Below are 51904 nucleotides of genomic sequence, written 5' to 3' on the forward strand. Positions count from 1 at the left end.
TTATTGGTATTATGGGCGATTTTTCGTTGAATCATGGACATTTTGACTTTATGCTAGAAGACTCTAGGTCCTATTTAAATATTTTATTTTATTAGTTAGTCACTGACTAGGTTTAGCATGCAGATCCTGGCTTACTTTTGTGGGATTAGATTCCAATGACAATTTAATTTTCAGAGGTTTTGTGGTGGTATTTTGGTCTGCTTCATTTATCTGGTGTCACTGGGGCTTCTAGGTCCCCGAAAGTGCTGCCTGAGGGATAGAAGGAGGGTCCCCAAGCTGGAGCCACCTGGAGTCCAGAGGGGTCTCTAGCACATGGGAACAGAGTGCTTCCTGGGCTAGGTCACTGAATGTGGTCAGATCCCCTGCAGGGTCTGAGGAGGGGAATCTCAGGACTAGCAAGGAAGATGAGCACTTCCCTTGCAGGCTTATTGCCAGTGGGGTTCACAATCCACCCAACTTGCCACTGCTGCTGGGAAAGCCTGGGGTTGTCAGCAGGACTCACATTAAATCCGGGAATGGAATAAGCTAGATTGAGCATTGGAAAACACCAGGCCTGTCTACTTCCCCTGTTCTGCTGCTGTGGAGCTTACCCAGGCGTGGGGTCCCTAGTAGTTTGCTTTCTTCTTTCCAATTTCAGAGTTCTCCTTTGTTTGATTCGTGTTATTTCCAGGAATAATAGTTGTGCTTAGCAGGGAGAAACATGTCTACACAAGCTTCCTTGAACCTGGTGTCTCTTCATTTAATTTTAATACACTGGCTGGATATAAGTACCTTAAAATCATACAAACCTGACTAGAACAGATATCCTGTTCAACTTTCATTTTTGTACTTTTTTTAACTATAAAGCTTTAAAATCTTCCCATGTCAATGGAAGTGTGCTTGAATCCTAGTAAATGGCTCCATATTATTTCACTGTGCAACTAAAATCTAAGGTCTAACCAGTCTTCTATCATTGAACTTTTAAATGTAAGACTATTTTACCCTTCCCACATTTCTTTTTCTTTTATTTGTTAAATTGAAATCTCAAACTTGATTTTGATTAGCAGTCAAACTCCAAAAATTAAGGGAAGGGAAATAAGACCTGAAAAGGTAAAAGACTTAGAATTAAGTGATTCAAAATAGTATTTATATTTCACAAGAGCAAAAAATATACCTATGGAATAGAATTCAGAACTCCATGAAAGAGAGCTGGTGTCCAGAGAGCTGATGTCACACAGCCTGTGGCATGAATGTCAGAATAGGCCCATTCTACCAGCTCTGGCTGAGCCTGGGCTTCCAAAAGTGAGCTGAGCTGTTCAACCTTGGATCTTAATTACTCCTAGCATGGATAATTAGGTCCCTCTTTCTCAGATTACAGGTTTGAGAAGTTCCAAATATCCCATGCCCTAAAGGTTTTTTTCCCTTAATTTTATTGTTACAATTGGCCTTCATCTAGCTCTGGATGGTTGAACTGTAGTAAGTATGCTTAGCTATCAGATTGGTTATTCTTCTCTCCTGGCTCACTGTTCACCAATCTCAGAGTGTTAGATTAAGCAAATTACTTATTCCAAACAAATTGGGTTTCCTGGGAGAATTTAGTATTTACTGGGAAAAATGGCAGAGGTAGGCCTATGGTCTACTAGGAAGACAGAATGAGGGACAGGGGCTCCTGGATAAGCTGGCTCCTGGTCTCTGCAGACCACGTCCCATTTCTGAGCCCTGGCAAGGGTTTGGCTGGAAGTCTCAGGAATCTCCTTAAACCCTGAGATAACCCAGTTGTCAGTGGGAAAATTGAAAACTGTTTTCCCAAAATACTTATCACTTACAAAATAGATTTTCATATTCTCAGTATTGTTAGACAATACTTTTTAAACCAATGCTCTTAGTTTCATAAAATAATTTTAAACCTAATGTACAGTGAGGGGTGACTTCTGACCCTCTGAGTGAACATATTTCAGGGCCCAGGTGGTGGGGAGTGAAGCCATCAGCTCCAAGGCAGGCCTGTGGTCATTTCCAACTGCACATCATGCCTGTGAGAGGGAAAGATTCTTTCCACTGTCTGTCATTATGATTTCCTTCCCTCTGGAGTTTGCATTTAAGTCCATTTTTATCCATAAATAAATCCTTTTGTCTATCCCGGACCAGCTTAAGATCCTATGCCTCTCTGGAAAGATTTGCTTGCAGTTTACATGCATAAAGATCTGTGTTTGGGGTTCACTCTTCCTCTACTAAAGGAAGGTTGCTTAGTGGCTGTGTGGGGAGGAAGGCCATGTTCTGCTTTCCTGCACTTTCTCCCTAGGCATGGCAAAGATGTTTGATCTCAGGACGAAGATCATGATCGGCATCGGAAGCAGCTTACTGGTTGTCGCGATGGTGCTCCTAAGTGTTGTGTTCTGTCTTTACTTCAAAGTAGCTAAGGCACTAAAGTGAGTCATGTGGGGGAAAATGAATCACACCTCCTCAAATGGGATACCTGGACTCCCTATTTGAGCAAGGTCATTCCTTGCTGCTGTGGCCCCACCCCTGAGTGAGTGAGGTCAAGAAGAACAAGCAGTTTTGAAAAGGCAGAAATGGCAGCTGAGTGTAAAATCTTTTTTCCTTCTGCCTGGGGTTTGTAGAATGTTCTCAGTTTAAGGCTGTGAGTGTCAGTGGTGCTTGGCTGTCACTGGACCTCAATGAGTTTACCATCAGGTGTTTAATTCAGCACCTTGGCCAAGCCTCCCTTTGTTCAGCACCTTGGCCAGTACCTCCCTCTGTTCAGAACCTTGGCCAGTACCTCCCCTGGGCACTGTAGGCTGAAGACTGTGTAGGGGAGACTGCATTAATGAGCCTTTGCCTTGTGCTCATGCGGAGGATGGGCTGGATTGATCTCCTCTTGCCTGAGTTGGGAGCTCTCAGAGTTTTCCTTCATTTATTTCTGGTGGCCTTGAGGACAAAGAGGTGGATTTTTAGGACTCTGGGACAGCTGACATGTGTGAATATCCTGGGAGACAGCAGAAAAGGGAATGTAGGTTGAACAAAAGACAATTACAGTTTGGGGAGAAGACTCTTCAAGTACCAGAGAGGTTGGTTGTCAGACACAGTCCATTCTAAGGGGTTCACAGAGACACATCCCGGAGCCTGGGGCACAGCTGAATGCAGCACCTTCCCATCATTCCTGCATCTTGGGGGCCTGCAGTGACCAGCTGGGTGATTGCTTGCAATTCACTTACCCTTACTTTTGTAACCTGAGTTTATATTTATAGAAATCGTAGGAGAGGAAAGGATTCAAGAGGAATTTGAGACAGGGGAGAGAGCCTTAATGTAGGGCTGGTGTTCATGTTTGATTGGCTTCAGCACTAAACTTCCCAGATACCCCCAACAGTTCTAACAAATGGATTGAGAAGAAAAATTCTAAGCCTGAGCTTTGTGTGTGTCTTTTCTTAAGAGCTGCAAAGGACCCTGATGCTGTGGCTGTAAAAAATCACAACCCAGACAAGGTGTGTTGGGCCAAGAACAGCCAGGCCAAAGCCACCATCATGGAGTCTTGTCCATCTCTCCAGTGCTGTGAAAGATGTAGAATGCACGCCAGTTTTGATTCCCTGCCACCTTGCTGTTGTGACATAAATGAGGGCCTCTGACTTGGGAAAGCTGGGCACAAAAATCTTCATGAGCAATATTTCTTTCTTAATAGAACGTTTTATTATTCAAGTCAAGTTCTAGAGTGTTTACATGCTATTATATAATGTACAGTGTTATTTTCTGTACTTTTGAATAAATGTGCAATATTGGAAATAATCCTCTGCCTCCAGTATTTTTGTTAGTTATAAACATAGCTTATTTAAATATGTGTATTACCTACTTTGGGATTTGGGGTCACTAGCTGGTAATATTACATTGTGGTAAAAGAAAGTTAGAAAATGAAAGTGTCCAGCACATCTCCCACCCTACAAGGAAAATGCACATTGATATTAGGACATTTCCAATGTCAGTCCCAGCCGATCTCACCCAGCTGGAGTAGCTCATTCAGCTCTCCTGAGAGCTGTGGTCTCTGGCACCTAGTTCCTCCACCACGGATAATGGTCCATTCATCTAAGACAGTGAGAGGAGCCAGGCAGGACCTCCCTTGCATTAAAGTCGTCTGACTGTGTAAAAGAAGTCCTGAGCTCAGTGGCCTTAAGGGGCACATTTGGAAAATCAGATTTCTCCTCCTGCCACCCCCAGATCGTCAGAGCAGGTGCCTCCTTTGTGGATCACAGTAACACTGATGTGCATTGATCCAGCCATCAGCATCTTCAACTACAATAGGGACTTCCACCAAAGCCCAGACTTTCTGGACCACAGTGAGAAAGCAATGAAATTTTATCTGAGGATAGCAGGTAAACATGAGGAATGTGAGCCCCCTTTAATTATCATTCCCAGAGAGGAACTGAAATGAAACAGCAGTCATGTCTCACTGCCCCCTTGAGCTAAATAAGTACCTCCTGAAGCTACTTGCTATATGGGCTCTGGACTAACTGATGCCAAGAAGCCATAAAAATCCATACGCTGGACACAAAAACTCATACCCCATAATCCAACCCTGTAGAACCAATCACTAACCAATGTCATCTCTGCAAACAAGTGAGAATTCTTGTATTAGCCACTCCTGATCACCTTTGCCTTTTTTTTTTTTTTTTTTTTTTTTGAGACGCAGTCTTGCTCTGTCTCGCAGGCTGGAGTGCAGTGGTGCAACCTTGGCTCACTGCAACCTCCACCTCCTGGGTTCAAGCTATTCTCCTGCCTCAGCCTCCTGAGTAGCTGGGGTTATAGGCATGCGCCACCATGCCTGGCTAAATTCTGTATTTTTAGTAGAGACAGGGTTTCACCATGGTGGCCAGGCTGGTCTCAGACTCCTGACCTCAAATGATCCACCCACCTCGGCCTCCCAAAGTGCTGGGATTACAGGCATGAACCACCGTGCCTGTCCCCTTTGCCTTTAAGAACCTACTAGTAACAGGCCAAGCAGAGCACTTCTCAAAGCAACCTGGAAGTGCGTCCCAGCCGCGGTCCTCAACCTTGGGCCAAATAACCTCTCTATGTTAATTTTGCTTCAGTTTCTTTCCTTAGGTCAAGGACAGCAACAGGTAGCAGGAAGCCCCCCCTTGCTTCCGCTCCCAGTTGCCTTCTGTTTCAGCTCCTTCCCCTGAGCCTCCTGGAACTGCTTTCAAGCACGAGAAAGGCATAACCGCCATGTACACTCCTCTCATGAACTAAACCCTTGCTTGTGAACATCACATGTAGACAATATAAAGAATTATTCTAGCCTGGGTAACATAGTGAGGCCCCGTCTCTACCAAAAATAAAAATAAAAAAGTTAGCTGGATGTGGTGTCCCACACCTGTAGTCCCAGCTCCGCGGGCATTGAGGTGGATAATCTGAGCCCTGGGGTGGAGGCTTCAGTGAGCCGTGGTCGCACCAGTGCACTCCAGTCTGAGTAACAGAGTAAGACTGTGTCTCCAAAAATAAAAATAAAAAATAAAAAATAGTAATTATTAACTAGTAACAGTTGGTTACCTACTAAAGGGGTAAACAGGAAAACAGGAATAGCAAATGAAAGAAACAGCTGTGGCTTCCAGGTGATGGGTGAACAAGGATGGAAATAAGCATCTGGCGGGGCTGCCTGCTGGCTGAACTCCAGGGATCTGGGCAGAGTGTGTGGGAGTCTTGGGAATATTCAGGATTCCCCCAACCTTAGTGCTGGGGAAACAGGCCAGAGGCGGGCAGGCCCAGCAGCTCTGGAGGGGCCGACCTTGGAGCCGAGCAACTCCCTGGAGGCTGCCCTGAGACCCTCGTCCTGGAAGTGATCTCTTACCCTTGAGTTTCTGGGCACTGTTTCCATCCTTTGACACCGATTTACTCTTGTCACCAGCAAGCTCTGAGCTGACAGAGCACCCACGAGTCCCCTCTTACCCCACCCAGTGGGCAGCCCAGTGCCTGGACCCAGAAGGCCTGTGCCAGGGCCTCCCTATATGGGCAACTATGCCTGATGCAGGCATCGCAGGGGCTGTGAGGGAGGCGGGTGGGACAAGGGTCTTCAGGATGCCCCCATTAGCAGGAGGGCAGAACACCACACATGGGCTTTGGAGCCCTATGGACTCGGTTCCCATCCCAAGTCAGCCTTCACTAGGGGAAGTCCCTTGACCCATCTGAGCCTCTGTGTCCTTGATGTGAAGTGGAGACTAGCACAGGTGACAGGGAAGAGGCAGCGATATGAGGCCGGGTGACCTCACAGCACCCCATGATCCACAGAAAGTTGCCAAGGGCCTGAAGGTGGCTTCCCTTCTGACTGAACCGGAAGCCTGGATCATTTATCAGGCACCCCACCCCCCAACAGAGTGTGGTCACGAAATTCTCACACTCAGTGGGGAGGGATCAGGGATGTTTGAGATCCTGGCCATGGGAGAGAGAGAGAGGGGTTCAGAGGGAGAGCCCAGGGTGGGGGTGGGCATTCATGGACACAGCTGTGAGTGAGCAGCACTTAGTAATCAGAAGGGTCCCCTCTCAAATGCCTGCACCCTGCTCACTCACCCCAGGACACCCAGTCCCACCTCATCCACAGCCAGCCCGAGCAGACAGGAATGGAGGAGAGCTGGGCAGGAGCCTTGGAGAGTGTCTAAGCTCCTCCTGAGCACCACATTCCAGCATCTCAGGTGCTGTCTTTGCCCTGCAGCAATAGGTGTGGGCCCAACAAGGAATGGGTCCCCTGGGTCACAGCATGCCTCCCCAGGAAGGCATCCTGGGCTGCAGCACAGTCAGAACAATAAAGAGGAGTTGGCGGTAGCCAGAGGGTTTCACCCCAGGAGACGCAGCCTACACCAGCGTCAGACCTCCACAGAGCTGCACAGAGTTTCTTCAAAAAGTAGCCAGTCCTGGCATTGTCCACTCAAAATATTCCACCTGAACTTAGAGTGAAACTCAGACTCCTCATTTGCCCTACAGGTCCTTTCCACATCTGACCTTTACCTGCTCCTCTCTATCCTCCCCTCCCAGCTCGCTCCTCCCACTCATGTCCAGCCAAGCTGTTCTTTCATCTCTACTATTGTAGGTGTGCCCATCCAGTCCCTGCCTCAGGGCCTTTGCACTTGCCCTCTCTTTTGCCTAAAATGCAACCCCCAAGGTCAGATCACACATGAGTGCCTCCCTCTTAATCTTTGTCTTTGCTCAGATTTCATCTCTCAAGACACCTTCCCTCCCACCCTCATATGTCCTCCCCACCCCAAGGCAGCCACTGTCTATTAATAAAACAGGTCACCCTGTTTTATTGCAGTCAGAGCTCCTCTCACTATTTGAATTCTTCATTTATTTTTGTTTAATTCTCCGCCTAGAATACAAGTTCCATGAGGGCAGGACTGTGTCCCTCATGTTCAATTCTGTATTGCTCAGGACCTAGAACGTTACATAATATTTGCTAAATAAATGAATAAATGAATGAAAATGAAAAGAGGGCAGCCCCCACCCTCCCTAGTACACACATATTTGCCCTTCCTAGTCTCATCATGGACACCAGGATTTCCTTCTCTTGGCCGCAAAACACAGTGCCCAAAGGACTAAGTTAACTGCTCCAGCCTCTCCAGACATAACCTGTTAGAAATCCTTGCAGGGGAACCTGGATCTGCTCTCCCTTTTCCTCACAATGCTCTGCCCCCTCTTTCCACCCCTCAGTTGTCTGGCAGGGCATCTGAGTGACTGTAAGGTAAACACACCTGACATCAATAATTGAAGCATACCCTGAGAATGACCCTGTGTGGCAGATGCAACTGAATGTATGTTCAGAGGTGGTGAATCTAGGAGTGGTCAGCCCTGAGATTCATTTCTTGTCTGTCGGGAACATCTGAGCCCCCATCCCATCCCATGGAATTGCAGGCCAACCAGGAGACCAAGGCCCTGAGTTTTGGGTTAAGTGAAGGTTGCCAGGTGGACTGTTTGGGGGAGGGTACTAAGTGAAAATGCCATATAAACTGCATGCTCTTTGCCAGCAGCTGCGATTTTCCTTCCCAGCCCATCTCCACTGGGCCATGCAATTATTCTGTCCAGCCCATGCTGAACTCTGTCCCCTGTATGTAGCCCCTAATAAAACCCCATTCTCATTTTCTGGCTCTGAGTCTCTTTGGCCTGTTGAACCTAGTGTCATCTCCACTGGAGTTGATAGGCGTTCGGCAGGACAGTGACCCAGCTGGACCCAGAGTTTGCCCAGGTGCCACACCCCCACCTTGCCCTACTGATCCTCTAGCCTCCCACAGGCTTCCTTTCCCAGGCCAGAGCCCCTAAGGCCTCAGATGTCACTGAGGCCTCAAATGTCAAAGGCCTCAAATGCCAGTTCATGATTTGCAGGAACAGTGCAAAGGTCCAGCTTCCTGTCATCTCCACAGCAAATTTCTCACTGCCTCCTGGGTGCCAGCTGCTAGAGATCCCCACAAAGATCTTCCACTGGGGGGCAACCCTTCCAGAAAGGAGTTGGGGAGAGAGAACCCTCACTGTGGGGACTGCTGATAAAAAACCAGTCACTGAGCAGTGGTTTGTAGTTCTCCTTGAAGAGGTCCTTCACATCCCTTGTAAGTTGGATTCCTAGGTATTTTATTCTCTTTGAAGCAATTGTGAATGGGAGTTCACTCGTGATTTGGCTCTCTGTTTGTCTGTTATTGGTGTATAAGAATGCTTGTGATTTTTGCACATTGATTTTGTATCCTGAGACTTTGCTGAAGTTGCTTATTAGCTTAAGGAGATTTTGGGCTGAGACAACGGGGTTTTCTAGATATACAATCATGTCCTCTGCAAATAGGGACAATCTGACTTCCTCTTTTCCTAAATGAATACCCTTTATTTCCTTATCCTGCCTGATTGCCCGGGCCAGAACTTCCAACATTATGTTGAATAGGAGTGGTGAGAGAGGGCATCCCTGTCTTGTGCCAGTTTTCAAAGGGAATGCTTCCAGTTTTTGCTCATTCAGTATGATATTGGCTGTGGGTTTGTCATAGATAGCTCTTATTATTTTGAGATACGTCCCATCAGTGCCTAATTTATTGAGTTTTTAGCATGAAGTGTTGTTGAATTTTGTCAAAGGCCTTTTCTGCATCTATCGAGATAATCATGTGGTTTTTGTCTTTGGTTCTGTTTATATGCTGGATTACATTTATTGATTTGCGCATGTTGAACCAGCCTTGCATCCCAGGGATGAAGCCCACTTGATCATGGTGGATAAGCTATTTGATGTGCTGCTGGATTCGGTTTGCCAGTATTTTATTGAGGATTTTTGCATCAATGTTCATCAAGGATATTGGTCTAAAATTCTCTTTTTTTGTTGTGTCTCTGCCAGGCTTTGGTATCAGAATGATGCTGGCCTCATAAAATGAGTTTGGGAGGATTCCCTCTTTTTCTATTGATTGGAATAGTTTCAGAAGGAATGGTACCAGCTCCTCCTTGTACCTCTGGTAGACTTCAGCTGTGAATCCGTCTGGTCCTGGACTTTTTTTGGTTGGTAAGCTATTGATTATTGCCTCAATTTCAGAGCCTGTTATTGGTCTATTCAGAGATTCAACTTCTTCCTGGTTTAGTCTTCGGAGGATGTATGTGTCGAGGAATTTATCCATTTCTTCTAGATTTTTTAGTTTATTTGCATAGAGGTGTTTGTAGTATTCTCTGATGGTAGTTTGTATTTCTGTGGGATCGGTGGTGATATCCCCTTTATCATTTTTTATTGCGTCTATTTGATTCTTCTCTCTTTTCTTCTTTATTAGTCTTGCTAGTGGTCTATCAATTTTGTTGATCTTTTCAAAAAAAACAGCTCCTGGATTCATTAATTTTTTGAAGGGTTTTTTGTGTCTCTATTTCTTCCAGTTCTGCTCTGATCTTAGTTATTTCTTGCCTTCTGCTAGCTTTTGAATGTGTTTGCTCTTGCTTCTCTAGTTCTTTTAATTGTGATGTTAGGATGTCAATTTTAGATCTTTCCTGCTTTCTCTTGTGGGCATTTAGTGCTATAAATTTCCCTCTACACACTGCTTTGAATGTGTCCCAGAGATTCTGGTATGTTGTGTCTTTGTTCTTGTTGGTTTCAGAGAACATCTTTATTTCTGCCTTCATTTCGTTATGTACCCAGTAGTCATTCAGGAGCAGGTTGTTCAGTTTCCATGTAGTTGAGCGGTTTTGAGTGAGTTTCTTAATCCTGAGTTCTAGTTTGATTGCACTGTGGTCTGAGAGACAGTTTGTTATAATTTCTGTTCTTTTACTTTTGCTGAGGAGTGCTTTAAATAAAAGAGGATACAAACAAATGGAAGAACATTCCATGCTCATGGGTAGGAAGAATCATTATCGTGAAAATGGCCATACTGCCCAAGGTAATTTACAGATTCAATGCCATCCCCATCAACCTACCAATGACTTTCTTCACAGAATTGGAAAAAACTACTTTAAAGTTCATATGGAACCAAAAAAGAGTCCACATCGCCAAGTCAATCCTAAACCAAAAGAACAAAGCTGGAGGCATCACGCTACCTGACTTCAAAGTATACTACAAGGCTATAGTAACCAAAACAGCATGGTACTGGTACCAAAACAGAGATATAGACGAATGGAACAGAACAGAGCCCTCAGAAATAATGCCGCATATCTACAACTATCTGATCTTTGACAAACTTGACAAAAACAAGAAATGGGGAAAGGATTCCCTATTTAATAAATGGTGCTGGGAAAACTGGCTAGCCATATGGAGAAAGCTGAAACTGGATCCCTTCCTTACACCTTATACAAAAATTAATTCAAGATGGATTAAAGACTTAAATGTTAAGACCTAAAACCATAAAAACCCTAGAAGAACACCTAGGCAATACAATTCAGGACATAGGCATGGGCAAGTACTTCATGTTTAAAACACCAAAAGCAATGGCAACAAAAGCCAAAATTGACAAATGGGGTCTAATTAAACTAAAGAGCTTCTGCACAGCAAAAGAAACTACCATCAGAGTGAACAGGCAACCTACAGAATGGGAGAAAATTTTTGCAATCTACTCATCTGACAAAGGGCTAATATCCAGAATGTATAATGAACTCAAACAAATTTACAAGAAAAAAGCAAACAACCCCATCAAAAAGTGGGCAAAGGATATGAACAGAGACTTCTCAAAAGAAGACATTTATGCAGCCAAAAAACACATGAAAAAATGCTCATCATTACTGGCCATCAGAGAAATGCAAATCAAAACCACAATGAGATACCATCTCACACCAGTTAGAATGGCAATCATTAAAAAGTCAGGAAACAACAGCTGCTGGAGAGGATGTGGAGAAATAGGAACAGTTTTACACTGTTGGTGGGACTGTAAACCAGTTCAATCATTGTGGAAGTCGGTGTGGCGATTCCTCAGGGATCTAGAACTAGAAATACCATTTGACCCAGCCATCCCATTACTGGGTATATACCCAAAGGATTATAAATCATGCTGCTATAAAGACACAGGCACACGTATGTTTATAGCAGCACTATTCACAATAGCAAAGACTTGGAACCAACCTAAATGTCCAACAACGATAGACTGGATTAAGAAAATGTGGCGGGGGGAGGAGCCAAGATGGCCGAATAGGAACAGCTCCGGTCTACAGCTCCCAGCGCGAGCGACGCAGAAGACGGGTGATTTCTGCATTTCCATCTGAGGTACCGTGTTCATCTCACTAGGGAGTGCCAGACAGTGGGCGCAGGTCAGTGGGTGAGTGCACCGTGTGCCAGCCGAAGCAGGGGCGAGGCATTGCCTCACTTGGGAAGCGCAAGGGGTCCGGGAGTTCCCTTTCCAGGGGTGACAGACGGCACCTGGAAAATCGGGCCACTCCCACCCGAATACTGTGCTTTTCCGACGGGCTTAGGAAACGGTGCCCCAGGAGAATATAGCCCACACCTGGCTCAGAGGGTCCTACGCCCATGGAGTCTCGCTGATTGCTAGCACAGCAGTCTGAGATCAAACAGCAAGTCGGCAGCCAGGCTGGGGGAGGGGCGCCCGCCATTGCCCAGGCTCGCTTAGGTAAACAAAGCAGCCTGGAAGCTTGAACTGGGTGGAGCCCACCACAGCTCAAGGAGGCCTGCCTGCCTCTGTAGACTCCACCTCTGGGGGCAGGGCACAGACAAACAAAAAGACAGCAGTAACCTCTGCAGACTTAAATGTCCCTGTCTGACAGCTTTGAGGAGAGCAGTGTTTCTTCCAGCACGCAGCTGGAGATCTGAGAACGGGCTGACTGCCTCCACAAGTGGGTCCCTGACCCCTGACCCCCGAGCAGCCTAACTGGGAGGCACCCCCCAGCAGGGGCAGACTGACACCTCACACGGCCGGCCAGGTACTCCAACAGACCTGCAGCTGAGGGTCCTGTCTGTTAGAAGGAAAACTAACAGGAAGGACACCCACACCAAAAACCCATCTGTACATCACCATCATCAAAGACCAAAAGTAGATAAAACCACAAAGATGGGGAAAAAACAGAGCAGAAAAACTGGAAACTCTAAAAAGCAGAGTACCTCTCCTCCTCCAAAGGAACGCAGTTCCTCACCAGCAACGGAACAAAGCTGGACGGAGAATGACTTCGAAGAGCTGAGAGAAGAAGGCTTCAGACGATCAAATTACTCTGAGCTACGGGAGGATATTCAAACCAAAGGCAAAGAAGTTGAAAACTTTGAAAAAAATTTAGAAGAATGTACAACTAGAATAACCAATACAGAGAAGTGCTTAAAGGAGCTGATGGAGCTGAAAACCAAGGCTCGAGAACTACGTGAAGAATGCAGAAGCCTCAGGAGCCGATGCGATCAAATGGAAGAAAGGGTATCAGCCCTGGAAGACGAAATGAATGAAATGAAGCGAGAAGGGAAGTTTAGAGAAAAACGAATAAAAAGAAACGAGCAAAGCCTCCAAGAAATGTGGGACTATGTGAAAAGACCAAATCTACGTCTGATTGGTGTACCTGAAAGTGACGGGGAGAATGGAACCAAGTTGGAAAACACTCTGCAGGATATTATCCAGGAGAACTTCCCCAATCTAGCAAGGCAGGCCAACATTCAGATTCAGGAAATACAGAGAACGCCACAAAGATACTCCTCGAGAAGAGCAACTCCAAGACACATAATTGTCAGATTCACCAAAGTTGAAATGAAGGAAAAAATGTTAAGGGCAGCCAGAGAGAAAGGTCGGGTTACCATCAAAGGGAAGCCCATCAGACTAACAGCGGATCTCTCGGCAGAAACCCTACAAGCCAGAAGAGAGTGGGGGCCAATATTCAACATTCTTAAAGAAAAGAATTTTCAACCCAGAATTTCATATCCTGCCAAACTAAGCTTCATAAGTGAAGGAGAAATAAAATACTTTACAGACAAGCAAATGCTGAGAGATTTTGTCACCACCAGGCCTGCCCTAAAAGAGCTCCTGAAGGAAGCGCTAAACATGGAAAGGCACAACCGGTACCAGCCACTGCAAAATCATACCAAAATGTAAAGACCATCGAGACTAGGAAGAGACTGCATCAACTAATGAGCAAAATAACCAGCTAACATCATAATGACAGGATCAGATTCACACATAACAATATTAACTTTAAATGTAAATGGACTAAATGCTCCAATTAAAAGACACAGACTGGCAAATTGGATAAAGACTCAAGACCCATCAGTGTGGTGTATTCAGGAAACACATCTCACGTGCAGAGACACACATAGGCTCAAAATAAAAGGATGGAGGAAGATCTACCAAGCAAATGGAAAACAAAAAAAGGCAGGGGTTGCAATCCTAGTCTCTGATAAAACAGACTTTAAACCAACAAAGATCAAAAGAGACAAAGAAGGCCATTACATAATACTAAAGGGATTAATTCAACAAGAAGAGCTAACTATCCTAAATATATATGCACCCAATACAGGAGCACCCAGATTCATAAAGCAAGTCCTGAGTGACCTACAAAGAGACTTAGACTCCCACACATTAATAATGGGAGACTTTAACACCCCACTGTCAACATTAGACAGATCAACGAGACAGAAAGTCAACAAGGATACCCAGGAATTGAACTCAGCTCTGCACCAAGCGGACCTAATAGACATCTACAGAACTCTCCACCCCAAATCAACAGAATATACATTTTTTTCAGCACCACACCACACCTATTCCAAAATTGACCATATACTTGGAAGTAAAGCTCTCCTCAATAAATGTAAAAGAACAGAAATTATAACAAACTATCTCTCAGATCACAGTGCAATCAAGCTAGAACTCAGGATTAAGAATCTCACTCAAAACCGCTCATCTACATGGAAACTGAACAACCTGCTCCTGAATGACTACTGGGTACATAACGAAATGAAGGCAGAAATAAAGATGTTCTCTGAAACCAACGAGAACCAAGACACAACATACCAGAATCTCTGGGATGCATTCAAAGCAGTGTGTAGAGGGAAATTTATAGCACTAAATGCCCACAATAGAAAGCAGGAAAGATCCAAAATTGACACCCTAACATCACAATTAAAAGAACTAGAAAAGCAAGAGCAAACACATTCAAAAGCTAGCAGAAGGCAAGAAATAACTAAAATCAGAGCAGAACTGAAGGAAATAGAGACACAAAAAACCCTTCAAAAAATAAATGAATCCAGGAGCTGGTTTTTTGAAAGGATCAACAAAATTGATAGACCGCTAGCAAGATTAATAAAGAAAAAAAGAGAGAAGAATCAAATAGATGCAATAAAAAATGATAAAGGGGATATCACCACTGATCCCACAGAAATACGAACTACCATCAGAGAATACTACAAACACCTCTACGCAAATAAACTAGAAAATCTAGAAGAAATGGATAAATTCCTCAACACATACACCCTCCCAAGACTAAACCAGGAAGAAGTTGAATCTCTGAATAGACCAATAACAGGAGCTGAAATTGTGGCAATAATCAATAGCTTACCAACCAAAAAAAGTCCAGGACCAGATGGGTTCACAGCCGAATTCTACCAGAGGTACAAGGAGGAGCTGGTACCATTCCTTCTGAAACTATTCCAATCAATAGAAAAAGAGGGAATCCTCCCTAACTCATTTTATGAGGCCAGCATCATCCTGATACCAAAGCCTGGCAGAGACACAACAAAAAAAGAGAATTTTAGACCGATATCCTTGATGAACATTGATGCAAAAATCCTCAATAAAATACTGGCAAACAGAATCCAGCAGCACATCAAAAAGCTTATCCACCATGATCAAGTGGGCTTCATCCCTGGGATACAAGGCTGGTTCAATATATGCAAATCAATAGATGTAATCCAGCATATAAACAGAACCAAAGACAAAAACCACATGATTATCTCAATAGATGCAGAAAAGGCCTTTGACAAAATTCAACAACCCTTCATGCTAAAAACTCTCAATAAATTAGGTATTGATGAGACGTATCTCAAAATAATAAGAGCTATTTATGACAAACCCACAGCCAATATCATACTGAATGGGCAAAAACTGGAAGCATTCCCTTTAAAAACTGGCACAAGACAGGGATGCCCTCTCTCACCACTTCTATTCAACATAGTGTTGGAAGTTCTGGCCAGGGCAATTAGGCAGGAGAAGGAAATCAAGGGTATTCAAGTAGGAAAAAAGGAAGTCAAATTGTCCGTGTTTGCAGATGACATGATAGTATATCTAGAAAACCCCATTGTCTCAGCCCAAAATCTCCTTAAGCTGATAAGCAACTTCAGCAAAGTCTCAGGATACAAAATCAATGTACAAAAATCACAAGCATTCTTATACATCAATAACAGACAAACAGAGAGCCAAATCATGAGTGAACTCCCATTCACAATTGCTTCAAAGAGAATAAAATACCTAGGAATCCAACTTACAAGGGATGTGAAGGACCTGTTCAAGGAGAACTACAAACCACTGCTCAAGGAAATAAAAGAGGATACAAACAAATGGAAGAACATTCCATGCTCATGGGTAGGAAGAATCAATATCATGAAAATGGCCATCCTTCCCATGGTAATTTACAGATTCAATGCCATCCCCATCAAGTTACCAATGACTTTCTTCACAGAATTGGAAAAAACTACTTTAAAGTTCATATGGAACCAAAAAAGAGCCCGCAACGCCAAGTCAATCCTAAGCCAAAAGAACAAAGCTGGAGGCATCACACTACCTGACTTCAAACTATACTACAAGGCTACAGTAACCAAAACAGCAGGCACTGGTACCAAAACAGAGATATAGATCAATGGAACAGAACAGAGCCCTCAGAAATAATGCCACATATCTACAACTATCTGATCTTTGACAAACCTGACAAAAACAAGAAATGGGGAAAGGATTCCCTATTTAATAAATGGTGCTGGGAAAACTGGCTAGCCATATGGAGAAAGCTGAAACTGGATCCCTTCCTTACACCTTATACAAAAATCAATTCAAGATGGATTAAAGACTTAAATGTTAGACCTAAAACCATAAAAACCCTAGAAGAAAACCTAGGCATTACCATTCAGGACATAGGCATGGGCAAGGACTTCATGTCTAAAACACCAAAAGCAATGGCAACAAAAGCCAAAATTGACAAATGGGATCTAATTAAACTAAAGAGCTTCTGCACAGCAAAGGAAACTACCATCAGAGTGAACAGGCAACCTACAAAATGGGAGAAAATTTTTGCAACCTACTCATCTGACAAAGGGCTAATATCCAGAATCTACAATGAACTCCAACAAATTTACAAGAAAAAAACAAACAACCCCATCAAAAAGTGGGCGAAGGACATGAACAGACACTTCTCAAAAGAAGACATTTATGCAGCCAAAAAACACATGAAAAAATGCTCACCATCACTGGCCATCAGAGAAATGCAAATCAAAACCACAATGAGATACCATCTCACACCAGTTAGAACGGCAATCATTAAAGTCAGGAAACAACAGGTGCTGGAGAGGATGTGGAGAAATAGGAACAGTTTTACACTGTTGGTGGGACTGTAAACTAGTTCAACCCTTGTGGAAGTCAGTGTGGCGATTCCTCAGGGATCTAGAACTAGAAATTCCATTTGACCCAGCCATCCCATTACTGGGTATATACCCAAAGGACTATAAATCATGCTGCTATAAAGACACATGCACACGTATGTTTATTGCAGCATTATTCACAATAGCAAAGACTTGGAACCAACCCAAATGTCCAACAATGATAGACTGGATTAAGAAAATGTGGCACATATACACCATGGAATACTATGCAGCCATAAAAAATGATGAGTTCATGTCCTTTGTAGGGACATGGATGAAATTGGAAATCATCATTCTCAGTAAACTATCGCAAGAACAAAAAACCAAACACCACATATTCTCACTCATAGGTGGGAATTGAACAATGAGAACACATGGTCACAGGAAGGGGAACATCACACTTCGGGGACTGCTGTGGGGTGGGGGGAGGGGAGAGGGATAGCATTGGGAGATATACCTAATGCTAGATGACGAGTTGGTGGGTGCAGCGCACCAGCATGGCACATGTATACATATGTAACTTACCTGCACGTTGCGCACATGTACCATAGAGCCTAAAGTATAATAATAATAATAATAATAATAATAATAATAATGATAAAAAGAAAAAAAAAAGAAAATGTGGCACATATACACCATGGAATACTATGCAGCCATAAAAAATGATGAGTTCATGTCCTTTGTAGGGACATGGATGAAACTGGAAACCATCATTCTCAGCAAACTATCGCAAGGACAAAAAACCAAACACTGCATGTTCTCACTCCTAGGTGGGAATTGAACAATGAGAACACATGGACACAGGAAGGGGAACATCACACTCTGGGGACTGTTGTGGGGTGGGGGGAGCGGGGAGGGATAGCATTAGGAGATATACCTAATGCTAAATGACGAGTTAATGGGTGCAGCACACCAACATGGCACAGGTATACATATGTAACTAACTTGGACGTTGTGCACATGTACCCTAAAACTTAAAGTATAATAATAATAAAATTAAAAAAAAAAAACAGTCACACAGCTGCTCTATTCTCACACAAATCTACCCCTTGTATGGATGGAACTGACATTTCCCTGGAGGTGTCCAGACAGCTGATGAAACAGAGAGCCTATAAAAGCTTCGTTCCTTAAGGCTGCCCAGCCCCTGACGAAGATGGAGCTTGTAAGGAGGCTCATGCTTCTGGCCTTTTTAATTGTCTCCTGATTGGCAGAGTTGATGTTGATGGAGGCTGAAGGTAAAACACATTTTTTTTTTAGTCAAAATACTGTCATTCAAAAGGTCCCTGCCAGAGATTTTAGAACTTTTTGAGTCCTCTGCTGGCCCCAGTGTGGAAAAAAATCACTCTTAAATATTATTAGTGGGAGATTAAGTTAGTATCAGGTTCATTCATGGTGATACTGCAATACATATAAAATATAAAAAGCACATGGAATTTAACCAGGTAATTTTACTTCTAAACACTTAGCTTTAGGAAACAACTACAGTAGTGTCCAAAGATGTATGTACAAGCATGTTCATTATACTATATTAATAAATGTAAGAAACAACAAAAATCTCCATTTATTATGAATCTTATGGTAAATATATACAAAGAACACTGCGTGGATTTTAATTTCTAAAGGACACTGATCCAGGAGGCTGAAAGAGAAAGATGGCAGAATAGAAGCCTCCACCAATCATCCTCCCCACAGGAGCACCAAATTGAACAACTATCTACACCAAAAAAGCACCTTAATAAAAACCAAAAATCAGGTGAGTGATCACAGTACCTGCTTTTTAACTTCATATCACTGAAAGAGGCACTGAAGAGGATGGGAAAGACAGTCTTGAATTGCCAACACCACTCCTTCCCCTATGTCCTGGCAGTGGCTACATGGTATAGAGAAAAAATATGTGCACTTCGTGGAAGGGAGAGTGCAGTGATTGTGGGACTTTGCATTGAAACTCAGTGCTTCTCTGTCACAGCAGGAAGCAACACCAGGCAGAGTTCAGCCAGTGCCCATGGAGGGAGCATTTAGACCAGCCACAGCCAGAGGGGAATCACCCCTCCCAGTGATTGGAACCTGAGTTCTGGCAAGCCTGGACACTGCAGGCTAAAGTGCTCTGGGTCCTAAATAAACTTGAAAGGGTGTCTAAACCACAACGACTGCAATTCCTCGGCAAGTCCTGGTGCTGTGCTGGGCTTGCAGCTAGTGGACTTGGGGGGCATGTGACCCAGTGAGATACCAGCTGGGGTGATCAGCTTGCACCACACCTCCCCCGGCCCCAGGCAGCACAGCTCACAGCTCTGGGAGAGACTCCTTCCCTTTGTTTGAGGAGAGAAGAGGGAAGAGTATAGAGGACTTTGTCTTGCATGTTGGATACTAGCTCAGCCACAATAGGATAGGGTACCAGGGAGAGTCCTGAGGCACTCAATCCAGGCCCTAACTCCAAGATGACATTTCTAGACACAATCTGGGCCACAAAGGAGTCTGCTGCTTTGACGGTTAGGACCTAGTCCCAGAAGAATTCATCACTTACTGACTAAAGAGTCCGTGGTACCAAAGCAGTACTTGCCATGGGCCTTGGGTGAAACTCAAGAGACATGCTGGCTTCAGGTGTGACCCAGCACATTCCCAGCTGTGGTGGCTATGGGGATGGACGCCTGCTTGAGAAAAGGAGAAAGAAGAGTAGGGAGACTTTGTCTTGCAGCTTAGGTATGAGCTTGTCCACAGTGTGGCAGAGCATTAAGTGGGATCTTGGGGTTCCCAGTTCCAGGGCTTGCCTCTTAGATGGCATTTCTGTGCCTGCCCTGGGTCAGAGGGGAGCCTGCTGCTCTGCAGAGAGAGTCCCAGGCCTGGCAGCAGTCACCACAAGATGACTTAGGAGCCCTTGGGCCTTGAATGAACATTGCCAGTAGCCTGCCTGACTACCATGGGCCTAGGGCAGTGGTGGGCATAGAGAGAGACTCCTCTGCTTATGAGAAGAAGAGATATTTGTTTTGTGGCTTGGGTGCCAGATCAGCTGCAGTACAATAGAATACCAAGTAAATTCCTAAGATTTCTGACTCTAGGCCCTGGCTCCCAGACAGCATCTCTGAACCTGCTGAGGACTTGGGGGATGTTGTTGCTCTGAAAAGAAGGATGCCATCCTGGCTGGCTTTACCACCTGCTGGTTGTAGAGCCCTAGGGTCTTGAGCAAACATGGGCAGTAGCCAGACAGTGGCTACTGTGGGCCTTGGGTGAGCTCCAATACTATGCTGGCTTTAGTTCTGACTGAGCACAGTCCCATTGCTGGTGGCCACAGGGGTGCTTGTGTCACTTCATCCCAACTCCAGACAGCTCAGCAGAGAGAGAGAGAGAGAGACTCCATTTGTTTGGGTGGAAGTAGGGAAAGAGACTAAGAGTCTCTGCCTGGTAATCCATTTCCTTCTTCTGGATCTTGTCAAAGACCACCAAGGCAGTACCTCTATGAATCTGAAAGAGCCATAGCCTTAATGGGTTTGGGGTATCTCCTAATGCAGATACGATTGCAGTGACCAAAAACTTAGATCACAATAGGCACTTGCCTTCGAGCATCTAGAAAGCCTTCCCAAGAAGGACAGACACAAACAAGACCAGACTGTGAAGACTACAATCAATACCTAACTCTTCAATACTCAGACACAAACAAACATCCACAAGCATCAAGACCATCCAGGAAAACATGACCTCAGCAAATGAACTAAGTAAGGCACAAGGAAGCAATCATGGAGAGACAGAGATATGTGACCTTCAGACAGAGAATCCAAAATAGCTGTTTTGAGGAAATATGATGAAATTCAAGATAACACAGAGAAGGAATTCAGAATCCTATTGATAAATTTAGCAAAGAGATTGAAATAATTTAAAAGAATCAAGAAGAAATTCTGTAGTTGAAAAATTCAATTGACATACTAAAGAATGCATCAGAGTCTCTTAACAACAGAATTGATCAAGCAAAATAAAGAATTAGTGAACTTAAAGACTGGCTATTTGAAAATACAAAGAGAGAGGAGACAAAAGCAAAAAGAATGAAGCATGCCTACAAAATCTTGAAAATAGCTTCAAAAGGGAAAATCCAAGAGTTATTGGCCTTAAAGAAGAGGTAGACAGACAGGGATAGAAAGTGTATTCAAAGGGATAATAAAAAATAACTTCCCAAACCTAGAGAAAGATATCAATATTCAAGTAGAAGAAGGTTACAGAACACCAAGCATATTTAACACAAATAAGACTACCTCAAGGAATTTAATAATCAAATTCCCAAAGGTCAAGGATAAAGAAAGGATCCTAAAAGCAGCAAAAGAAAAGAAACAAAATACAATGGACTTCCAGTATATCTGGCAGCAAACTTCTCCATAAAAATATTACAGGCCAGGAGACAGTGTATTTAAAATGCTGAAGGAAGAAAAAAACTTTTATTCCAGAATAGTATATCGAGCAAAAATATCCTTCAAACATGAAGGAGAAATACTTTCCCAGACAAGAAAAAAAGCTGAGAAATTTAAACATGAAACCTGTCCTATAAGAAATGCTAAAGGGAGTTCTTCAGTCTGAAAGAAAAGAACATTAATGAGCAATAAAAAGTCATGTGAAAGTACAAAACTCACTGGCAATAGTGAATACATAGAAAAACACAGAATATTACAACACTATAACTGTGACATATGAACTACTCTTATCTAGAGTAGAAGGGCTAAAATATAAACTGATCAAAAATAATAATTACAACAAGTTTTCAAGACAGGCAGTATAATAAGATAAAAATAGAAACAACAAAAAATTAAAAAGCAGGGAACAATGTTAAAGTATAGAGTTTTATTAGTTTTCTCTTTGCTTCTTTGTTTATGCAATCAGTGTGTACATCAGTTTAAAATAATGAGATAGTATATTATTTGAAAGCCTCATGGTAACCTCAAATCAAAGAACATACAACAGTTACACAAAAAATAAAAAGCAAAAATGTACCACTAGAGAAAATCACCTTCATTAAAATGAAGACATTAGTAAGAAAAGAAGAAAGAGAAGAGCACAAAACAACCCAAAAACAAATAAAATGGCAGGAGTAAGTCCTTACTTATGAATAATAACATTGAATATAAATGGACTAAACTCTCCAATCAAAAAACATAGAGTGGCTGATGGATGAAAAAACAAAAACAAAAACAAGACCAAATGATCTGTTGCCTACATGAAACACACTTCGCCTATAAAGACACACACAGACTGAAAATAAAGGAATGGAAAAAGATATTCCATGCAAATGGAAACAAAAAAGAGCAGAATATATTGATGCAAAAAACATATTTCAAGACAAAAACTATAAAAAGAGACAAAGAAGGTCATTATACAATTATACATGGATATATTCAGCAAGAGGCTATAACTACTGTAAATGCACCTCACACTGGACCACTGAACTATACAAAGCAAATATTATTAGAGGTAAAGAGAGAGACAGACCCCAATACAACAATAGCTAGAGACTTCAACATCCCAGTTTCAGCACTGAACAGATCATCCAGACAAAAAAAAATCAATGAACATTGGACTGAATCTGCACTAGACGAAATGGACATAATAGATATTTACAGAACATTTCATCCAATGGCTTCAGAATATACATTCTTCTTCTCAACACATAGATAATTCTCAAGGATAGACCTTATGTTATACTACAAAGCAAGTCTTTAAAAATTCAAAAAACTTGAAATAATATCAACGTAACTTCTCTGACCACAATGGAATAAAAGTATAAGTCAATAACAAGGGAATTTTTGGAAACTATACAAACACATGGAAATTAAACAATATGCTTCTAAATGGCCAGTGGGTCAATGAAGAGATTAAGAAGCAAAGTGAAAATTTTCTTCAAACAAATAATGAAAACACAACATACTAAAGCCTATGGAATACAGTAAAAGCAGTACTAAGAGGAAAGCATATACCTTTAAGCCTAAATCAAAAAAGTGGAAAAACTTCAAATAGACAACCTAACCATGCATGTTAAAGAATTAGACAAGCAAGAGTAAACCAAACCCAAAATTAGAAGAAATAATTAAGAGCAGAAATTAATGAACTTGAAATGAGGAAAACAAAAAAATCAACAAAATGAAAAGCTGGTTTTTTGAAAAGACAAAAAAAATCAGCAAACCTTTAGCCAGATTAACTGAAAAAAAAAAAGAGAGAAGACCAAATAAAATCAGATATGAAAAAAGAAATATTACAACTGGCACTGCAAAAATTCAAAGGATTATTAGAGACTACTATGAGCAAATATACACCAATAAATTGGAAAGCCTAGAAGAAATGGATAAATTCCTAGACACATACAACCTACCAAGATTAAACTTGAAAGAAATCCAAAACCTGAAAATATCTGAACAGATTGGTAAAAGTAATGAGATCAAAGCTGTACTAAAAAGTCTCCTAGCAAAACAAATTCCAGGACATGATGGTTTCACTGCTGAATTTTACCAAACATTTAAAGAAGAACTAATACGAATCTTACTCAAACTATTTCAAAACATAAAGGACGAACGAATACTTCCAAACTCTTTCTATGAGGCCAGTAATACCCTGATACCAAAACCAGACAAAGACACATAAAAAAGAAGAAGGAAAGAAAGAAAGAGAGAGAGAGAGGAAGAAAGAAAGAAGGAAAGAAAGAAAAGAAGGAAGGAAGGAAGGAAAGAAGGAAGGAAGGAAGAAAGAAAGGAAGGAAGGAAGGAAGAAAGAAAGAAAGGAAGTAAGGAAGGAAGGAAAGAAAGAGACTGAACAAACTACAGGCCAGTATCACTGATGAATATTGATGCAAAAATCCTCAACAAAATACTAGCAAACTGACTTCAACAACACATTAAAAAGATGATTCATCATGACCAAGTGGAATTTATCCTAGGAATACAAGGATGGCTCCACGCACTTAAATCAATCAATGTGATACATCATGTCAACAAAATAAATAAAAGACAAAAATCATATAATCATTTCAATTGATGCTGAAAAAGCATTTGATAAAATTCAACATTCCTTCATGATAAAAACACTTTAAAAAACTGAGTATAGAAGGAAAATACCTTGACACAATAAAAGCCATATATGACAGACACACAGCTAGTATCATACTGAATGGGGAAAAACAGAATGCCTTTCCTCTAAGATCTGGAACACAACAAGGGTGCCTACTATCACCACTGTTATTCAACAATAATTGAATAGAAGTACTATTGAAGAGGTACTAGAATAGGTACTATAAGTCCTAACTAGAGTAATCAGACAAGAGAAAGAAATAAAGGGCATTCAAGTTGGAGAGGAAGAAGTGAAATTATCCTTGTTTGCAGATGATACGATCTTATATTTGGAAAAAACCTAAAGACACCACCAAAAAACTATTAGAACTGAAAAACAAATTCAGTAAAGTTTTAGGATACAGTATCAACATACAAAAATCAGTGGCATTTCTACATGCCAACAGTAAACAGTCTGAAAAAGAAATCAAGAAAGTAATCTGATTTATAATAGCTACAAATAAAATACCTAGGACTTAGACATGGGCTGCAGGAGCCAGAGCTTCCTGATCCCCAGCCTGGGAGCAGAGAGGGATGCTCAAGCTCAGGTCAACCATGCCCTGCCCTGGAGTGACTTCACCCACCAGAGTCGGTGGCCACTTTTCCAGAAAGTTCAAGAATAACTCATCCCTTACTTAGCATATAATTAGGCATAGGCAATAATATAGCTAGCCAGCAGTCCACAAGAGCCACTCTGCCTATGGGATAGCCCTGCTCTGTCTATGAAGCAGCCATTTCACTGTATATTGTTGCTCACATAAATGTGCTGTCTTTCACTGTTGGCTCACTCTTGAATTCTTTCAACTGAAGCCAAGAACCCTCCCAAGCTGAGCCCCAATTTGGGGTTTCACCTGTATCAGGTTGATGAGGAGACTTCCACTCCAGTTTTCTTTCCAAGGCCCAGAGCTGATCATGTCACTCTCTAGATTTTCAGTGATTCCCTGGTACCAGGAGAAGCAGCTTTCAAAGTCTTCCCATGGTATTGTTTCAAAACTGCTTATGCACCACATGAGGATGCTTCAGTCAATGATGGACTGCATATGTGATGGTGGTCTGTTGCGCTAAACCCCTATAGACTCCAATGGAGATGGTACCAGGTTCAAGAGGCCTAAGAGACCCAGAGCCAGCAAATGAGACATGGGTTTTTTTTAAAATGGAGAAATATTATCTTAACACAGAAGAATCCTTATTTTTAAAGGTCAGGAATCTGAATTCTGACATTGCATGGGACAGAGGGAATGGCAAATGCACTCAAGTGATAACCGTATGTTGGCTACATTGAGTCATTTTCTCCACATTACCTAAATATCTGATACTGAATGTATTGAGCTTGATAGATGCCTTGTTTTTAAGGATAAGTCACAATTAAATAGAAACTGTTTAATAATTTATCTTAGGTGAAAATGATCCTGGTATACAAGAAGTCCTGTGATGCCTAGCTTTGTATCATTATTTATACGGACTATGAAGAATTATAATTCTGGTTTATAACCAACTATTTTTATGTCAAAAGAAAACAAAAAGAAATAAGCCATGAGAAGACATGGAGGAAACTTAAATGCATATTGCTAAGTAAAAGAAGGTCAATCTGAAAAGGCTACAGACCATGATTCCAACTATATGGACTTCAGGAAACAGGAAAACCATGGAGATGGTAAAGAGAGCAGTGGCTGCCAGAGGGATGAATAGGTGGAGCACAGATTTTTAGGGCAGTGAAACTAGTGTATGTGATACGATAATGGTGGATACATGTCATTATACATTTGTCCAAACCCATAGACTGTACAACACCAAGAGCAAATCCTAATATGAACTATAGACTTCGGGTGATAATGATGCCAATGTAGGCTCGTCAATTGTAACAAATGTACCACTCTAGTGAGGATGTTGATAATAGAGGAGGTTATGCACATGTAAGGATAGGGAATATATGACAAATCTCTGTAACTTCTCTCAATTTTGCTGTGAACCTAAAATGGCTTTTTAAGTCTTAAATCAAGAAATGAAACATATTAACTTCTATAAACACATTCACTACAAAGACTTGCATAATGCATCTTTAAGTTTGAAAACAGTTTAACATTTGTGAATGTCAATATGGCAACATCCTAGTAAAATATTGTTTTCCAATTTCAAAGAAGGACACTAATTTCCCTGTTAATCAAATATTTTGACAACTGTGAAAAATACTGACCCTTAATAAATGATCCTGCATGGCTCCTTAACTCTTAACACTTTTTTTTCTGTAGAGACAGGGCCTCACTATGTTTACCCAGGCTGGACTCAAACTCCCCACCTCAAGTGATCCTTCTGCCTCAGCCTCCCAAACTGTTACGATTATAAGCGTGAGCCACCATGCCCAGCCAGACTATAATACTTTAATTTCACAAGTTTTCTACCTCACACTGGGAAGCCAAACTAAATCAGCCATTTGAAATAGAAATACTTTTAGGGGCCAGGCGCAGTGGTTCACGCCTGTAATCCCAAGCACTTTTGGGGGCTGAGGTGGGTGGATCATTTGAGGTCAGGAGTTCAAGACCAGATTGACCAACAGGGTGAGACCCCGTCTCTACCAAAAATACAAAAATTAGCCAGGCATGGTGGTCTGCACCTGTAATCCCAGCTACTCGGGAGGCTGAGCTAGGAGAATTGCTTGAACCAGGAGGCGGAGGTTGAAGTGAGACGAGATCGCACCACTGCACTCCAGCCTGGGCGACAGAGTGAAACTCTGTCTCAAAATAAATGAATAAATAAATAAATAAATAAAAATAAAAATAAATACTTTCAGGGATATTTTGTCTTTGATTTTTAACATAAACACTAAGCTAATTCAAATAACAGTTCCTCTATGTTATGCTGACACTGTTCCAAATAACAAATGCAGAGTATGTAGAGAAATCATACATTTATCAAATTTCAAATTGCCAAATATTACTCTTTAAAATGATTGTGATCTTGCTTCCCAATTACTTCATCATCAGATACATGCAGAAGGAACTCAGAATTGGCCTTTGAACTGTCTGCCCCTAACTTCATTCATCATCCTTGCTTGGAATACAGTAATTGCTACTACATCATAGTGAGGCACTTTGTGAATCAATGAACAGACCCCAACTACCAGAAGATGCAGGACTATTAACTAATGCAGGACTATTAACTAACAGATTCAAACTTGAGACAGACTTCTCAATGAGAACAGAGATACTATCTAATATATGTTATGAATGTCCCATAAATAATGGTCCTTCAAGGGCCTATCAAAAGGGATATGCAAATCCTGACATTACTACGGTCACAGTTTGTTCCATATACTGTGTCACCTTTGTAGTATGATAAAAATGAACAAACAGCATATAAATTAGCCCTCGTTTTGTTACCAACAAAGCTGGTCCTCCAAAAGATGGGGTCTTTCCCCGATGGGTGTCACAAAGCCGATACATGAAACCAAAAAAGAGTGACAAACAGTGCAGGTTTTATTCAATTGCCACTGAATTGAGAAGCAGGAGCATGGCTCACAAATCAACTTTTCAACTAATGAGGAGTGAGGGCATTAAAATATAATTTTTCTGATAAAGGTGTTTCACATTAAAGCAAAGGGAGGAATATTCATGGATTTTTCAGAAATGGGCAGTAAACTTCCGAAAACCAGAGTGCTGCCTTCCTTTTTGTCCTTTCATGGCTTCTTCTGGTCACTGTCATGGCGACTGTCAACTGTCATGGCGCTGGCGGGAGTGTCATTTAGCACAGAAATAAGATTATAAAAAAGGCTGAGGTCTTTTTAAAGTCATTTGGTCAGCTACCGTGGTTGTAACCAGTCTCCTCTGGACTGGTTACAAAGGGAACTTTTCATCACAGGCATCCTGTTTCTTAAAGATAAGCAGAGTTAGGGCAGGGTAAAAATTCAGCTATGTCATGCAAGAATTACATCAGGTAACATTTTTAAAGAAGAAATTTGCCAAAATATTAAATGAGTATGAGATACCCTTTTTCTAAAAAATAAGACATTTGAAGTAAAGATTAGTTGAAAATAAAACAGTTCTACCAACTAAAGACAAGTAGTTCTCAGAGCAGGTGCATTTATTTTTATATGCAAATACATCACCCTTCAATGCATATACAATAGTTATAAGATCTGAAAACTAAGTCTATCAGAGAGAATTGCAATCCCTTGACTCATATGTGTTCATCCTTCCATGGAGAGCCTCATTATTTCATACAATAAACATGCCAGAAAAGGATTCTGGGGAGAAAACCTGTATCAGCTCAAAAGGAGAGGTTTTCTTATACTGTCTGGGGTTACTGAGGTCAAACAAGATGACTGCATCTGTTTTACAGGAAAAATCAAATCCAAAGTACTAATCGTAACAAGGACTAGGCTAGTACTGATGTTTACTTTCCTACCTACAGCTACTCTGTAATGAAACAAATAATATTAACAGCCCCAGAGTGAACTAATTTTACACATGCCAAATATCACATCTTATTCATTATCTCACACAAGCAATACAAAATGTAAATCGGTAATCTGAATTAAAGGCTCCAAGTCTTAAGTATCCAATTTTCCAAGATAATTAGAAAAAGAAAAAAAAATCAAATACTCTAAGCATTATTTTTCATATTTCTAAGACTATAAGATCTTTGTATAAATAAAAATTATACTTAAACACATATACAATACAAACTAATGAACTGTATTAGAAATCCTCAAGCATTTTAAACTCTTAACACAAGTATACATACATTTCTGTAAGACTGAAAAATATAGTGAGCAAAAATAATTTGACTGTATCATATTAACTCAGTGCACAGTACTGGATTTAAAATAACAAGTGTAGTAAAAACGAAAACTGAGGTCACTTTGTGTAAGACAATGATCCCTCAAAGGACATTAAATCCTTGCTTTTTATAAATATTTTTGGGTTTTGGCTTTGTAATAAATATGTAATAAATATCTGCAGTACACTGTTTATGTTGAGAGCTCATCTTTCTCCATTTGAAAGTCTTTCTCCAGAGTCATAATGTCTTAGAGGTATCCCAGTGGGCGGGGAGTTAGGATTTTGCAGCAAATCCATTAACAAAGAAATCTTATCATCAATGTGCTCCTGGAGTTTATGTATTCGCTGATCAATGTAATCCGTAAGTTTCTTTTCCATCAGTTCCATATTTTTAGAAAGAATCTTTTCCAAGTAGGAGCAAACAGGTTGCTCTTCCATTCTAAAAATACATTTTTAAAAATATGTAAATTTTCCCTAATAACAAAAACAACCAAGCTTATAAAACAAGCAGCCAACATATATTGCTGAGATTTGTCTCCACAACTGTGCTCTGTCTTCTTATAATGCATTTGTAGGTTCTAATACACATCCACAACAGGCAACCACAGCCCTAAATGCCCAACACATTATTAATTCTTTTTTAGTATACAATTGAACAGAAATGTAAAAGTGCAAAGGAACCCTCAAAGGGCAAGTCTTTAGAAAGGGTCTTTTTGATTTTGAGGTCCAAATCAAAACTGATCTGGCCCAATTTTCTTCTAAAGTCAACATGTATATTTTCAAATACTTCCCCAAGCAACTCTATAAAGTTTTTCTTCTTCCATACAAACAACCTTACTAAACTACTGGAAGGTGCTTTTTTTTAACCTGATATAAAAACACTTCAGGATTTAACTACAATGGGCAAACTAACAAAATAAATAAAAAGCACACCAATTTCTAACATTCACAATGAACATTAGAACAGTAAGTCTCAGGGCAGGCATGGTGGCTCACGCCTGTAATTCCAGCACTTTGGGAGGCTGAGGTGAGTGGATCACTTGAGGTCAGGAGTTTGAGACCAGCCTGGCCAACACGGTGAAACTCTTGTCTCTTACTAAAAGTACAAAAATTAGCTGGGTATGGTGGTGGGCGCCTGTAGTCCCAGCTACCTGGGAGGATCGCTTGAACCCGGGAGACAGAGGCTGCAGTGAGCTGAGATTGTGCAACTGCACTCCAGCCTGGGTGATAAAACAAGACTCCATCTCAAAACAAGAACAGTAACTCTCAGAATGTGGTCCACAGAACCTTGGGGTCTCCACGATTCTTTTGGGAATTCACTGAGGTCACAAGTGTGTTTATACTAAGATGTTATTTGACTTTTTCATCCTCATACTCATGAATTTTCCAGAGGCTACAAAATCTATGTTATTGCCCTGATGACTAACAGAATCTGTAGTTGTGTATTCTTCTTTCCTAAAATTTCAAAGTAGTAGAGATTTAGTGTATAAATACATGCTTTTTCAGAGATTAATCCACTCTGTTCTCAGTATTCCTACTGTGCTCTTACTAGCTATATTTCACTATACATGCTATAATTCAATATATATGATAATGCAGCCAAAAGCCATTATGTATAGATTCATGTACATTTAAAATACTATTCTCAATAAAATTTTAAAAGAAAATCTGGCTTTTTTTCATGAAGACTGTTATTTATGTTAATACACAGTGGGTTTATTGTTATTTTTAAACAAATATTTTTATGTAGCCTACATAAGTTTATCGGAGTCCTCAATTATTTTTAAGAGTGTAAAGACCAAAAGTCTGAGAGCCACTACTCTAGAATACACCAAAGAGAGTTTTTAAGAAACTCTTTATTTTGAAATAATTATGGATTCACAGGAAGTTGCAAAGATATTAGTTTCTCAGTACCCTTTATCCAATCCTCCCAATGGTCACATCTTATCTACCTATAATCCAATATCAAAACCAGGAAATTGATATTAGTATGATGTGTGTGTATAGTTCTATTCCATTTTATCACATGTACACCTATTTATTTAAACATCACCATAATCAAGAGGCAGAACCATTCTTTAACTACAATGATCTCCTTCCTGCTACCCCTCTATTGTCATACCTACTCCCCTAAAGTCTTCTTTCCCTAATACCTGGTAACCATCAATATGTTGTTCATCTCTACAGTTTTATTATTTTGAAAATATTATATAAGTGAGATCATACAGTATGTGACCTTTTGAGATTCTCTTTTGTCACTCAGCAAAACACCTTTGAGAGATGTTCAAGTTGTTTTTTACTGCTCATCAGCATTGCATGATATGGATGTACCAGTTTAACCATTCACCTATTGCTAAGACATTTTAGTTGGGACTTTTGGGATATTACAAAGAAAGCTTCTATTAATAACTGTGTACAAGTTTCTGTGTGGACCTGAGCTTTCATTTCTCTGGGATATCCAGGAGTGTAATTGCTGGGTTGTATGGTAACTGTATGTTTAGTTTTTAAGATATTGCCAAAATATTTTTTCGAGTGACTGTACCATTTTATATTCCTACCAACAATGTATGAGAGATCCAGTTCCCAAACATCTGTCAGCATTTGGTATTGTTACCATTAAATTTTAGCCATCCAAATATGTAGTGATATCTTGTGGTTTTAATATGCATTTCCCTAATAGTCATTAAGTCAATATTGATCAACTTTCTGTGTGCTTATTTGCTCTTTGTATATCCTGTCTGTTGAAATGACTATGCTTTTGCCCATGGGTTAAATTGGATTGTTAGGTTTTATTTTTATTTTCTTTTAACATAGAGTTTTGACGGTTCTTTACGTACTTCAGATACAGGTCATTTGCTGGATTTGTAATTTGCAAAGAATTTCTCCCAGTCTGTATTTTAATTCCCCTAACAGGGTCTTTCATAGACAAAAGTTTTACATTTTGATGGGGCCCAATATATCAGTTTTTTATTTTATGGATCATGCTTTTGATGTCATATCTGAGAACTCATTTCCTAGTCCTAGGTCCCTAGAGTTTCTCCCATAGAAAAGCTTTGTAGTTTTATATTTTACATTTTAGTCTATAAGTAATTTTGTGTTAATTTTTGCATAAAGTATAAGGTTTAAGTCACAATTCATTTTTTGCCTGTGGATATCCAACTGCTCCAGCACAGGTTAAAAAGACAATTCTACCTCTATTGAATTATTTTTGTATTGTCAAACGTCAGTTGGTGTACTTGTGTAGAGTTATTTCTGTGCTATCCATCTATAAGTCTACACCTCTGACAATAACACAGTCTTCAATATTGTGGCTATGTCTTGAAATCAAGTAGTGATTTCTCTTATACTTTTTCAAAATTGTTTATAGTTCCTTTATCTTTCCATTTTAAAAAATTTTCCATTTCTAAATTTTAGAATCACCTCATTCATATTTATAAAAAATCATGCTTGATTTTTCATAGGAATTGCATTAAATTTATATATCAACTAAGAGAGAACTGATGTTTTTACTATGCTGTGTCTTCAAATCCACGAATATGGTACGTCTCTCCAGTTTTTAGGGCTTTTCTTTTCCTTCGTCAGTATTTTATAATTTTCATTTCACATATCCTGTATATATTTTGTTAGGTTTATAAATTTTTTCACATACTTTATAAGTACTTTTTGTAGATTTACATATTTTACATATATTTACTTGCATTTTTGTGTATTTTAATTTTGGGGGGCAATCTAGTTTGGTGTCAGGCTAATACTGACTTCACAGAATGAGCTGGAACATCTTCCCTCCTCTTCTAGTTTTTAAAAGCATGTAAAATTGATGTTCTTTAAATCTTCAGTGGAAACCTTCAGTGTAGCCATCTGGGCCTGGATATTTCTTTTTCATGAGCTTTCCAATCATTAATCAAATATTTTTAGTGGTTATAGGACTATTTTATTACTTATTTCATGTTGGCTGAGTTTGGTTGGTAGTTTGTGGTTTTGGGGAAATTAATCCATTTCTCCTAAGTTGTCAAATTTATGAGCATAAATTCGTTTGTAATATTCCCTCCCTTGTTATTTTTTAATGGCCTTAGGATCAGTAGTGACATCTCATTACATTCTGGATACTGATGATTGCATCTTCTCTCTTTTTATCTTTTGATAGTCTTGTTAGAAGTGTATCAATTTTACTGAAATTCTCAAAGAACTGGCTTTTGGCTTCATTGATTTTGTTTGCTTGTTTTCAGTTATACTGATTTCTGTTATTATTTCCTTCTTTCTGCTTGCTTTAAGTTCAGTTTGCTTGGCTTTAAAATTGTAAATTCAATTTCTTTAATGGTTATAGGACTATTCAGATTATTTTATTTTGGTTGAGCTGTAGTTTTATGCTACTGATTTGAGAACAATCCTCTTTTCTAATGTAATCATTTAGTGCTATAAATATCCTTATCAACACTTCTTAACTGCATCCCACAAATTTTAATGTGTTGTATTTTCATTCATTTTTGTGTAATACGTTTAATTTCTGTCAACTTTTTCTTGAACCATAAATTTAAGAATGCTGTGTAATTCCCAAAAATCTGGAAATTTTGTTGTCTTTTATTGGTTTCTAGTTAGATTCATTTATGCTCAGAAAACACACATTGTATTATTTCAATCCTCTTGAATTTGGTCAGATTTGCTTTGTGACTCAAGATATAATCTATCTTTGCAAATCTTCCATAGATGGTTGAAAAAAGTGTATATTCTGCTATTGTTGGTAGAGTTCTCTATAAATGTCAACTCAATCCTGTTGGTTGGTGGTGGTGTTTAGTTATAAAATAATCCAACTACCTCATTTTCAAATAAAATCTCTTAGGCTAAAGAATACTAAACAGTGTGGCAACATGTTTAAGCCAAAACCACACCTAGAGTCCTGAATTCTAGTCTAGAACACCATTTTGACACACTATATCTACTTAAGCAATTAGGAACATATTAAATACTTAGCTATCTCTTAATCAAATATGTACTGCCAAAATAAGGGATTAAGAGACTGGGAATAATAGCCTGTAAACTACAAATGATTATTATCCTAATATAGTTTTTTAATAATTCAGGAATTTGCCTAGACCAAACATAATCTTCAAGGAAAATGTCACAATGACATGCTTAACATACCCAGGCACAAAATAGTACAAACATATAAAAACAACATAAAGATTATGATTCCCACAGCTCCTTTCCATTCATGCAAATCACTTTCTATTCCAACTGTGAATTAATACTTGTGACCCTTCCACAAAATGCCTGGGAAGTGTGCAAAACCTCCAGTTATAGGGACTTCTTTCAAAGTAATCCATTCTACTCTGTAGTTATCCCCTTTAAGTGTATTAATGGTAAAATGTAAAAGTTGCTAAAATTTTCTCTGGAAACAAATTTTAGGCAGTACTCATTGAGACAAACCTGTTTCCTTTCATCTGATTCTTCCACCTACCAAATCGAAACTCATATGTCTTAAAATAATACTTACCCAACACCAAGAATGCGTTCACCATGCTTGGTGATGTTTTCCTGACACTCGGTCTTATTTCCCACATGGAGATGATTAACTTGACTACATAAATTCTGGAGAAAAGGCAGCAACTCAGAGTTAGGTATATTTGAGTTGTCACTTGCTTTCTTTGATAAGAAAGAGGCCATTGCATTTTTAAGATCATTTTCAAGAAAGGAATGGTTTTGAGGCATAATTTTACACTCATCAAGCTTGGTAGAATTCTCTCCACCAGGCAGTTGTGTACTTTTATCAATGTAAGTTTGCAAGTTTTCAGTCACGTTCCCAGATGTCAATCCAGTTCTAAAAGGAAAAGGTGTGGAGGATGACTTGTCTAAGGCTCCTAAGGTAGATGAGGATTGTAGTCCAATCATATGCTTGTATCCAGAATTGCCCAACACCAACTTAAGCTGCTCTCCAATGGGAATACAATTCTAAACAAGGTAAACAAGTAAATGTTAATGTTAATAATACTGACAGCTAACTTTTGGAGTAATTACTATGAGTCAGGCACTGTGCATTGTTTCATCCGATCCTCAAAACATCCTTATAAAGTAGGCCACTAATACTATCCCAATATTAAGCTGAGGAGACCAAGGCTAAAGGTACCTAGCCAAGGTAACCAGCCAGTAAGTGGCAGAATTGGGACATGAATGCAGGCCACTTAACTCCACAGTCATGACTTTCAGTCATTTCATTGTAGTTTTTCCCAAAAGAAATTAAATAAATACCAGCATGAATAGTCAAACTGCACTAACACTAATGTTTCCACTACAAATGTCTCTTTATGATAATAAAATGTACTACTCTCAACTGAGCCACAAGAACCGGTAAGTTTCTTAAAATTCAATTATATCATTCCCAACTGTTAAAATATGGTAAGTTACTCACTTTTACCTAGTAATATCTTTTGCAATGAATTTTTCCTGGAAACTACACAGACAGTTACACTATTTAAAGTTAGATGCTCTATGGGTACATTTGTGACATTTTCAATGACTGAAATTAGCTACTTCTGGCTGTGTTTGCTCTAAGAATTTCCAGGATAATGAGAGCTGTTTTGCAGCCTCAATTCAACTGGTTATGCAGTATTATTTCCTGAGAAGATTCTGGCTTACCTTGAAGGGATGATTACAATATCTCCCTTTTATGCTCTTTAATTTTTCCATTAGATAAAAGAAAATATCTCTAGCCTAAGTCTTAAGGCATATGGCTCCACTCCAAATTCAAAACATAAAAGTCTACTATAGATTCTTATCAGGGGATATCATCCCACACTTATCGCTGTTCAACAGCTGGTGAAACAGACTGAAAAAGCAATATGTAAATTAGCTGAAGAAACTCAGTTCATATACTTATAGATATTCTAAAAAGTTACTACTAGACTAAGCCAGAACAACATTAATTTATTCACCAAATATTTACCAGGAATCTACTCTGTGCTAGTATTGTTTCAAGCACTGGAAATACAGCAGCGAACAAAATAAATTAAAATCCCTGACCTCACAGAGCCTATATGACAGGGGAGCAAGGAGACACAAACTACAAAAGAAAAGAAGGAAAAAGGGGAAAGAAAAAAAAAAGAGAAAGTAAGAGAAAGAGAAAAGAAGTGAAGAAGGAAGAAAGAAGAGAAAAAAGTGAAGGAAGAAAGAAGAGAAAAAAGTAAAGAAAAGAAAAGAAAGAAAAAAAAGTATCATGAAATGGAGATGGTGATAAATACTTTAGGGAAAAATAAAGTGGGAAAGGAGAATAATAAGGGCCAGGGAAGCTGGGGGAAGATTTGTAATGTCATGTCCCCATCTAACTTTTTACCAAACTGCACTTTGGAAAAGTGCTCTTTATAGAGAAATGTTAACCTATTGTAAGTTTATCTTGTTTTATAAAATGCAAGTTTTGAATAAACCTGAATATTTAAATATTCCTGGAATAAGATAAATTATGTAAAATTATATTTATAAAATGTTAACATTGGACAACTCCCCATAAGCTCAAAGAAAGTTACTCAGTCATAACAGGAAAGCCCATTTATTTCTCTATGACATTTCAAAACAAAATGTACAGTGGAAAACTACATTAAGAGTAATAATATTTACACTACAGTCAATGTCAAAAGTATGGGTGAACATTAAGTAGGCAGAACATTTAAACAGAAAAATCTAAATGTAAAGGTATTTGCTATGTAAATTTTTCCTTTCTGATATATAATATTGTTTATAAGAATTCACTGATTATGAAAATTAGTCATTGGTTAAGAATGTAAAATAGTATAGCAGTGATGAAAAACAGTATGGAGGCTCCTCAAAAAATTAAAAATAGAACTACCATATGATCTAACAATCCCACTTCTGGGCATATATCCAAAATAACTGAAACTGGGATCTCAAAAAGATTATTTGCACTCCCATGTTCACTGCAGCAGTACTCAAAACTGCCAAGATACAGAAACAACCTAAATATCCATTGACTGATGTATTGATAAAGAAAATGAAATGAAATATCATTGAATGAATATCATACAATGAAATACCATTCAGCCTTTGAGAAGAAGGATATTTTGTCATGTGACAATATGATCAATCTGGAAGACACGCTAAATGAAATAAGCCAGGCACAGAAGAATAAATAATGGATGATTCCACTAAGATGAAGTATCTAAAATATAGTTCAACTCAGAAACAGAGTAGAATGGTGGTTGCTAGGAGATGGGGGGAAGGAGAAATGAATTGCTATTCGGTAGCTATAAAGTTACAGCTTTACAAGATGAATGTTTTAGAGATCTTCTGTACAGCAGTGTCTATAGTTAACAACACCATATTGTACGTTAAAAAATTTGTTAAGAGGGTAGATCTGATGTTAAGTATTCTTACCACAATTTAAAAAAGGTCGCATTTTCTGAGATGAGAGCTCTCCAGATGATCTTTTCTCTTTGGAATAAATATCAAGAAATTCAGATAGGTCTACATGCCACTATAGGAAATGAAGAAATCTTAGGTGCCTGGTAGCTATTCCTCTATTTCTTTTTATGTGAGCCTCCACTGCTAACATGCTATTAAAAATTTTGAAGAAACTTAAATACCCATGAATAGGTAACTGCATAATATTCATAAAATCATAGAAAGCTGTATTTATTGATATCCTTTCAAGTGAAAAATATTCCTGAGCAACATATGCAGTACGAAAGCATTTAGAGAACTGTGTCCATATACTTACACAGATATGTGTATGTGTGTATGTATAACTGCATATATTGTGTATACACACAATAGAGATTTCTGAAAAAATAATAGTTTATCTTTGAATATATTGTAGGATTCAGGAAAGTATGAATTTCCTATACCTTTTTGTTTTTTAATTTTTTTGTATCACCTTTAATAATCAGAAAGAAATTAAATAATAAAGTCATTTTTATTTTGAAGGAGGAAAAAGCAAGAGTATAACTTCTAAATAACTGAATATGTTTTCTTTGAGAAAATGGGTCATATCCTTTCATTCAGATAACATTAAATGACAACCATACGCTATGCCCTTTGATATAGAATTCCTATTCAAGAATTCTAAATTGCTAAAGCAAAAGCAAATCAAAGCCAGCAACCTGAACTTCAAATAGAAGGAAATAAAAAATAACCTTAATACTTATTGAGAAATCACAAAGGTTTGGATTGCATTTCAGACTCACAAAACTTGGAGTGTTGAACTTTAATCAAACTTTCGAGAAAACAAGTAATTCCAAGGCACAGGTAAGCCAGAGAGAAGCCAAAACTTCTGAGGTCCTTCCTTTCCCCCAAGAGAAGTCCTGCCCAAACAACATGTGTGATCACACCACTTACACAAAAGGAGGTGATTTGGTCATGAAACATCCCCATTTTATGTGCAGAAAGTTACACAGCTTATATGACATTTTCTTAGACATTATGCCTTAGAATGTATAGATGGTAGAATGTATAGATGATAGACATTATTTTCTTAGACATTATGCCTTAGAATGTATAGATGCCTAGTTTGTCATCAATAAGCAATCCTAGAGAACCAGGTACATCCTGTAAGAATCACTCTATAAATAAGGACTTTTTTTACTAGGAAGGAAGTCTTCCATTAGCATGTTTAAAAGGACACAGAACTGTTATCACCTTCTTTCTTCCCCAGGGTGTCCCAGAAACGTCCCTGCATTAGTGGTGAGAAGAAAGTAAGTTATAGTACAATGTACATACCAGTAACCCATGAGTGTTGACTGAGGATGGGGCGGCAGGGGGGAGAGCCTTATGTGTTGCTACACGCATAAAAAAACTCTACAAGGATACACGCCAAACTGTTAGCTGTGTATCCTCTGGGGTATAGAATGACAGCTGGAAAACATTTTTAATTTTTACCTAACACTCCTGTATTGGTTAAAATTCATGGCAAAGAAAAATTATTTATAAATAAAACTATAAAAATTTAAAGACACAGCCAAAATAAAAATACATCTAGTTTCATTTTTTCCTAAAGTCAAGATTTTAAAATAGAGAAATCAGACAGTAAAGTAATTAATATCCTCTAATCGTTTCCAAAATTTGTTCACAAACAACTGCTTCCTTTTTAAAATCTTCCATTAAAAGAGTTATTATCAAATCACAATGTACACAAAACTCACTTAGACATGACTGTTTAAAACACTGATTCCTGGACCCCACCCTCTGGGATTGAGTAGATAGTGAGGGCCAGGAATCCGCATTTTGAAGACCTTCCAAAGGATTCTGACACAGGTGTTCAATGGACTGTACCTGAAAAAATACACTGCCCTAAATAAATTCTTAATAAAGCTCAAATCTCACAAGCTTGTCAAATTCTTTGTTTATCTTCAATATTCCTTTACACAAGTATCTAATTTCCTCTTTATCTCTAAACTTGAAAAAAGAAACCCGTGTGCACTTAGTAGCTCCACATCCCAAATACCCGGTTACTACCTAATCCCTCACAACTTGGTTTACATCTCATCACTATTCACACTTACTCCCTGAGGATCTCCAAGAAATAGCTGATCAATCCAACAGGTGTGTGTGTATATATATGTATGTATATATATGTATCTAGATATACGTGTGTATATATATGTATATATATGTGTGTATATATAGATATATGTATGTGTCACATTACAATGTTTTAGTCCACAATGGACCCACATATGACAGTGGTCCCATAAGATTATAATGGAGCTAAAAAATTCCAATCGCCAAGTGGCATCACAGTAACACATTACTCACATGTTTGTGGCAATGTTGGTGTAAACCAACCTATTGCACTGCCAGTCATATAAAAGCATAGCATGTACAATTATGTATACTGTATACTACTTAGTAATAATAATCAATGACTATGTTGCTGGTTTATGTATTTACTATACCATATTTTTAGTCTTAAAGTATATTCCTTCTGCTTATATATTTTAAAAGTTAACTGTAAAACCACCTCAGGCAGTTCCTTCAGGAGGTCTTCCAGAAGAAGGCATTGTTATTACACAAGATGACAGCTCCATGGGTATTACTGTCCCTGAAGACCTTCCAGTGGGACAAGATATGGAGGTGGGAGACAGTGATACTTATGATCCTGACCCTCTGTAGGCCTAGGGTAATATGTATGTTTGTGTCTTTGTTTTAAGCAAAACAGTTTAAAACTTAAAAAAAAATGAAATACAAAAAAAGCTTAATAGAAAAAGAATATAAAGAAACCAAATATATTTGTACAGCTATACAACGAGTTTGTGTTTTAAGCTCTTTACTACAAAAGAGTCAAAAAGTTTTTTAAAATTTAAGTATATAAAGTTAAAAAATTACAATAGGCTGGGCATGGTGGCTCACGCCTGTAATCCCACCCAGTACTTTGGGAGGCCAAGGCGGGTGATCACCTGAGAACCTGGAGTTCGAGACCAGCCTGGCCAACATGGTGAAACACCGTATCTACTAAAAATAAAAAAATTAGTCTGGTGTGGTGGCATGCGCCTGTAATCCAGCTACTTGGGACGCTGAGGTAGGAGAATCGCTTGAACCCAGGAGGCAGAAGTTGCAGTGAGCTGAGATCACACCACTGCACTCCAGCCTGGATGACAGAGGAAGACTCTGTCTCAAAAAATAAAAAAAAAAAGTTACAATAAGCTAAGGTTAATTTATTATCGAAAAATAAAAAATGTTTAAAAAAATTTAGCATAGCCTCAATATACAGTGTTTACAAAGTCTACAGTAGTGTACAGTAATGTTCTAGGCCTTCATGTTCAGTTACTGACTTGGCTAGAGTAACTTCTAGTCCTGCAAGTTCAGTTCACGGTAAGTGCCCTATACAGGCGTGCCATTTTTCATCTTGTATACTATATTTTTACAGTACCTTTTCTATGTTTAGATACACAAATCCTTACCATTATAACTGCCTAGAGTATTCTGTAAAGTAACATGCTATACACGTTCGTAACCTAGGTATATAGTAGGCTATATGATCTAGAATTCTGCAAGTATATACCATGATGGTTTCATAACCATGAAATCCCCTAATCACCTATGTTCTCAGAACATATCCCCACTGTGAATTGACACATGACTGTGTATAATACTTGGAGCCATAAACAAGACAGATAAGTCTTGTTTGCATGAAGCTTGTCCTTTAGTGAGATAAACATGCAACCAATACAAAAACAACAACAAAGTGGTCAAAACGGCACTGATGAAACTGATATGGATTTGGAGGTACATGCTACTTTACACTGGTTGGCTAAGAAAGGTGTCATTAAGGATGTAACATTAAAATGAGATCTGAATAAGAAAAATGCAGATACAGAAGTATCACAGGGAGGGAGTTCTGGCCACAGAGAACAGTTATGAGTGCAAAGGTCTGGAGGTGGGAACATATCTAGATATTTATGGAATACACATATCAGAATGTCTGGAGCAAGCTGCCCAAGGAAACGTGGCAGGAGATGAGGTTGAGAAGGCAAGCAGGGCCTACATTTTAGAGATCAAGGTAAGGAATCAGGATTAATTCTAAGTAAAAAGGGCGGCAAGCAGTCAGGGGGCTTTGCACAGGAGAAGGATGAGATCCAATTATCCTTTAAGGTCATTCTCGGTACATTGTGGAGCATAGATTGTAGCAGGACAGGAGGGCCAGTTAAGAATCTCCTGAGGTATCCAGGTGAGAACATGGTGTGGGAGGAAGAAAAGTACACATTTCCTTCTTTTTTGAAATTCTTCTTTCTGTGGTATCCATAATCTTCAGCTCTCCTGGTTCTCTTAACTCAGCCCATATTATAATACTGGTACTACATTAATATTTGTGAACCACACACCATCTACAAGGAGTTCTTTACTTGTATTATTTATTTTAAATTTTCACATCAATTCTGTGATCCTTACAGTGTTATCATTTAGATTTTGTACGTGAGCAATTCATATTGAAAAAAATATTAATCAACTTGCCATAGGATGCAGAACTAAGAAGAGGCAGGACAAGAGCTTGAAGTCACTTTACCTGACATCAAATCCTTTATCTTGCTACTCTATCACACTGCTACCTTCTATGTTTCTGGTTCCTTTATCCTCTCCCTTCACCACCCTCCGTCAGCTACTGTGGGTACACCCCTAAACTTCCCTTCCAGCCACTGAAGGTTCATTCCATTTCTCCTAATCCTCTGTTTCCAGATGTTTGCAACATTCTTTCAGGGAATGTCTTATTCACAGCTAAAAGTCAATGTTCCCAAAATTAAATTCCTTTTTCCTCCAAGCATCCTCCTCCTTTGGGCTGCATTTATATTATTAGTATCACCATCTTCAAAGCCTCAATTTCATGTTTAACTTTTCTATCATAATACCAACATTAAGTTAGCTGTCAAGTCCCAATGGCTCCATCATTTTAGCATCATTTAGCATCCAGCATTATGTTACTATGTCCAATCTTAGACCTCATTCACTCTCATCTGGACGAGGGGAATAACGTGCAGCTCATCTCCTTGTAGTCTCACTTTCTTCAGATTCACCTTACACTTGACAGTGGCTTAAAATTTCTTGAAACGTAAGTCAAAAACATCTACAAATTTAAACCAGCATCCAAAGCTCTTTATGATCTAGCTGAAATCTACTTTAAACTTTGCCTATTACTTTTTTGCTTCAGAGAAATGAACTACCATTCATTTCCCAGCTATATCAAATTCTTCTAGCATTGAAGATTTTATTCACCTTATTTTTTGTCGGAAATGGCCTTCTTCCAAATTTACTTGTCTAATCCCACCCTACATTTTAAAGGCCTAGATAAAATACCACTTCCTTTAGTGAGCCTTTCCTTAGTGTTTTCATCATTCCCCACTTACATGCTCCAGAATGTAAAAATTCTTAAAGACTACAGACTAACTGATCATCTTCGCACACTCAAAATTGCTCAAACCAGTGCCTTGTTTACTGCAAGAAAAAAATCTTACTGAATGAATGAATGAATTCATAAAAAGTATGAAAATGTGTAGTCAAAACACTTTGTAGAAGGGCAAATCTATAAAAATGTTAACTTCTATAAAACTAAAAGATAACAGTTAAATCAGTATAAAAGAAAAATTTTAAGTCACTACATTTCCTTACTAAAAGTAATGATTTTGAAATCGTTAACGTTACCTGGAAAGAAATCCATTTCTACTTACCCGCTGCTGAAACCTAACCATATCCATCAACTGCTGAGCTCCAGGAGATAACTTTGACCCCATGGACTCCATTATGGTTTGGACCTTGTCAAGGTCTATCCTTGATCCTAGAGCAGGAGAGCTTGTTGAAGAATTTGCAAAAACTGATCTCATGTGTACCACAACTTTACTGATGAACACACACTGCCTTTCGCCAAAGGACAGCAACTATTATAAAACAAAAGTTCCAGAAAAGAATGATATTAAAAACAATAATCATTTAAGGTCACTTCTTGGTGTGACCTAAACAAGAGTGAAGTATTCAAGAATCTAAAAACTAACTTCAAGTATATTTTAAACTTTTCTCTAGAACAGCAATAGTCAGGAAAAATTCCAATTTATCATGAGGCTCAGATGAATTATTTAAATAAAAGAGCCCTTTCAAAAATTAAGACTTCATGTAAAATAACAAATGAGGTGATTAAATAAATGTTTACCCATTTAAAGAACTAAAAATAAACTACAGTAGTCCCTCTTTATCTGTGCAGAATGTGTTCTAAGACCTCCAGTGGCTTCCTGAAACCGCATATAGTACCAACCCCCATATTTTTTCCTATACATACATACCTATGATAAAGTTTAATTTATAAATTAGGTATAGTAAGAGTTTAATAATAAAATAGAGTAATTTTGACAACATAATAAAAGTTATGTGAATGTGGTCTCCTCTCTCTAAATCTTACTGTGCAATACTTACCCGTCCTGTAATGACGTGACATGATAAAATGCCTACATAATGAGATGAAGTGAGGTGAATGACATAGGCATTGTAACACAGCACTAGGCTACTATTGACCTTCTGATGATACATTTGGCTAGTAAGTGGCTAATGGGCAGTAACATATACAGCAGGGACATACTAGACAAAAGGATGATTCACGTTCCAGACAGGACTGAGCAGGATGGCAGGAGATTCGATCACACTACTCTGAACGAAGCACAATTTAAAACTTATGAATTGTTTATTTCTGAAATTTTCCATTTAATATTTTTGAACCTCGGTTGACTGTGGGTAATGGAAACTGTGGAAAGTAAAACTGCAGATAAAGGGGAACTACTATATACCAATCTGAGACCTTAACATACCACAACTTGCTACTTAACACAAAATAAGGCTGTCCAGATGCCCATGCAAAATGTTTACTGAAATAAGTAAAATTCAATCCTTTCAAATTCAGAACTATAAGAGAATATCAAAATGATGTAATATAGCTTGCTGGATTACACATAGAAATGATGACTTCAAGGGTGATTTTCTAACTTGTTAAAGGACACTCAATTAGTAAAGAACCAGCTTGAAACCTATCTCTTCTGGCTTCTATCCCTGTAGTTTATCCAACATTTTATCCTGTCCATATTTCTGAAACAAGAGACATTTCATGTAAGGTACAGACAACAGAGTAGCAAAATGGAAAGGGAACGGGCTTTAGAATCAGACAAACCTAAACTTAAATTATGACTCTGGTACTTACAACCTGTGTGACCCTGGGCAAATGCTAAATCTGAGTCAGGATAAAAATGAGAGAAGACAGTAGCAATGATTTCACATACTTGTTGTGAGGATTATATGTTAAAATTTCCAGTAGCTACCAGTAAGTAAGTGCTCAAAAACCTGTATAAGTAACCATTTTTTAATTTGAACTTTCATATACTATTGCCTCAGAACAAGCTTTCATATCAATCCTAGAGTTTCCCTGAAATAACCCTTTGCACTCCCATGTACTTCCATTGAACAGTTAAAAAAAAATTCACCTTCAGAGAGACACACAGGTCCATATGTCAAACAAGGACACAGGTCAATACAGACTCATGATCCAAGAACTCTTAAGTGTTGAACCAAAGACGTGACTGTCTTCAACATTTTAAGGAAACACCCTATTAACCTCCTACCTTTCAACCTCTCTATTATCCCCCTTTCTCTTTTTAACCCCATAGCCTTTTTCACCACTATATTTAGTGGTGAGTCTCCTTATTGTTTGTCTTGCCCACTAGAATACAAGCAACATAAGGGCAGGCATTTCAGTTTATTTTCTTATTGCTAATTCCTAAATGACTGGTATAGTACCTGATATTAAGAGGCATTCAAATCTTTGTTGAATGAAGAAATTACTTTATTCAAATAGTTTTAGAAGCTATTTAATATATACTATCCAAAACAACATCTTGGGATAATCAGTCCTGTGAGTTTGCTATCTGCCTGTAAAAATCACTTTTTTTTTCTTATTGTAAAAATAAGTTTCAATCTTCTATAAGTAATGATAATAAGTACAGAATTTTAGAGATAAAAAGAATCCAAGAATTTTCTTCAGCTCTCTAATTTTACCCATGAGATAGGTTCAAAATCTGCCCAAGACTAATCCACTAGTCAGCGACAGAACTGAATTAGCATTCAGGGCTTAAGACTTCCAACCCATTACCTTAACCCTAGACTCTGAAGACATAACTAACAGTTACCTTAACAATATTTTTCATGCTGAAGACAACAGTCCAATCCCTTTAACTTATTGGTTCTCTTGCTTGAAACTTCTTTAATTTTTTTCTTTTATAAATGGGGCCAAAACTGCTTATGGGTTTTTGCCACCACAGTTTATATAGAGTTTTTAAAAATGTTTTTTGCTCAAATTCCCAACACTTCAAAATACACAGCACTACTATATTAACAATACATTATCCGTGGTTAATAAATAGTCAAATTTTATTTATTTATTTATTTTTTTTTTAGTGAGATGGGGTTTCACTCTGTTGACCAGGTTGGTCTTGAACTCCTGGGCTTGAGCAATCCTCCCACCTCAGCCTCCTGAGTAACTGGGATTATGAACATGTACCACTGCACGCGGCTCATGGTTAAATTTTAAGAGAAAAAGTCTACTCACTGGTCACTGGGTGAAAAATTTAAAAAAAAAAATGTTTTTTAATTCAATGTTAAAAAGGGCTGATAATTTTTTAGAAAAGTAATTTCTTTGTACATGTTTACTAAATATTTCTGAGCCTCATCTCTACTAAAAATTTAAAAAATTTGCCAGGCATGGTGGTGCATGCCTGTGGTCCCAGCTACTTGGGAGGCTGAGGTAGGAAGTTAGCTTGAGCTGGGAGATGGGGTTGCAGTGAGCCATGATTGTCCCACTGCACTCCAGCCTGGGCAACAGAGCAAGATACTGTCTTGAAAAGAAAAAAAAAAAGCAAGCAAGCAAGTTGGACTAATTGTATTACTAATCCAAAAGAAAACAAGCATACGCAGAGTACGAAAACAACTTAGTTGTCAAATTAGTTAACAACTGACAACTTACCTTTATTTTACAAGCATGTGTGGAGGACTCCAATTTTAGATATTTTTTGTACAAAATGATCTTTTCATGTTCACTAAAAATAAAAAAGAATTAATTTTTTTTACTTACATATATTGTCACTTTTAATAGTTACACTTAAAAATAAATGTTTACAGAACAATATTTAAATCCTAAGATTCAGTTTTCCTGGTGAGGCATGAAGAGTTGGGCTCCATTACTGAAGCACACTGCCTATGATTACATCTACCACTTACCAGGCTCAATGAGAAAATTACATTATGTGACATATGCACAACCATGTAGCCAGACTGTATTTTAAAGCTCAATAAACACAGCAATTGTTTCCAACATGCAGGATATAAAACAGTTCATATTTTGGGTTAAAGACAGATTGGAGAAAAATCTTCGTAGAAAAAAAATCACAAGTTGCGTTACAGGTTAATAAATAGGTTTATGTAGCACAGTCTTAGATCCCTCCACCATTTCTAATAGGCTTCCAAGAAGAAAATGTATTCAAAGTTCCAGCTGACTACCAAGTTAACTTTTGGAAGACAGACTGCTGTGAGTTTAAGGAAAGAGACACACTTCTCAAAATTTCATTCTAATAAAACTCTTCCACTAACTAGCTATGACCTCCTACCAATTCACCTCGACTGTTAGTTCTAAATTTCAACATCTATAAAAATAACTGGGCTGATGTACACTGTCTTTAAGATCTCTAAAGTTGTAAACTTCTATGCCTACTGGCACATTTTTATCTTCTCTCCCATAACATATGGCATCAATGTCAGAGAATCAATAATTATTGCAAAAAGTGAGAAAAATCAAAACACTAATTCAGAAGAACACTTTCCCGTGTACAAGTCACACACCTGTCATCCAGGACAGTACAAACATTCTTGCCCCTACTGGTTCCACAGTACTCCTCTCCTAAGTACACTTCCATATTTCTTGCTGAACTTAAAATGCCAATAGAAGCGATTTCTTCACCTCCATCAGGGCCACACCTCAGGTAAAGGAAGCAGGGGTTTTCATCTTTGTTGTTGAGGTTTCTCTTCAAAATCACCGGATCCTGACTGAGAAGAAAATTGGTGAAAACATCACACAGTATAGTTCTCTGAACATGACTCTTCTTTTTTTTTTTTTGAGACGGAGTCTTGCTCTGTCGCCCAGGCTGGAGTGCAGTGGCGCGATCTTGGCTCACTGCAAGCTCCGCCTCCCGGGTTCACGCCATTCACCTGCCCCAGCCTCCCAAGTAGCTGGGACTACAGGCACCCGCCACCGCGCCCGGCTAATTTTTTGTATTTTTAGTAGAGACGGGGTTTCGCCGTGTTAGCCAGGATGGTCTTGATCTCCTGACCTCGTGGTCCGCCCACCTCGGCCTCCCAAAGTGCTGGGATTACAGGTGTGAGCCACCGCGCCCGGCCGGGGCTTCTTTCTCCTAACTCACTTCCACTTGCCCTTGAGGTCCAAGCACCTTCCCAAGCATCCAAGAAGCGCTCAACACAGAATTCATACGGAAATGAAGGTGTCACACATCAGGGCTTTCCCAAACTCTATTTTTTCCTCAATCATCAGCATTCTACTCAATCCCCTGCAATTGACTCTCGGATAATTACATAAATTACTGGACACCTACTGTGTGCACAGGAGTAGGAGCAGGACAAAATGAAAGACAAAAGTGTATCTTTTTCGAAATTAAGTTGACAGCGATCATCTATAGCTGGACTTTTTACACAGCCTGTTTTGGTGGAGAGGAGGTGGCTTGTTTGAGGGTAGATGGGCGGACTGACTGACAGCAGTCCTGAGGAGCTGTCACGCCTGATGGGGACGTTTATGAAATTCCGAATCCGGGTCACCTTCCCCCGCTCACGCCCAGGAGCCTCGGCCCCTTCCCGGCCGGACCCACCCCACCTCCGCCCACCCCGGACGACCTCGTAGCTCCCCTCCCCCACTAGAGACCCGGTACCAACTGCTCTCCCGGATCCCGGGCTCAGACCCTCTCGCCTCCCCTCACAGCTCCCCGAGAAGCGCGGCAGTTGCCGAGCGTAGCGACCCCGTCCCCGTCGGCCCGGCGCACCCTGGAGCAGGCGGTGCCAGCAGCTCCTCCCAGTCGAAGTCACCGGGGCCGAGACCGGCCCGGGTGAGGAGGAGGCTGTGGGTCAGGGCCCCGCCTGCAACATCCCAAGAAGAGGCCAGCGTGGGGCGGCGGGTGAGGCTCCCGTCCTCGGTCCGGGTCTCCATTCCGCCGCCTTCAGTCAGGCCAGGCCAGCCCCGGAACCTCTCTTCCAGTGCTTGAATTTCCGCCGGTACAGCGTGGAAGTGGGCAGGCAAAGCGACTTCCGGCTCACTCCGCTTCAAGTACCCGCCGCTTCTGGCTTTGGTGGGGAGAGCAGGCATCAGAGACACGCATGCGCATGTGCCAGCTGTACTCTGGCGCGGCTTTCAAAGTGTGCGGGGAGGAGGTCGAGAGCGGAGCATGCGCACTGGCAGACCCTTGCTCTCTCGCTGGAGACTACGCGCAGGCGCGGTGCACTGAGCGCCGGCACGAGGGTGTTTTCGACGTTGGCAGTGGGGAAACAGTAAGCGGCGTGGACGACCGTTGCTGAGCTGGTGTGGAACGTCTGTAATCAGGTAGGTGTAGTCTCGTCGGTCTACGCTGCGTGCAAGACCGACTCCTGACCTCGTTCTTTCCCGAGGGGACTCCAGGGCGTTTTCTGCTTCCACTCCGTCGGGTCTGCAGCATTTGTGGCAGCTAGCCGGCGGACGCGCTGCCGATTCGGGTTATTTTTACTCCGAATTCTACTAGCCTCCCTCACACATATTCTCGCGTTAGAGGGGGGTTGAAGCGGATGATGGGGTTTTGGGGTTGAAGGGCATCTGTGATGGGCATTGAGCCACGCTGGCCTTCGCCGGGTGCTGTCTGAGCTGACGCCCCCTGACCCCATGTGCGACCCTCGGGCCGCAGGAACCCGGGCAGCCAGGGCTGGACGCTCTAGGTGACAGAAATTTGAAATGTAAGAAAGACCCAGGGACCGAAGGCAGGGGCTGCACCATGAGATCACTACTCATGCCACTGGAAACAGTGAGTGGAAAGGGGGTCTCAGGACTCTGTTGAAGTAGAATGTGAACTCAGTCTTGAAGGAGCTTAAGGCTATGGATGCAGAACAGTGGGAGCAGATGGAACTTTCTAGATGCCCCCACGGGATGGGACTGTATATAGTGTGCCCCCTCATCCTCCTCCTGTAGAGGCTTGTGCAGATTATTTTTCTGTCTTTTGAAAAAAGGAAACTCTGAAATTCCACTTGTCTATAGTCTAGAGTTCTAAAGTTGTGTTCAAGGTGGTATCCTCTCTAGGAAATAACGTTTTTGCTCACCCATAATCTAATTTTGTTTCAGAGCTGTCTATTCTGGGTTCATGACTCAGTGCACATTACTTTAATCTTTTTGCTTATGTTTTCATTTGAGTTTATGTATTAGGACATGTGCCCTCTAGCTAAAAATGAGAATAGAGTAAACTTTCCATTCTGTTTACCTGTGTCAAAGCAAGAAAAATGATGATCAAATGTATTTTTCTATAAGTAATCACCAGAATGTACGTGTGGTAGGTGAATTCACCAAGATTGAAAGAGAGAAATGACACCAAAGGTCTATCATAGCAGAATTGTAAAGTCCTCGTTTGCAAAGATTTTTTAATATTTCAGACTCATTCTAAGTTGTCTTTGTCATTATTTTTGTCCTGTATGTCCTGCTTCCTGTGGTCGTAAGTTAACTTTGATCCACATTAATACATGTGGACAGTCCGAAGGAAAATAGGCTCTTCAGAAACTAATCTGCAATTTCATGAGCAATATCAATATTGTAAACTGGATTTTGACTTCCTTAAATAAAGCTGAATGGCCAGGAATCAGAAAACGAAAGATTCCTATGGTCTATCCTTTCCTTTATTTCCATACAGCCAATAAACCACTAAGTCTTCATTTTCTTAAAGAAAAATTTTCCTATCTTTGCTTCTTCTGTTTCCAAGCACTAGCTTTATCTGAACAATTCCAGGAGTTTCTGTCTGTAGCTTTCATTTTGATTCCTTCCATTTCATTCTTTGCACTGCCCTCTTCTCCTGGTGATCGATGTTCCTGACTGAATCAACACCTTCACGCCTTAGCATAGCATGCAGAGTCCTTTGTACTTTGAACCCTGCCTACCTTCCAGTTTCCTCTACCTAGAATGCCATTTTTTTTCAATAGTGTAGGAAAAATCCTATTTATCATGCGAAACCAAGCTTACTTCATCCTGCTATAGAATTAAACAAATTCCTCTGTGCTACACTTACCACTTTTTTAGGTAGTGTAATTCTCCTTTGATGTCAGACTTTGCCAGTTTATATATCTGCGTTCCCTGCTATCTGCATGCTTGCTGAGATTAGGCATTATGTTGAGTACAGGTTTGTTGTATGGAATTGATAGGTTGGTGACAGCTTTTATCACATAAACTAAGAGCAGCAGAAAAAGGAAAATTAGTACATTCAATCTTAAACTTTTTTCCAAAGCCAGGGTGGTTATGGTTGAAAGCTGACTTCAATCTTAATAAGATACATTATTCTTGTCATGAATTACAGGTGAGTTTTTTGCTTTACTTTTCCCTTTGAAATAAATCATAAAATATAGTTGGTGATATGGTTGGCTGTGTCCCCCACTCAAATGTCATCTTGAATTGTGGCTCCCATAATTCCCACTTGTTGTGGGAGGGACCCCGTGGGAGATAACTGAATGGTGGGGGCAGTTTCCCCCATACTGTTCTCGTGGTAGTGAATAAGTTTTGGGAGATCTGATGGTTTTATAAGGGGAAGCTCCTTTTGCTTCGCTCTCATTCTTTCTTTCCTCTCCCTTGCTCTTCTGCCATGATTGTGAGGTCTCCCCAACCAACCACATGGAACTGTGAGTCCATTAAACCTTGTCTTCATAAATTACCCAGTATCAGCTATGTCTGATGGCTAATGCAGTTGGAAACTTCCCACCAGTAATGATATGCAAGAACTCAGTATTTAGGAGCATATTTCAAATCTGTTTTCAGAATATGAGCCAACGCACATTTGAAAGGTACATTTTAGAAAAAAGTAACTTAGGGTACTAATTTTCTTGAGCACATTCATTTAGTAATGCCACAGTTTAGATGTTTTGACTATCTTAAGTAGATTGAGTTCTTACTATATATGCCCTGCCTTTTACACAGGAGTATACTTCCCAGCAAGGTGGTTATAGGAACTTAATTTCCTTCTCAGGACCACTTGAGTTGTACCTTCTCTCCTCCTTTCCCTCTCTTCTGGTCCTTGCAGGTCCCACAGTTGCCAGGAATTCCTTCTCCCCCTGCCTCAATATAGGGCCTGCAATTAAGGGAGGAGTGGAAAAGAACAACCTTCCTATCTTTTTCTCCCAACTTCATTTATAGCTGCTTTCTACCTCATTTTAACTAGAACCTCTGTTCTAGTTAGAAACATTGTTAGACTGTATATCATTTTCAATACAACCTTTCTGAGGAAATGTAGAAATGCTGCAGAGGCTCTTGAACTAGAGCTGAATCTGTGCCCGCA

At 39.7% G+C, this 51904-nt stretch overlaps 2 protein-coding genes across 2 annotated transcripts; one reads left to right on the forward strand and one right to left on the reverse strand.

Annotated features, from left to right (window-relative positions):
* Window positions 1-1245: 1245 nt before the first annotated feature.
* Window positions 1246-3756, forward strand: FAM24A (family with sequence similarity 24 member A). Its single transcript, XM_054436182.1, has 3 exons — window positions 1246-1455; window positions 2279-2405; window positions 3407-3756. Exons 2-3 carry the CDS (start codon window positions 2281-2283, stop codon window positions 3597-3599), a joined length of 318 nt encoding a protein of 105 aa, XP_054292157.1. The 5' UTR covers window positions 1246-1455; window positions 2279-2280; the 3' UTR covers window positions 3600-3756.
* Window positions 3757-27507: 23751 nt separating this feature from the next.
* LOC129044908 (ATPase PAAT) lies at window positions 27508-48846 on the reverse strand. The gene is made up of 6 exons (XM_054503128.2): window positions 48398-48846; window positions 47190-47393; window positions 46318-46390; window positions 42992-43198; window positions 34324-34778; window positions 27508-29271 (listed from the first exon to the last, which is right to left on the reverse strand). The coding sequence occupies exons 1-6, from the start codon at window positions 48715-48717 to the stop codon at window positions 29037-29039; spliced, it is 1494 nt and encodes a 497-aa protein (XP_054359103.1). The 5' UTR covers window positions 48718-48846; the 3' UTR covers window positions 27508-29036.
* Between the last annotated feature and the right edge of the window lie 3058 nt (window positions 48847-51904).

This window comes from Pongo pygmaeus, chromosome 8, assembly GCF_028885625.2.
Source record: "Pongo pygmaeus isolate AG05252 chromosome 8, NHGRI_mPonPyg2-v2.0_pri, whole genome shotgun sequence".
NCBI classification, from domain to species: Eukaryota; Metazoa; Chordata; class Mammalia; order Primates; family Hominidae; genus Pongo; species Pongo pygmaeus.

Excerpts from the sequence above, each read along its gene's own strand:
- FAM24A (XM_054436182.1), top strand. The coding sequence starts at position 2,281 with ATGGCAAAGATGTTTGATCTCAGGACGAAGATCATGATCGGCATCGGA. Across the intron at positions 2,406-3,406 it reads AAAGTAGCTAAGGCACTAAA|AGCTGCAAAGGACCCTGATG; the intron begins GTGAGTCATGTG and ends TCTTTTCTTAAG.
- LOC129044908 (XM_054503128.2), bottom strand. The coding sequence starts at position 48,717 with ATGCCTGCTCTCCCCACCAAAGCCAGAAGCGGCGGGTACTTGAAGCGG. Across the intron at positions 34,779-42,991 it reads TGGTTAGGTTTCAGCAGCGG|AATTGTATTCCCATTGGAGA; the intron begins GTAAGTAGAAAT and ends TACCTTGTTTAG. Across the intron at positions 29,272-34,323 it reads GAACGCATTCTTGGTGTTGG|AATGGAAGAGCAACCTGTTT; the intron begins GTAAGTATTATT and ends ATGTATTTTTAG.